At 44.2% G+C, this 72,089-nt stretch overlaps 2 protein-coding genes across 2 annotated transcripts; both read right to left on the reverse strand.

Moving 5' to 3' along the window:
• Positions 1-14,462: 14,462 nt before the first annotated feature.
• LOC140363171 (trace amine-associated receptor 7a-like) lies at positions 14,463-15,353 on the reverse strand. Its single transcript, XM_072449551.1, has one exon. The coding sequence runs from the start codon at positions 15,351-15,353 to the stop codon at positions 14,463-14,465; it is 891 nt and encodes a 296-aa protein (XP_072305652.1).
• Positions 15,354-38,367: 23,014 nt separating this feature from the next.
• On the reverse strand, positions 38,368-40,498 carry LOC140364363 (serum amyloid P-component-like). Its single transcript, XM_072450462.1, has 5 exons — positions 40,483-40,498; positions 40,326-40,380; positions 40,142-40,244; positions 39,434-39,728; positions 38,368-38,591 (listed from the first exon to the last, which is right to left on the reverse strand). The coding sequence occupies exons 2-5, from the start codon at positions 40,378-40,380 to the stop codon at positions 38,370-38,372; spliced, it is 675 nt and encodes a 224-aa protein (XP_072306563.1). The 5' UTR covers positions 40,483-40,498; the 3' UTR covers positions 38,368-38,369.
• Between the last annotated feature and the right edge of the window lie 31,591 nt (positions 40,499-72,089).

The raw sequence follows: 72,089 nt of genomic DNA on the forward strand, positions 1-72,089 counted from the left end.
AATGTTTGCTCTGGTTAGATCAGGGAGGGACAGAACGGCAAATGTCAGGGAGAGCTTTTTTGGCTGTGCACGGCTAAAATAAAGAACCACTTTTGAACAAGACAACTTGGTTATATTTTGCCTCATTTTCTCTGTCATTTGTTATAGAATAGTTTCCGCAACACTCCCCATAAGCAGTTTTTACTATTCCATTCCATATGCTTTGCTTTTTAGGAAAGAAAATATACTTTTAAATGAATGGTTTAAGTGTGCGGGTTATAATATGTATGTATATTTACATTTAGGAATGTATGTGGCACAAAAGACAAAAAGCAAACAGTGATCGGTCCATACGTTATCCTGGAGCGCCCTCTGGTGACTAAACTTTGAGCAATCGAATTTACTAACAGACAGCCAATCAGAGTTTGAGTTTCAGCCACGTGACCATCGCGGAAAGTTCGATTGACATGGCATCTACTACTTTACTGAAGAACAAAAGAAAACTGAAAGGGTCAATATTCTCTTAATGTACTTTGATCCCACAGGAAACAGACAACGAGCATGACAGAGGACAAGAGAGAGAGTTGCTTTAGTGATAGACAGGGAACCGGTGGATATGGTGTATCTTTATTCTGTAGTCAGTCAAGAACTACATTTCTCTTGTGCTGCCACAGTCTATGTTGATGTCCCACGGGTTGTCCTTGATGGTTTATGTCATACTTGTGAAATGCTCGAGTCTTGAAAAAGCATTACACCTTTATTTTAGAATATGGGAGAATGTGGAGGCAACCGAGACTCGGGATCAAGAGAGAAACATTAGAGAGCATTCTAGCCCTGAGATCACCGCTGGCAGCTATGGCTGAGATCCATGGAATTTCTAGGTCAACGCTTTACAAGAGAATGTGGGAGCACGACCTGTCTGCTAGAGGAACATATTCTGACATCTCCAATGCTGCTCTTGATGTGAAAGTACGGTCGATCAAGTCTAGAACGCCAGAAGCGAGCTACAGAATGTTAAAGGGAGCTTTACAGGCCATGGGCTACCGCCTGACATGGGCCAAAGTGAAGTCGTCTGCAGCGAGTGGACAGTGCAGGGGTCATCTCAAGGATGGTGCAGGTGACATATGTGGCCAGACGGACATACAGTGTTCCTGCTCCTCCAAAGTTGTGTTCCCACTTGACCAGTTTAGTTTGGACTAAACTGATCTGGCGCAGTTGGCGGCCATCTTTAGACCGGATCAATTGACTGTGCGTTCACACTCAGCAGCGAGACTGGGGCCGATTCGGCAATTACACTTCGGCGCCTAACGGACACTCAATTGCCGGTCTCGCTCCTGGCTGGTCCCACTCGCTCTGGAGCGAAACTTGGGCCGATCTCGCTTCTCGGCCGGGGCGAGTGGAGTGGCTCTAATCTGGCAATTTCACTATTGGGAACAAGTTGGAGCAAACTGATCCAGGACTAAAACACAAGTGGGAACGCAGTTTTAAGTGTAGTCCACATTGAAACTGATCACAAATGAATAAGGTGCGTGTAATCTTAACACTTTAGTTTAACCTTACGTTGAAGTAGAAAAAGCTTCAGTTGTTTCATCTGGACTCAGTTAGAAAAAATAGACGTTTCGACTCTCATCCAAGAGTCATTGTCAATAAAAGAATTTAGGTCGAGAACTCCGATATTTATACTATTCTGTGGTAAGTCCAGCCCATTGGGAGGAGCCTTACTGAAGAGGAAAGAGTTGTTTGTTTCAACAGAAACTTACCCTCTTGGTATCTACCGAGCCTATTCAACCCTTTAATGGGCTATTAGTCTCCCCTTTGTCTTTGTGAGACCCTGGCTCACCCACCCTGAGTACCTGATTAACATCTAAATGTCCTGGTACTGGTCCTCTACCCCTCCAGGGGTTCAGGATCCCATTGTAGACTACAGGAAGATTGAACCTTAGACCTCCGTTTCTGTTTAAAGAAGGTTTTTCTTTTTTTTAACAAAAATAGCTTCCTTAACTCCTCTTTCAAACCATCTTTTCTCCCTGCTTAAAACCTTCACCTCACCGTCTTCAAACGAGTGATTAGAGGCATCAAGATGGAGATGCACGGCGCTCTGTGGTCCTGAACATGTATTTCTTCTGTGCTGATAGAGCCTCTTGTGTAAAGGCTGTTTAGTCCCACCTATGTAACGTTCTGTAACGCAGGGGACAGGGGCAGGAGCAGGAGCAGGGCAGGAGGAGGGCGGAGGGCAGGGGCAGGGGCAGGGGCAGGGGCAGGGGCAGGGGCAGGGGCAGGAGTTACTAACAGTCTTTTGGACAGACATCAAATGACAAACAGACAGAACAAAGGGGAGACTGAACTTAAACACACAGAGAAGCAGGTGATTGGTGGAGAACAAACAAGTGGCAGGAGAAACAAATTGAGGTAATGAGAAGACTGACAGCAGGTGTGGTGGGCGGAGACTGGGAAATCCAGGAAGTAGCAGACGGCAGGTGAGGGGCGGTGACACAGGAACACATGGCACACAAAAACAAACATGGGAGCACATGACAAACACAAGGGGCACATGGGAAATGGAGTCTCAGCAGAGCGGATGCTAACAAATGAATCAACCAAAGCAAGTTCCTATGTTTGTGAATTTTGTTCATTGGCAATAAACCTTTTTCTGATTCTGAAAAACAAATGTGACCCCAATTTTGAGGTCGTATTTTTATTTATTTTTATTATTTCTGGTTGTTGAATATTCACTTGGGAGAAGTAAAAGTACTGAAACATTATTCCAGAAAATTTACAAGAGTAACAGCACGTTAATAAGTTAAGTTAAATCAAGTGAAGTAAAAGTACTCTCTGTTCTTCGGTGAATGTTGCACCAAATCACCAAAGAAAGTTTTTAGTCTGTAATTTTTGTTCACTATAAACTTTTTTCTGATTCTGAAAAGTACTTTTATCATATGTGTAGTTATATATTATGTTATTTAACATGTATAAAATCAGACCGAACAAGGACTAAGACTAAGACTGAACCAGGAATAAGACTGAGAGCATTCTACCACTGAGCTACTGCCCTACTCCCTTCCAGCACCACAAGCACAACATGTGGGGTCGGACTGACAGGTGGAGGAGAACGGGAGCAGGTCCGAGCATGCACAGGAAACACCAGGCTCAACGACACACGCACCGGAACAACACCCACAACCACCTCTGCAGGAGGGTAACATGCACCTGACACCAACCACACATGCAATCTTATATTGAGGGTTGTGCAGCGGTACCGGAGGGTACGTATTCTAAAATGAGTCAAGCTAAAGCAAAATTTCCCGACTGCCACTTTATTGTTAGCGGTAAAAAGATTAATTTCTTGTTGGACTCAAGTGCCACAAATTCTGTGATAACATTTTCTACACTAGCACAAAATTGGTCACTACCAGGATAAGCGGTATCGCATCGCAAAATGCGACACAATTTCTCTCAAATGCGATGCATTAGTCAGAAAAAAGTAGTTTTGTATCGCAGCTTTTGTGATACAAAAATTTGTGTTCAATTGTATAACCAAAGCGCCTAAAAGTACAGATCACTCGTCAATTGATCGTCAACAACGGCATGACACAATGTAGGATGCGGTGTTGACTTGAGAAGGTCCTGCTGGTGCTGCTGCTGCTGCTGCTGCTGCTGCTGCTTGTGTCTGAAAACGGGGGAGTGGGCGGAGCCACAGGGAGAGCGAAGGCGACGAGGGGCTTTGCCGAGCGCCGTGTCTCGCTAATCTCACGACAAGCAGTGGAACCAGATCCAGAGGCAAAATACTTTACAGTTGTGGATCTGGCTCATGCTTTTTTCTCTGTCCCTGTTCACCAGGACTCGCAGTTTTGGTTCGCTTTCGAATTCCAGAACCGACTCTGGACCCTGACCTGGCTGTGTCAGGGGTTCGTACACTCTCCAACATGGTACAGCGCGGCGCTGCGCGACTCATTGGCTCCTTTAAAAAATGCTGCTTACCTAAAAAAATGTTGAGGCAGATGGCGCTGATCTCACATGGTCATGACCATGCGTCGAAAGGGGGGATGGTAACCGCCGTGGGACAGAATTGGTTCACAAAGTATTTACAAGTTATGCCCAGTTTTGTCAATCTTGTGCTATTTGTTTAACTAATAATCCAAGAAAAGCAAATCAAATCATATAGGTAGCACACCCACTGCCAGAAAGACCTTTTGGGACAATGGCAGCCATTTTGTAGCCAAGGTGGTGGTGGAGGTGGGTCAATTTCTGGGTATTGATCTCCGTAAACATACTTCTTATCATCCCGAATCAGCAGGTTTGATGAAGAGGTGCAAACAAAAAAGACCAAAATATGTGAGCAAACTGGACTCTTCTGGGTTAAGGCACTTCCACTGGCAATGATGTAAATGTGCACGCAAGTCCAGGCACAGTGTAACATGAGTCCATTTGAAATTCTGTTTGCTCGCCCAACTAACAAAGGCCTAAGCCCACCACCGCCACAAGTTCTGCCCAATTTTTCAATGTTAGCTTACTGTAAAGAATTGGATGCACCGTTGACCTTTATTTCTGCGCAGGTAAAAAACGCTCTCCCGAAGGCAGCAGAAGCTGTACTTCACAACTTCGAACCAGGGCACTGGATCCTGGTCCGAGAGCCAAGGCGCAAACACGGGAGGTTGAAACGCTGGTTGTGAAACATTCAAAGTTGGCGCTCAACGACAATGCGGCTGTCTGTCCACCCGTGGGTCAGACACAAGGGCCGACCACTGAGGACGTCGTGGGACCTTTGAATTGCAACGATCTCAAGCGCGTGAGAGCAGGGGTCAGAGCAGGTCATAAAGCTCGACTCGCACCAGAGCCCACTGAACGGGTGCTCTGAGCACGTGGCACTTTACCAAACCCCAGCGCAGTTTAAAGCTCCACTTTCTCTGCATCGTTTAGTAATCACATCTACACAAGCACTGTCTTCACTGTCTTCATGATTCCTGAGGCACACCCGGCTCCTCTTCGGGAGAGGAGCCCCCCGGAGCCTCAGAGCTCTAAGTGGTACCTGATTGACAGAAAGGTCGGGGTCAACATCAGGTTGCTGAATTGTAGAATAATGATTTATACGTTGTTGTTTTCAGTAGTCCTGGCTTTGGGAATACTGTGTCCAAAAAGTGTCCAGTGACATTATGATGTCTGCTGATTCTGGGAAATGCACGGTTTTAGTTATGTTGGATCTGTCTGCAGCCTTTGACACCGTCGACCATCATATCCTGTTAAACAGACTGAGGGACCTGATTGGACGTTCAGGGTCAGTTCTTCATTGGTTTTCCTCATATTTATCCGGTCGGCGCTTTAGTGTTGCTGCAAACCAAATAATGTCTGATTCAGCTGATCTGTTGTGTGGAGTTCCTCAGGGCTCCGTCTTGGGTCCCGTCCTATTTCTGCTTTATATAATTCCCCTGGGAATGATCATTAAAGAGTTTAGTGATGTGTCCTATCTCCTGTTCGCTGACGATATTCAGCTCTATTGCTCTTTTAAACCTTCTGAGATCCAGAAGCTGAACTCCTTGGTCAGTTGTTTAGTGCAAATTAAACAATGGCTGAGTCAAAACTCCTTGCAGCTAAATGCAGACAAAACAGAAGCTCTGATTATTGCCCCTGATGATGTCATTCCAGGGATAAACCAGTACTTGGGTGTCTTAGGCCAGACTGCAAAACCTAATCTTAGAAACTTGGGTGTTGTCTTTGACAAAGACATGTCTTTAGAGCACCACTCTAAGCTGTTGACCAGGAACTGTTTCTTTCAGTTGAGGAAAATCTCTAAGCTCAGGAAAATGGTGTCTCAAAATGACCTGGAAGTTATAATTCATGCATTTGTGTCTTCACGTTTAGACTATTGTAACAGTTTGTTTTCCTGTCTTAACAAGAAGGAACTCTCTCGTCTGCAGCGGGTCAAGAGGATCTTGACCCGCACAAATAGAAGGGCCCACATTTCACCCATTCTAAAAGCCCTTCACTGGCTGCCGGTCTGCTACCGGATAAAGTTTAAAATTCTTGTTTTAACTTTTAGAGCTTTAAATGGTCAGGTCCCTCTGTACATCAGCGATCTGATTAAACCATACACTCCCTCTCGCTCACTAAGGTCCTTGGACCAAAAACTGTTGTTGGTTCCTCGCACCCGTTTTCGGACCAGAGGAGACAGATCCTTCCAGGCTGTTGCCCCCAAACTCTGGAAGGATCTTCTGCTCTCCCTACGGTCACTGGACTCAGTTACTGCTTTTAAGGGTCAGCTTAAAACCTTTTTATTTAGTCAAGCCTAAATGCACTTGTTTTACGGACTGATTTTACTGTATATTGTTGTATGTATTGTTCACTGTAAGTTTTTTGTGTTTTTATTGTTTTATTCTGTGTTTTGTGAAGCACTTTGTGACTTCTGTCTGTGAAAGGTGCTATATAAATAAAATTTACTTACTTACTTACTCACTAGCAGCAGCAGCAGCAGCAGCATTAGCAGCAGCAGCAGCAGCATTAGCAGCAGCAGCAGCAGCATTAGCAGCAGCAGCAGCAGCAGCAGCAGCAGCAGCAGCAGCAGCAGCAGCAGTAGCAGCAGCAGCAGCAGCAGCAGCAGCAGCAGCAGCAGCAGCAGCAGCAGCAGCAGCAGCAGTAGTAGTAGCATTAGCAGCAGCAGCAGCAGCAGCAGCAGCATTAGCAGCAGCAGCAGCAGCATTAGCAGCAGCAGCAGCAGCATTAGCAGCAGCAGCAGCAGCAGCAGCAGCAGCAGCAGCAGTAGCAGCAGCAGCAGCAGCAGCAGCAGCAGCAGCAGCAGCAGCAGCAGCAGCAGCAGCAGCAGTAGTAGTAGCATTAGCAGCAGCAGCAGCAGCAGCAGCAGCATTAGCAGCAGCAGCAGCAGCATTAGCAGCAGCAGCAGCAGCAGCAGCAGCAGCAGCAGCAGCAGCAGTAGCAGCAGCAGCAGCAGCAGCAGCAGCAGCAGCAGCAGCAGCAGCAGCAGCAGCAGCAGCAGTAGCAGCAGTAGTAGCAGTAGCAGGTCAAAAACCTTTAAACAAATGCAAAAATAATTTATACAGAAATAATATAGCATTTAATCATGTTTAGTGTTTTTAATTTCCAATACATAAAATAAGAATTTATCAACAAATATTTAAATGATGACTTTTAATATGTTTTAATCAATAAATTAATTCAGTTTTAAATACATAGTTTCAAGTAGTTATAATTTGGTCTAAATAATCTAAATGGCTTTTAGGTTAAATAACTATTCCCCAACCTTAACATTAAATTAAATATTCCATTACATAAATAACCTTCCTTAAATCTAAATGAACATCTTCAATGCTAAGAATGATTCAGTTTAAAAGTTGCTAAACCTAAGATGAGGCCAAAATGATCCTGACTTTACTTGAATGACTTTGTTGCTCTCCAGCTCCAAACTGTAGAGGGTCACGTCACCTCCGAATGAGATGGAATCTTTGCATCTGTGATGGTTGTTCTGCCTCTTTTGGAGCTGATGTGATTGTGATGATGTGCGTACGTGTCAGTTTATGTCACTGTCTTTAAAAGGATGTGTTTTGTCATTGTTCTGGAGGAAGAGGGACAGAGACCTTTGTCAGGGAAAGTGATTATTTACTGTGCACCAGTAAATAAAGATCCACCTTTTGATTATTATTTCTTGGTCATTGTTTGCAGAAATTCCACAACACAAGGATATATAATTCTGCTGTGAACATGCTAACGTCTCTTATGTACAAACTCATGGTGTTTCATCCAAACAGTTGTTTATTGTTAACTCTGATCCTTTTTTGAGTTACTAGACCAATAACAAATGTATAAGAAAACTCATTACTCGAGCGTCCACGAGTGAAGCATCTGTTTTTGTCAGAAATAATTATTTTAATGACATTGATTGGAACCGTGTTTGGCTTCTGCCGAGGAAATCCTTTTCAACTGTGGAATGACGGGCGGTGGGGGCCTGTGCTGAGGGACCTGCCGCTCTGTTCTCCATTCACAGGCTCCGACGCTTCTATTTTCCAAATTCATAAAATAACTTATTTTAGTGCCGCCGTTGTGCCGCCGCCGCCGCTGCTGTTGTGCCGCCGCCGCTGCTGCTGTTGTGCCGCCGCTGCCGCTGCTGTGCTGCTATTTATTCAATAGGTTATTTTACTATAGCTTCTTTGTTACTTCAAAAGACAAGTGCATTTAGAGGCACATTTACAATAAAATCATTTCCCAGTCCCTCTTGTTCACACATCGCAGCAGAACGGAAACAAGCAAGACAAGACAAGACAAGACAAGACAAGACAAGACAAGACAAGACAAGACAAGACAAGACAAGACAAGACAAGACTGTAGTCCAGGTTCCTGCTCCAGAGGAAGAACTAGTAGAATAAAAGCAGTTAACATCTTAATGACCACACTTCAGTATAAGAAGAATATCCCTCAAACCCGCCCCTGCGTGACATCAGCTCAGGTCAGTAGACCCAAGGTGCAGCGATGACATTCCACACAATCCTCTTCTAAACTCCTGAGCAGGGCTGCTCGCCACCACATGACCATTGCACTGTAGAGCCCAAGGACAAAGCTCTCAGCCACAGAGCTGAAGAATCCTGTTAATACTGAGTAACTGGAACATTTAGGAATAAAACCCATAATGATACTACCTGGCATATGGAGAGCAGGGGCATCACAAGCAAACACAGCAGGTGGAGTGTGTGGGTCAGAGGAAGTACAAGTGACCTCTGGCTTTTATAGGTTTTAGCTCTGGCGCCACCTGCTGGTTAATCTTTAAAAACCCACCCTGCCACATAACCAATAAGACTCATGTTACACAATGTGACACTGTAAACAGGCTTAAATGTAAACCAGGGCCAAACCAGGGCTAAACCAGGTCCAAACCAAGTCTAAACCAGGACTAAACCAAGTCTAAAGCAGGACTAAACCAGGTCTAAACCAAGTTTAAACCAGGACTAAACCAAGTCTAAAGCAGGACTAAACCAAGTCTAAACCAAGTTTAAACCAGGACTAAACCAAGTCTAAACCAAGTCTAAATCAGGACTAAACCAAGTCTAAACCAGGACTAAACCAGGTCTAAACCAAGTTTAAACCAGGACTAAACCAAGTCTAAACCAAGTCTAAATCAGGACTAAACCAAGTCTAAACCAGGACTAAACCAGGTCTAAACTAGGACTAAACCAGGTCTAAACCAAGTCTAAACCAGGACTAAACCAGGTCTAAACCAGGACTAAACCAGGTCTAAACCAGGTCTAAACTAGGACTAAACCAGGTCTAGACCAGGTCTAAACCAGGTCTAAACCAGGTCTAAACCAGGTCTAAACCAGGACTAAACCAGGACTAAACCAGGTCTAAACCAGGTCAAAACCAAGTCTAAACCAGGTCTAAACCAGGTCTAAACCAGGTCCAAACCAGGTCTAAACCAGGACTAAACCAGGACTAACCAGTACTAAACCAGGTCTAAACCAGGACTAAACCAGGTCTAAACCACGTCTAAACCAGGACTAAACCAGGTCTAAACCAGGTCTAAACCAGGTCTAAACCAGGTCTGAACCAGGTCTAAACCAAGACTAAACCAGGTCTAAACCAGGTCTAAACCAGGTCTAAACCAGGACTAAACCAGGTCTAACCAGTACTAAACCAGGTCTAAACCAGGTCTAAACCAGGACTAAACCAGGTCTAAACCAGGTCTAAACCAAGTCTTAACCAAGTCTAAACCAAGACTAAACCAGGTCTAAACCAGGTCTAAACCAGGTCTAAACCAGGACTAAACCAGGACTAAACCAGGTTTAAACCAGGTCTAAACCAGCTCTAAACTAGGTCTAAACCAGGTCTAAACCAGGTCTAAACCAGCTCTAAACTAGGTCTAAACCAGGTCTAAACCAGGACCAAACCAATACTAAACAGGTCTGACTAGAGAGGTCAAAGGGCAGACATAGGGGTCTGCCTTCTGTGAAAGGGGTTGTTCATGAATAAGCTTGTGTCAGTCTAGATTCGAGGAGTTGTCCAGGTCAATGACAATAGTAATAAAAGTATCAGCAAATGTGTTTATATGGTGTTTTCAGGACTTTCAGAGTGAACAAATGAAAGTTTAAAAGCAGTAGTTGCTGCAGCTTCAGTGGTGGTGTGAAGGGTGTGACACATGTTTTCACACTTTTTTGCATTTCTGTAAAACGTCAGAAAGAGAAGACGAGTGAAGAGGAAACATAAAGACTAAGAGACAGTTCAGAGGAACAGAAGAGACAGACGTCTGAAGAAACATGGCTGTGAAGAGTGTTTTTCTCCTGTTCTGTTTGTCTCTGCTTCAGCTCAGAGGTAAGATGCTGTTTCTGAACTCACTCCATGATCAGATCAAGTGTTCACAGAGTTTGTGAGAGCAAACGGCACGAGCCAAACTAAAGCTAAAGACAGTAAAACAGGAAGTATTTAGGGCTGCAAATAACACAAACGGGTCGACAGTTTTAAATGTCTTGATTGGTTTTCTGGTTTGAGTCTTTCTTTCAGAGAACATTTAGCCACGTTGGGTTTTATTTCAGAAACAAATCCTGTTTCACACACACAGCTCGGAAAGGCTTTGTCTCAGCCACATTTGTACTTTGTTTCCTTCTTTCTAAAACATGAGACTCCATCTTTCAAGGCCTGTGCTTTTAAGTCTGTTCACATGACCTTGTACATCTTACTGTGAACTGTTCCATTTACAGTCATTGCACTTTATGTAATCTGCCTGTGACGGTTGCACCTTGTTCTTTTGCACTGGTGAAGCTGGAATGCTCCTGACGTGTGCTGCTGACTTCATCTCAGGGGCTGTTTTCCTGCTTCATCAAAATACAATCATAAAAACATGTATTTAAACTCTCCTGGATCAGTTTGTCTCACGCTTCAACCCAAACATCTCCAAATAACACATTTTCCCGTCATGTACTTTTGAGTTATTTAGAATGATTTGTTCCATTCTTAATGTGGTTTATCAAAGTTTTAAATGTGACAGAATGAAATAAGATGTTTACACCTGTTATAAACCATTATTCCGATATTTAATGGGAATTCATGCATCTTTGGCAAGAATATGATCACTTTAAATGATGATAAACATGTATTTCCTGATAGTTCTACTTAAAACCTCTCAATGGAAGTTCATTTTCTTCAGCTGCAGTGTCTGTGACTCTTTATTTGGTCAAATCTAATGATGAAGTACAATTTAAAACATGCTGTGGTGTTGAAACTCAACATTTCTCATGAAAATATGAAACTTCTGTTCTTCTTCTTTCTGTTGTTGCAGGAGTCTGTTGTGATCGCTTCTATCTTTACCACAGAGCTGGAGAGAAGGTCACTCTGCTCTGTGACGCAGTCAAACATTATGGTCCAAAGTGCTCCTCAGTGGACTGGAGACATGAGAGGGAACATGACGAGACATATGTTGTTTTGGAAGGCCAGATGAAGAACAGTTCCAGTTCGTCCAGACTGACTCTGAACTCAGACTGTTCTCTCTCAGTTCAGAACATCACTGAAGGAGATTATGGGATATACTTCTGTGGCTCGTGGATCACTTGTAATTATACATATGAATCATACACATACATTCACCTGAACGTCCTCTCAGGTAAGTCCTGTTTTTAAACTTCACATTTTTACACCTTTCTGTAACATATCTCTATTCAAAGTACATTCTTATATTCTAGTTAGTTGGTTAGATTAGGTATAAGTATATTTTTCATATTTATTTGTGAACGTTTTATAAATAACAGTGGAATGTCTCCACTCTGCGACAATTAAAGGTTCTGTTATTTTATCTTAGCAGCAGCTGTAAAGGTCGTACATCATGTGTTACAATTCAGGCTTTTAGAGGTCAAATGTATGAAGTGGAAGTACAGGCTCCACCTCATGACATCACAGGGTGAAACAGAGTGATATTCTGAGAATGAGACGGACTAAATGTGCAGGAATACTCAACTGAGATTCATGTGAAATAAAACACAACGGTTGAAACAAAATTAAAATGTCTAATACAATGTTTTCAGTGTCTCCAGTTCATCCCAGCTTCAGTCAAACCTCTGCTGGACACGTCACATTACAGTGCACCCTGTGGAGACGTTATTTACATCCCGATTGTAGACCAAATAGTTTTCTCTGGTTGGACACAAATGGGACGGTCCTGTCTGGAGATGATGTAACTCAGAAGAAGTGTGAGTCCAACCTAACAGTGGAGCTCCAGAGTCCACAGCATAGAACCTTCACCTGTCAGTACCAGAAGGACGGGAGGGTCCAGGTGTCTGCAGAGTACAGCCTGAGCGGGAACACAGGTGAGAGGAAAAACTATGTTTGTTCGGCCTGGATTTTGATCAACACGAGTCGCTTTGACCTTCCCTCAAACCTGCTCGTGTTATAATCGTGTTCTGTAAATATCAATTAAAGTCAAGCCTAATCCACAAAGGAGTTCATTCTCTCCTGCTACACCAACAAAAGCCCCCCCACCTATCCCCCCCACCTTTCAGGTGTTAAAGGGCCAGAGTGATCATAAAGAAAACACTTATATCCAGATGCGTACAGTGCTACTACCACTACGACTACTACTACTAGTGCTACTACTACTGCTACTGATATTACTACTACAGATGTGTACAGTGCTACCACACGCACCAGATTATCAGCTATAGTTCAAACCTTTTATTGTTGTTTTCTTATGTTGTCTACAAACTCAAGTCAACTTCACTCTCACAAAAGACTTTTTTCATTGTTGGTGTAATTTCTTGTTTGAACTATTGCAGGTTAAAGGAGACTCTGTGACTTGGTCTGACCACAGCGCCATCTACAGCCACGTCAACAGCACTGCACAGGACTGATGCCGATTTCATGTGATCTCAAAAACCCAAAGATTTCTACATAAACTCATCCGACTTCCCAAAGTCAGAGCGTGAAACAACTCGTGAAACTATAACCTGCGTTTGTAGTTTAAGTCAAGCAAATATATTATCTTTATTATCTTTGCTGGGAAGATTGTGAAAGACTTATGTGAGATATGTGGCTAATTTGCTAAATTTGCTAAATTGCTTTTACATAAATAGTTTTTTCCCACATAGTTGTACTGCTGATCGCTTCATGAATAATAAAAGCTGAACTTGGCCTTAAGACGTTTTATTTGCAAAGTAGAACCATCAGTGTGTGAATGGAGAATGGTCTGTATGAGGCACAGTCAAGTCGGTCCTTCCCCTCTTTATGTATTAAGGATATAATGGATTCATTCCAACTCGGAGGGACCTGAGCTTTTCTAAGTGCCCAGTTAAATGTTGATCAAAGCAGAGGAGTAAGTGTGTCTTTTAGCGCTTTATACCACTCTGAGGTGAACCTGTCGCTACCTGGAGATTTATTGTTTTTTAGTCTTTTGATTGCACTTTGAATTTCAGGAATTGTTCTTTAGGCTCCAAATGTTTTGTATTGTTCTTCGGTCATGGTCGGTAAGTTTAGAGTGTCCAAAAGTGATTGTATTTCTTCTTCTTTGTCTTCAGATATTTGGGTGAAATGTTTTTTGTAAAAGGATTGAAATGCTGATTGTATTTGGTCTTGTTTGGTTAAAATGATGTTATTCTGCCTATCACATGTTTCAATAATCTGCCTGTTGTTTTCTAAGTTTCCAGGCCAGTCATTTGTTTGGTGAAGAGCATTTTTAATCATTTCCTGTGAGGCCAGATCATCATCTCGCCCCTTGTTTTTTTAATTTCCAGTAGAAGAAAGAATAAGAGGAACATTTAGGTTTTCAAATGTGTCAAACCAACGTGGGCGTGGCAGAATGAGTTAAGAATAAAACAGCACAAAAAGAGGAAGAGAACCGGACACAAATGTCCAGAAGAAGCGGACTGAACTAAATATGATTTAAACGTTCTCTTATTCATTGGTTTTAGTCGTTGTGCTTCAGTCTGAAGACTTTGAGTTTGTTCCAGTTTCTATAGTTTTATTCAAGAGGTGCAAAAGGCAGTGACTTTTTAACCAAGAAACATTTTATTGCACTAAAACTGTATAAAACCTGTGTCTTTAGTGGGAAGAGAAAAACATTTACTCCAGAATTCTGTTACACTGTACAATATATTACTAAAGGAGGAGGAAAAGTATGAAGCCTGAAAACTGATAACTAAATATAACCGTTCCATCTCTGCATCTGATGTGTATTTGTGAAACTAATGTTTGCAACAAAAATATAAAAAGTTCCCCTCTAGTTCTTAAAAATGTGTTCAATAATAATAATATCTGTTTATTATTGAACAAATGACTTGAAGCGACGCTGGTAAACACTGGTAAACTAAAAATGCAATAATAATACAATTAAAGCTGCAAGCGGCATCCGGGGCACCGAGCTTCGTACTCTGCACTTTTGATCTGATAAAGATGGCGTCCTCAGTGTGTGTAATATTGGGGCTTTGTTATGTATTTGTGCATAACCAGTGCAAATTAACACAATTCTCAGTCCATTTTGCAGCTTTGCTGCACAGAGGCCGTAACACTTAGAATACAAAATGAGAGTCAGAGAACGACCCGGGACGCAGTATCTTCAGCGTGATAATGACCCTGAAGGCCTTCCTGAATAGCGGGTAGATCAGGACGTAGATGAGCGGGTTGACCGCACTGTTCAGGGAAAGCAGGAGCAGGCTGACAATTTGGGATATTCTGCCTGTGGTTTCTACACTGTCGCCTACGGAGTACACCAGGCAGAAGAACGGAAGAAAGCAGATGATATGGACTATCACGACACAGCCCAGGTTCCTCGCCCCTTTCAACGCCAACTTCTGCTTCACTTTTGACTGATCGAGTCGAAGGGCTGTGCAGTTGGTACGCGCGGCTTGAACTTTCGTGACCACCACAGAAAAAATCCGAACGTAGAGAATGAAAATGATCAAGAGTGGAGCCACCAAACCCAAAACTATGTCCACTTCAACTAAAATGGTGACGGTGCACTGTCCCAAGCAGTGGACCGGTTTGACGGGGTTAACAATACTGTTCATTGTCATGAAGCAGAAGAGAAGGGCGTAAACCCAGACCACGCCGATGCCGAGGTTGACTTTGCATGTGGTCATGCGCATCTGGTAGCGCATCGGGTCCATCACGGCGATGTAGCGATCCACGGAGATGAGGACCACGGTGCCCACCGACGCCACCTGGAGGCTGGCCATTAGGATGTAGTACGAGGTGCACGCCAAATCGCCCCAAGTCCAGCACCGCCCCCAAGTCTGAGAAGTGACTGGCAACACGACCAGGCCGAGCAGGAAGTCAGAGAACGCCAGGGACAAGAGGATCCGGTGTGTGGAGGTTTGCAGCTGCCTGTGGAGACACGAGCAGGGGAAGGCATCAGGCAGAATCACTTTGACCTTGGGGCATCCCAGGATGTTTGTGTTCATGCTGGATTTATCAGTAATCGACTTCTTTTGGCAGACTTTATTCTGCTAATACTGGACTGACACACTTTCATCATTCATGTCATTTGCATTTGTTTTAATTTATTTTAGCATTAAATACCTGAGTGTGAGTTGAAAAACACAAGACATAAAAATGAATTTCAAAGTCATATTTGGACAGGATTAGCTTTACGTAGGGACCTCGGGTAAAGTGCAATAATTACGGACGCTGCCTGAGTTTCTCGTCTCGTGCGAATCGAGCGTAAAAATGTCTGTAAATATTAATTGAATTTTAACGGCTGTAATTCAACAAACTCCGAGGTCCTCAGGTGATTCTGCGATTTGAACTGTTTTCAGTCCGTGCAATGAATGTGCGTCGAACAAAAGTGTCTCAACAGCCCATTTTGTGTCCAGAATCTAACCAAATTAACACTATTTATTTGCCACGGATCATTTCACATCCAACGCTAAAAACAAACCCAAAACAGGGGAAAAGCTGATCGCATGAAAGAACTAAAAGGTTTTGGCAGATCTAAAATAATAATATATCATAATAAAATAAAGTAAATGTGACAGAAACAGACATGCAAAAACACATTATAGGCTTACATTAAAAACAAAATTACATGTGAACGGCCATAATCCTGACGCTGGATTTATCAGAAATCGACTTCTTTTGGCAGACTTTATTCTGACACTAAATTATAAGAAGAAATTGTATTCATTGAAATCATTCATGTCATTTGCATTGTTTTAATTCCAGCATTAAATATCTGAGTCTGAGTTGTAAAACACAAGACATGAAAGGAGTTTTTAAGTCATATTTGAACAAAAATACACATGAAGAGCCATAATCCTGATGCAAACCATTGTAATTGTCATATTTGTTGCAACATATCGATTGATACAGGGCTATTTTTTCAAGCTCGGCAGATTTATGGACTTTATTTCCATAGTTTATATCTCACTTGAACTCGTACGTGTAGATCTTGTGCTGGAGACAAAAAGACTTGAACAACAACAACAAACTTTACAGCAGTTTTTGTCTGATCACACAAACCAGAACAATGTGGGAGAAATGCATTCAAATGATTATAATAGGAATAAAAATATGTCAGACTAAAGGTACAATGGGCTGTAAAGCGATGCTGCAGTTTGGCCTTTCTATTCTGATCCAAATGAACGCAGGCTCCTGAAGCCACCGAAGGATATGGGCCTCACCAGCAGGGGGCGGTGTTGTCTGTAGCAAACACGGCTTTGTGTTGATGCTGAGACGAGTTCTTTCATATTTTCTTATTAAACAGCAAATATTCACAAAATAATCTGGCCTAAAAACACAAAACAATCATGAATCTGGTCTGAAATGAAATAAAATATGCACTTTTTACCACTTTTGTCCGAAACATTAGATAAAAAGAAAACACGATTTTGTGCCGCGGCTCCTGAAACTGCTGCGCTATTAGACCGCGCCGTTTTAGACCGCGCCGGGTTAAGGTTAGGGTTAGGGTCAGGGTTAAGGTTAGGGTTAGGGTCAGGGTCAGGGTTAAGGTTAGGGTTAGGGTTAGGGTCAGGGTTAAGGTTAGGGTTAGGGTCAGGGTTAAGGTTAGGGTTAGGGTCAGGGTTAAGGTTAAGGTTAGGGTTAGGGTTATGGTTAGGGTTATGGTTAGGGTTAGGGTTAGGGTTAAGGTTATGTTTAGGGTTATGGTTAAGGTTAGGGTTATGGTTAGGGTTAGGGTTAAGGTTAGGGTTAAGGTTATGGTTAGGGTTATGGTTAAGGTTAGGGTTATGGTTAGGGTTAGGGTTAAGGTTAGGGTTAAGGTTATGGTTAGGGTTATGGTTAAGGTTAAGGTTAGGGTTAGGGTTATGGTTAGGGTTAGGGTTAGGGTTAAGGTTAGGGTTAAGGTTATGGTTAGGGTTAAGGTTATGGTTAGGGTTAGGGTTAGGGTTAGGGTCGTGGTTAGGGTTAGGGTTAAGGTTAAGGTTAGGGTTATGGTTAGGGTTAGGGTTAGGGTTAAGGTTAGGGTTAAGGTTATGGTTAGGGTTAAGGTTAAGGTTAGGGTTATGGTTCGGGTTAGGGTTAAGGTTATGTTTAGGGTTATGGTTAAGGTTAGGGTTATGGTTAGGGTTAGGGTTAAGGTTAAGGTTAGGGTTATGGTTAGGGTTAAGGTTAAGGTTAGGGTTATGGTTAGGGTTAGGGTTAGGGTTATGGTTAGGGTTAGCCAAGAGGCGGTTCCTGAAACTGCTGGGCCATTTGACCGCGCCGCGGCTCTGCAGCCACGGCCGTCAAAAAAAATGAAATTTGATGTCAAGAAAAATTTAATTTGATACGTTAGTTTTGTGTTTTTATTACAACCAGACTGAAGCAATCGAGCTGATCGTTCCCGTTACTCCCCATAGGCAGCTTTTCCTATATAGGACACTATAGGCAAAATTCACTTTTTGAATTAATTAGATAATAATAATTATTAAAATTATTATAATAGTAATAGTAAAAAATATAGCCGCAAGCGGCAATGATCGGCCCTCGCCACGCCGCCGCCACGCCGCAAGAGGAGGGGGCGCAAACGCGCCCCAATTGTCCTTTTATTACGCCTACTGCTGAATCTGTGACGCTGTCACATCTTCTCCCCTTTGTTTTACCATCAAAAAGCAATTTTATTTTGAATTCTTGGCAAAATGTGCGGCTTTGCCGCACAGACACCGTGACTCTTTGAATAAAAATGTGGATAACTTTTGATGGTCCACCCCTGAAGATGAGTCTCACCAAATTTCAGGTTAATAGGGCTGACGCCCTGGGAGGAGTTCGTAAAAGTACGACGTTTGGAAAAACGCCGAAGTCATGTTTAGCCATTTTTGAAGCAATATGGCCGACATTTGGTTGGGCGGACGGCGTTGCCGTAATAATATTTTTTACTTCTCTTGTCACCATCTACCTCTGCGCCAAATTTCATGATTCTACGATCAGATTTTTTTGGGGTCATTTTCTATCTTAATGCATTTTTGGTACATTTGAGGGCGCTGACGCGCCAATTTTTTAAATTTTAGAAAAGGGAGATAGCCAGGATGTAAGGAGGCACGATTTTTAGAGGTGTGTAAATTTTTGTGACTTTTCGTCAATGTTCAAATAGGGGGGTTGGTCCCGAGAAGAAGAAGAAGAAGAAGAAGAAGAAGAAGAAGAAGAAGAAGAAGAAGAAGAAGAAGAAGAAGAAGAAGAAGAAGAAGAAGAAGAAGAAGAAGAAGAAGAAGAAGAAGAAGAAGAAGAAGAAGAAGAAGAAGAAGAAGAAGAAGAAGAAGAAGAAGAAGAAGAAGAAGAAGAAGAAAGAAAGAATAATATTCCGATGCGAAAACAATGTTTCCCATTTTTCAAATGTCATAAACTATACATTTTCGGAAAGCGCTCGCGCTTTCCTACCTCATGGTGTGGGTCCCTGGTCACTGACGGGTACTTTCGTTAATTTTGAGTGGGCTTTGTGTTTTTGGCCCTCTATACAGTAATAATGTTCAATTTTTGCATTACATGCTTATATGCACGGAACATGCAAGAGATAGGGAACGTATTTGTGAGCTACTTAGTGCAAATGAGTGCTTTACATTTCGCGGTCGTCATCCCAATGTAAAGTGCTCGTTTAGTGCGCACTTTTGCACGGGCTTTGCCCGTTTACAACGGTAATGTTCCATTTTCCTACTACTAATTAGTATGCACGGGGCGTGCATGAGTGAAGGAGTGCGTTAGTGAGTGTTTGGAAGTGGGCGAGCACTTCGCGCTCGATTTCGTGCGCACTACGTGCGCACTTTCGCAGCCGTGCTTTGCACGGCCTTACGAGACTAATAGGCCTCTCGCCAGCTTGTGGCGCTCGGGCCTAATAATAACAATAATAATAATAATAATAATAATAATAATAATAATAGACCTAAATAACACTTGTGTAAAACTTGATGTAAAACTATGATCAATATTTGTCACAGGTTCAAGAACAACGTGATCCAACAAAATGGATCAAAGTGTTTCTGGAGCTCGTAACTCTTCTGCACCAAGACTGTCAACACATTTATGTCATCATAAAAAACAACTGTTTTTGTTTTTACAGACGAAGTGGAATGGCAAGACCAGGCAGTTGAAGAAGTTAAGGAATTGGAGGAGGAGGAAAGAGGAAGAGGAACAAGAAGAAAGAGGAAGAAGAAGAGGAGAAAGAAGAGGAGCATAAAGGTTCAGGTTTATTTATTTTCACTTAAAAATGATGATATAACAATACACAATGTAAACATATTTATACATTATTATTATTATATAACAGAAGAGCACTGGAGAGACTGAAACGAGCGACACATGAGGCAGAAGAGCGAGCGCCGCAGTCTTCATCATCTTGTATGCAGAGGTCACACAGAGGTCACACAGAGGTCACACCATCCACAGACCCATCTGGTTCTTTTACCTGTGGTGGGCTCTGAAGGCCGCTTTTGACTGCTCCCCTCACCTCTGTCCCCCGCCTCCCCCTCTGTCCCCCGCCTGGATATTTGAATTACAATTAAAGAGTTGATCAATTAACACGTCTTTGACTGATTCCTTCATTATTTGAATCAATGCTTTTTGGCTTTAGTAAAAACATTTCGACACAATTTTGAGGTCTTATTTTTCTTTCTGGTTGATGAATATTCACTTGGGAGAAGTAAAAGTACTGAAACATTATTCAAGAAAATGTACACGAGTAACGGCAGGTTAAGTTAAGTAAAATCAAGTGAAGTAAAAGTAAAAGTAAAAGTACTCCCTGTTCTTCGGTGAATGTTGCACCAAATCACCAAATGTTTCTAGCCTGTAAATTTTGTTCACTATAAACTTTTTCTGAATCTGAAAAGTACTTTTATCATATGTGTAGTTATATATTATGTTATTTAACATGTATAAAATCAGACTGAACCAGGACTAAGACTGAGACTGAACCAGGACTAAGACTGAGACTGAACCAGGACTAAGACTGAGACTGAACCAGGACTAAGACTGAGACTGAACCAAGACTAAGACTGAGACTGAACCAGGACTAAGACTGAGACTGAACCAGGACTAAGACTGAGACTGAACCAAGACTAAGACTGAGACTGAACCAGGACTAAGACTGAGACTGAACCAGGACTAAGACTGAGACTGAACCACGACTGAGACTGAACCAGGACTAAGACTGAGACTGAACCAAGACTAAGACTGAGACTGAACCAGGACTAAGACTGAGACTGAATCAAGACTAAGACTGAGACTGAACCAGGACTAAGACTGAGACTGAACCACGACTGAGACTGAACCAGGACTAAGACTGAGACTGAACCAGGACTAAGACTGAGACTGAACCAGGACTAAGACTGAGACTGAACCAGGACTAAGACTGAGACTGAACCAAGACTAAGACTGAGACTGAACCAGGACTAAGACTGAGACTGAACCAGGACTAAGACTGAGACTGAACCAAGACTAAGACTGAGACTGAACCAGGACTAAGACTGAGACTGAACCAGGACTAAGACTGAGACTGAACCACGACTGAGACTGAACCAGGACTAAGACTGAGACTGAACCAAGACTAAGACTGAGACTGAACCAGGACTAAGACTGAGACTGAATCAAGACTAAGACTGAGACTGAACCAGGACTAAGACTGAGACTGAATCAAGACTAAGACTGAGACTGAACCATGACTAAGACTGAGACTGAACCAGTACTAAGACTGAGACTGAATCAAGACTAAGACTGAGACTGAACCAGGACTAAGACTGAGACTGAACCACGACTGAGACTGAACCAGGACTAAGACTGAGACTGAACCAGGACTAAGACTGAGACTGAACCAGGACTAAGACTGAGACTGAACCAGGACTAAGACTGAGACTGAACCAGGACTAAGACTGAGACTGAACCAGGACTAAAACTGAGACTGAACCAGTACTAAGACTGAGACTGAATCAAGACTAAGACTGAGACTGAACCAGGACTGAGACTGAACCAGGACTAAGACTGAGACTGAACCACGACTGAGACTGAACCAGGACTAAGACTGAGACTGAACCAGGACTAAGACTGAGACTGAACCAGGACTAAGACTGAGACTGAACCAGGACTAAGACTGAGACTGAACCAGGACTAAGACTGAGACTGAACCAGGACTAAAACTGAGACTGAACCAGGACTAAGACTGAGACTGAACCACGACTGAGACTGAACCAGGACTAAGACTGAGACTGAATCAAGACTAAGACTGAGACTGAACCAGGACTAAGACTGAGACTGAACCAGGACTAAGACTGAGACTGAACCAGGACTAAGACTGAGACTGAACCACGACTGAGACTGAACCAGGACTAAGACTGAGACTGAACCAGGACTAAGACTGAGACTGAACCAGGACTAAGACTGAGACTGAACCAGGACTAAGACTGAGACTGAACCAGGACTAAGACTGAGACTGAACCAGGACTAAGACTGAGACTGAACCAGGACTAAGACTGAGACTGAACCACGACTGAGACTGAACCAGGACTAAGACTGAGACTGAACCAGGACTAAGACTGAGACTGAACCAGGACTAAGACTGAGACTGAACCAGGACTAAGATTGAGACTGAACCAGGACTAAAACTGAGACTGAACCAGGACTAAGACTGAGACTGAACCACGACTGAGACTGAACCAGGACTAAGACTGAGACTGAACCAGGACTAAGACTGAGACTGAACCAGGACTAAAACTGAGACTGAACCACGACTAAGACTGAGACTGAACCACGACTGAGACTGAACCAGGACTAAGACTGAGACTGAACCAGGACTAAGACTGAGACTGAACCAGGACTAAGACTGAGACTGAACCAGGACTAAGACTGAGACTGAACCAGGACTAAGACTGAGACTGAGACTGAACCACGACTGAGACTGAACCAGAACTAAGACTGAGACTGAACCAGGACTAAGACTGAGACTGAACCAGGACTAAGACTGAGACTGAACCAGGACTAAGACTGAGACTGAACCAGGACTAAGACTGAGACTGAACCAGGACTAAGACTGTGACTGAACCAGGACTAAGACTGAGACTGAACCAGGACTAAGACTGAGACTGAACCAGGACTAAGACTGAGACTGAACCAGGACTAAGACTGAGACTGAACCAGGACTAAAACTGAGACTGAACCAGGACTAAGACTGAGACTGAACCAGGACTAAGACTGAGACTGAACCAGGACTAAGACTGAGACTGAACCAGGACTAAGACTGAGACTGAACCAGGACTAAGACTGAGACTGAGACTGAACCACGACTGAGACTGAACCAGAACTAAGACTGAGACTGAACCAGGACTAAGACTGAGACTGAACCAGGACTAAGACTGAGACTGAACCAGGACTAAGACTGAGACTGAACCAGGACTAAGACTGAGACTGAACCAGGACTAAGACTGTGACTGAACCAGGACTAAGACTGAGACTGAACCAGGACTAAGACTGAGACTGAACCAGGACTAAGACTGAGACTGAACCAGGACTAAGACTTAACTGGGGTTCACCCTGAACAGGGGCTCGTTGCAGGGTGAACACAGAGAGTCAGATGAACATTCACTCTCACGTTCATCCACTAGGGGCAATGTGCCTCACATGTGTGTGTGTGATTGGTGGGAGGAGCCGGAGAGCCCGGAGAGAACCCACGGTAACACGGGGAGAACATGTGATGTTGGTCTGGCCCGGGAATCAAACCCACGATCAATTGGGGGGCGAGAGCGCTAACCGCCGTGCACCCGTTCATTTAACCCAAATTCTTTCTGGAACTTTATTTTACGCATGTATTTGAAGCATTCAGAGGTTTACACTTTATTCTAAGATGTAATTATAGCATCGAAAGTCTTCTAGTTAAACTCCAACTTTCACAAGCAATTACTGTTGTCTTGTCTTTAGTTCATAAACACAACAAATATTGGATATGAAGTAACAAGTGTAACGGAAAAATGTCATGTCATTCCATCTATGTTTTTATTGTTTGCAGATAATATGATAATATAGTAATATATGTTCCTGATAAAGATGGTGCGGCGCCTTCTGGATCGTGTCAGTCATGAGTCAGGACATGACCCGAGGGTCACGTCACCTCCGAATGAGATGGAATCTTTGCATCTGTGATGGTTGTTCTGCCTCTTTTGGAGCTGATGTGATTGTGATGATGTGCGTACGTGTCAGTTTATGTCACTGTCTTTAAAAGGATGTGTTTTGTCATTGTTCTGGAGGAAGAGGGACAGAGACCTTTGTCAGGGAAAGTGATTATTTACTGTGCACCAGTAAATAAAGATCCACTTTTTGAGAAAGACAAAGTCTGTACACACTCACAGTATTATCAGCAGGCCACTGCGAGGACCAGGAGAAAAAACCCTAAAACCAACACCTAATCAATGATAAAACCCTTAAACCCTGTGCTAACCCCATGGTGCTCCCCTACACTTCCTGTCTTGGTCCAGCCGGGAACCTTTAAAAAAGGAGCTTGTTCCCTTTGACTCCTGGACACAAGAACAGAGGAAGTGAGTAACATACGATTCACTCAAAACACAAACCACATTAACACACACCAAAACATCTTTAACAAATATCGCACTATATATATTGCACATAAGCAATTTAATCGTCTCCCTTTTCCCTCCAGGACAGACGGCTTCAGTTAAAGGGCCCCTGTGCACCAGATCTAAAAATGGGATAAAAGTCATCACTTCAATACATATTTAAAATCAATTTTGTGCAATTGTCTTTTTAAAGTGCTAATAGATGTCGAAAGTGCTGTGTGCAATGAAAGTGAAATGTAATTTAAAGTGCAAATAGTGAAACGTGTAAAGTGATCGTGTAACCACTTGCTCTTGCCATTCAAAGCATCAAAGAGTGCAGAGGCAGATTTAACTATTATCTATTTTATAGATTTAGAATTTACTAATTAAAGCGAAAAAAATATAATGATTCAAATTGGACAAAATATAGACTAAAATCTATAAGATTTTTAATTGAGGATTATTTTCCAGAAATCAGCGTCCGCCATGAGTCAGATCTCTCCTTCACTACGGAACTTTGGAAGGTTTATACTTGTTCCCAAAGAGGATTGGTAGTTTTTCTGGCCGAGAAGGCGGGTCTAAGGACAGGGGAGCTTGGGGAATTGTAATATTTATTTTTATTTTTATTATGTGCTAATTTTGCGGTAATGTGAGGATGAGATACTCAACGGTCAAAAGTCCCAGGACAAAATGGTATTTATACACTGAACTATTGTGATTAATAGGTTTCTCCTGAAAGGTTTTGCTTCAGCAAATGCATATATATATATATATATATATATATATATATATATATATATATATATATATATATATATATATATATATATATATATATATATCTATATCTATATATCTATCTATATATCTATCTATATCTATATATCTATACATCTATATATCTATCTATCTATATATCTATATATCTATCTATCTATATATATCTATATATATATATATATCATAAGGCGCTGGTATATTTATATATCATAAGGCGCTGGTACAGCTGGCAGCCCGGTGTAAACGCTCTCTCTTTCTCACACTTATTGTGCTTTATCTCCTATATTTTGTAAATATAATTAGTATATTTTTTCTATTTTACTGTACGATAGGGACACGCGCTGGAATCGTTTTTAATTCAACTGTTTTTGACTTTTTTCGGCTGGATTTGAGCGTTTTTCGTTGTGTTGTTGTGACGTGAGCTAGCTCCGAGCGAGCCCACCAGCCCCAGCGCTAAAGTACGGCGTGTCGTCGGTACACGTTTATATACACGTTTATATGAAAGAGGAACTTCACGAACGATCGGGACACGCACTGGAATCGCTTTAAATTAACTTGTTTTGACTTTATTCGGCTGGATTGAGTGTTTTCGTCGTGTCGTGGCGATGTGTCTTGGCTCTGAGTCCCCCGGCTCCGGCCCCGCCCCCCGGGGCTCCGGCCCCGCCCCCCGGCCGGCGCCGTACCGCGTTTACACAAAGGAGGAACTGATGAAACTGCGGAGAACAGTTGTCTTACCCGGAGATCGTCACGTTATCCCGGCGGACATCCTAAGGAAAACGCAACGAGGCAGACGGGCTGGACTTAAACTCAGAGAGAAGAGAGGGACAAACAGGAAGTCGGTTCCCGCCGTAGTCATGGGTAACGTGAGGTCCCTTCAAAATAAAATGACGGAAATAGCGAGCCTCATGCGGTCCCAGAGGATTTACAGGGACAGCAGCGTCTTGATTTTCACAGAGACCTGGTTAACAGCAGAAATGCCAGACTCTATTGTAGGTTTGGACAATTTTCATCTGCTGCGGGCGGACAGAACGAGAGAATGCTTGAAGAAAAGAGGTGGAGGTCTGGCGGTGTATGTGAACACGAGCTGGTCCAAACCCGAACACTGCACAGTGAAGGAGCAGCTATGTAACAAGGATATTGAACTATTGGCTATTGGCATGAGGCCATACTATCTGCCCCGGGAGTTCTCACATGTGATTTTGATCGCAGTCTATGTGGCCCCGTCTGCCAATGCTGAAAATGCTTGTGAAGCACTGTTCCCCTGCACTTGTAGCTGCAAACACAGCATCCACAGGCTCTCTTCCTCATCTCTGGTGACTTTAACCACGCTTCTCCCTCTTCTGTTCTACCAACATACACCCAGTATGTTACCTGCCCCACCAGAGAGAATAGAACATTGGACTTGTTTTTTGCCAACACCAAGGAGGCTTATTCTTCTTCCCCCCTCCCTCCCCTGGGCAGCTCGGACCACAACCTTGTACATCTGAGGCCTGTGTATGAACCCATCGTGCGCAGGCAGCCTGTGGTGTCCCGTGAGGTGAGGATGTGGTCTGCTGAGAGCGAGGAGGCTCTGAGTGACTGCTTCAGCACCACTGTTTGGACTGAGCTTTATGACCCACATGGGGAGGACATCAACACCATCACAGAGTGCATCACGGACTACATCAACTTCTGTTTTGAGAACATTGTTCCCTCCCGGACGGTGCGGTGTTTTCCAAACAACAAGTAATGGATTAACCGTGAACTGAAGGCTCTGCTGAAGGAGAAGAAGAGAGCCTTCAGGTCAGGGAACAAGGAGGAGCTGAGGACTGTGCAGAGGGAGCTGAGGAGGAAGATCAGGCAGGCTGAAGCCGGCTACAAGAGGAGGATGGAGGAGCAGCTGCAGCAAAAGAACATTCAGGGAGTGTGGCGGAGCCTGAAAACCATCTCGGGCTTCAAAATCCCCCTGCCCAGACAGAGGGGGATCTACAGTGGGTGAATGATTTAAATGCTCACTTCTTGAGGTTTGATCGGTCACCCGCCCCTCCCCCTGCACAGCTGCATGCTCCCTCTTCCACAGCTGGACAATGCCCTGCATCTGTTCCTCTTCGCTTATCTGCCCCGGACCATCAGCTCCCCACTTCGCCTGGACTCACCCATCCCCCCAGCACACGGTCCCCCTGCCAACCACTGACTGTCACAGCAGCACAGGTGAGGAGGGAGCTGAAGAGGATTAAAGTGAGGAAGGCAGCAGGACCTGATGGCATCAGCCCCAGGCTCCTTAAGTCCTGCGCAGATGAACTGTGTGGAGTTATGGAGCATGTCTTCAACATGAGCCTGAAGCTGAGGGTGGTATCACAGGTCTGGAAGACCTCCTGTCTGGTACCTGTGCCTAAGACACCGCGCCCCAAAGATCTCAACAGCTTCAGGCCAGTGGCTCTCACGTCCCACCTAATGAAGACACTGGAGCGGCTAGTCCTGGACCACCTCCGCTCCACCGTGAGCTCAGCCATGGACCCGCTGCAGTTTGCATATCGGTCTGGCATCGGAGTGGAGGACGCCGTCATCTCCCTGCTGCACCGCTCTCTCTCTCTCCTGGAAAAGCCTGGCAGCTCTGTGAGGATTCTGTTCTTCGATCTTTCCAGCGCCTTCAACACCATCAGCTCCTGAGGGACAAGCTGGAGACGGCTGGTGTGGAGTATGACCTGGCAGAGTGGATCCTGGACTACCTCACAGACCGACCCCAGTTTGTGAGAGCCCGGAACTGTGTGTCTGACACTCGGACCTGCAGTGTGGGGGCGCCCCAGGGCACTGTCCTCGCGCCCTTTCTCTTCACCCTTTACACTGCAGACTTCAGACATGACACGGACAGCTGTGTCCTGCAGAAGTTCTCTGATGACTCTGCCATCATCGGACTCATCACGGACGACGATGACGCGGAGTACAGAGGACTGGAGCAGGACTTTGTGGACTGGTGTCAGCGGAACCACCTCCTCATCAACGCGGGGAAGACCAAGGAGATGGTGGTGGATTTCCGCAGACGCCACCCCACTGCCCCCTCACCAGTGAACATCCAGGGACGGGACATTGAGAGAGTGGACTCATACAAGTACCTGGGTGTTCATCTGAACCACAAACTGGACTGGACTCATAACACAGACGCACTGTACAGGAAGAACCAGAGTCGGCTCTACCTCCTGAGGAGACTCAGGTCTTTTGGAGTAGAAGTCTCCTGAAGACCTTCTACGACTCTGTGGTGGCATCAGCCCTCCTGTACGGTGTGGCCTGCTGGAGCAGCAGCATCACAGAGAGGGAGAGGAGGAAGCTGGACAGAGTCATCAAGAAGTCCAGCTCCGTCCTGGGCTGTGCTCTGGACTCGGTGCAGGAGGTGGGGGACAGGAGGGTCCTGGCTAGATTCACATCTATGCTGGACCATGAGTGTCACCCCCTGCAGGACACTCTCTCCGCTCTGGAGAGCAGCTTCAGTGAGAGACTGATCCACCCCCGATGTGTGAAGGAAAGGTTCCGTAGGTCTTTCCTTCCTGCTGCTGTTAGTACTGAACACTCGCAATACTGACCTAACCTAATACTGATGTGCAATTCTGTCATATGTGCAATTGCTGTTGGAATTCATGTGCAATTCATGTGCAATTACTGTGAAATTCATGTGCAATCTATGTGCTGTCGTGACACATATTCATGTGCAATTACTGTCGTGATCACATGCAATATATTTGTATATATATTTATTTATTTATTTTTTATTTATTTATAAATATATATATATATATATATATATATATATATATTTATAAATATATATATATTTATAAATATATATATATATATATTTATATATATATTTATATACACTTTATTTATTTTTTCAGGATTAAGTGATGATGGTTGACCTTTTGCATATGTGATTTATAATAAAACAGTTTCATAATAATCATAAGAGGGGTATTGTAATGGTAAAATGTCATGTCATTCTATCTGTTTTTATTGTTTGCAGATAATGTAATATAATATGTGTTCCTGATAAAGATGGTGCGGCGCCTTCTGGATCGTGTCAGGACATGACCCGAGGGTCACGTCACCTCTGAATGAGATGGAATCTTTGCATCTGTGATGGTTGTTCTAATTAATCTAATACACACCAACAAGTGCTGTGTTTTGTGTGCAGGTGAGTTTACCGCGGTAAAGTGGTCAGCCTTTTTCGGAGGCGATGGTTAAGTGGCCTGAACAAGAAAAGCTGTTTGTCTGCTAATTACGGTGATCATAAAAAGTGTTCCAGTTAAAGGACAAAACAAAAATGGAGAATGAAATAAAAGTTTGAAAAATAAACATTCATGTAATGTTTTAGTCTTAAACCGTGTAAAATAAATAAAAAGCCAATTACATATGCTGTATGGACGTTAAAAAAAAAAAAGAACAAAGTTGGGGGAAAAAAAAGATTTGTCATTTATGTCATATATTAATTTTTTTACTCAAGAGTATATGATCAATGCTGCAATAATGTACTCCTGCAATCTCAAACACCAGGCTCAAGAGGTGTGTGAGATCTTTAATCAGTGGTCCCCTACACCAGCGTGACAAGTATAATTTTTTTTTTATTGTAGGGATTTTTCACAATATTCCAAATGGGTCAGTGCTTTAGTAAGATTATGCTGCATTCTAAAACTACTATTGAGACACAATTACACTTGAACATGTAAATAATTCTGCTGGACACAATAGCCCATTGTGCCGTGTCCAAGCGCAGGAGCCTGTGGAGAGGGTCAGAACAAACGCTGGTCAGATGGTCAGTGGGCACTAAGGCCACTGTAAAGCCTGGCACACCTACCCACTGGTCAAGAGCCAGTTTAATAAAAAGCTTTGGTCGAGTTTTGTCTGGAACAATTGTTCAGCGAGGGGCAAACGAGACTGGGTCCGTCGTTAAAGATACAAAAGCTCCACTCATAAGGTGCAGGCATCAACGAGGGAGTTGTGGTAAAAGATGCATACGCTCAGCACAGACGTGTGCAGAGGCAGATAGCGCGTTGACATTAAGAGACGGTCAAAAATGGGAAAGAATCAACCTAAAAGCGATGTGCCCATCCTGGAGACAATTGGGTGGACCAGTGTGGGAGAGATTTGGTTTTCCATCTGGATCACTAAGCACGGACAAAATATATAATTCATATCAGCAAAACTGTTAAATTGAATGAATATAAATTAAGGATTTGTGATTTTTGTAATGTCTTTTGTCGTGTGATTTTAATAAAAAAAATGTCCTGGTGTGAACAACTTTGAATTGCCTTGTGTACAAAATGTGCTCAACAAATAAACTTGGCTTTCCTCTTTTGTAAGTGTAGTTGGAGATGTAATCGCTAACTTAGATTCGGGAGCAGGACCACGCCTCAACCTTTTACTTCCCCAGCAACCACACCTCCACTCTTTAACCACGCCTCTTATTACCCAGAAGGCCTATATATGCACAGGCCAATCCCAGCATCTCTCGTTGTCTCTGCTCTCTCGACAGACTCAGTATATCACGTTCATTCAAACCAACCATGAGCCATTTCCTCAGATTCTGATCCGTTCCCAATCCGAACAATTCAGTCTGAAACATTCAGTCGGTCAGTTCTCCAGAGGACTCACCCAGCGCGATTCCACAGCTCCAAACACCATCAGCTCCTCCGCACCTGAGTCTCTCACGGACCCCACCTCCGGGACACTCCATGTCACCTCCGGGCGTCCACACAGAACACCGACCTCCACTCCACAGCAACGGCCTGGACCCACGCGCTCTCCTTCTCGCTCTCTGCCCCTCATTTTAACCGGGCGCTATCCGAGCTTCCGGAGCGGGGCACGGCTCCCGCGCTGGCCGGCGCGCTCTGTGCGTTGCTCCGTGTGCTGCGCCCAGGCGCGCGTCTCCACTCGGGTGGACACCAGAGACCGTACCGCAGTGAGCGCACCGGGCCGAAGCCGGTGGACATTTCTTTCAGACGCTACGTCAATAAATATCCATGTTTTCGTCAGCCTCACTTCCTGGTTCCACATCCGTCCGGAGGCGCGCAGTCGATGACGTCACCATTGCTCCACGGGCCGCAGCTCGACCTCTCAGCTCCCCTGGTGGCGGGAGCCAGGTTATACAACTCACTTTAAAGCAAGATTAAACAATGTTCATAGGGACTCGGCAATGTCCCAGCTTGTCCTTAACAATGTTGAGTTCAAACGCTCTCTCTTTTTCTCAATCTTTCTCATCAATTCTCATCACCTTTGCTGCAGCTGCACTCAACTCCCTCAACATGCTTTCCTCTATCCCTCCTCTGTACCTACATTCTACTGCATGTACCATCAACGTACCATCTTCTACGCGCTGGCTCTTTACCATCCACTATCATTCTGGCTTAAGCTAATCTTTCTTTCGCCCTCTGTTCATGCTGTTCATCGTTCCTACTCTTCCCACGTGAACTCTCAAGCTTCCTTTTCTTTTCTCATGCAACCTTCACACCTCGTAGGCTCACAATTCATGCTTCCACTAAATTACTTTCATGTCACATTCAGCTGTCTGGCTTCGCCGCCAAATGCTAGCCACAGGTATCTTCAAAGATTCTGTTTCTAGCATTCCGGCAGGTTCTCATCTTCTCATTCGCATATTACCATAAGTGATAGAACTAAATCTTTGAGAAAGAAGACAACGTTAGAAGAAATAAGAAGTTTTAGAGAGACCATATCTTTAACCCCGGTGGAATACGGGGGAGAAACGACAAAGAGGAACAGGCTTCCAGTTCACACACTGGACAGCCCACCACTCTGAGCGCTCTGCCCGTCTCCCGCGTCCACCTTCCTTTTATTAAGGACCATACGATAGTTACACATTAACCAGCTTCCCCTAAGTGGAAAAGGTCACTGGTACAGGTCACATACAGGACAGCTGGCCCACACTTTTAATACATCTCAGCACTTTACACTGTTGACATAGACGGTTGGTAGTGAAGCTAACAAGTTAGTTAGTCCTGTCGTTGCGAAGCAAGTAAGGTATTTCCATCTGTTTTCGTCTTTCATGAGAAACTGCTCCGTCTGCAAACAGCTCACAAACTTAGAATCACTTCTAACTAAATGTTAAGCATAATAATACATGATACATTACATGTTAAGCAAAATACATGATACATTAGTAAGATAAAACACATAAATCCAGCAATAAGTAAAAAAATTTCCCAGCTCTTGCTTTTCATGCTACCTCATCTTACCATGTTTGCCGCGCAGCTCAACACGCAGCTCAACGCGCAGCTCAACGCAACTCGCATCTCTCAGCTCAAAGCACAGCTCAATAGCTCAGCTCACAGCTAGAGCTCACAGCTCAACTTACAGCTTACAGCTCACAGCTCAACAGCTCAACTCACAGCTACAGCTCAACAGCTCAACGCACAGCTACAGCTCACAGCTCAACAGCTCAACTCACAGCTACAGCTCACAGCTCAACTTACAGCTCACAGTTACAACTACAGCTCACTCAGAACCCGCCGGCAGCCACGCTTGCCCCAGAGCATCCACGCTCGCCCCAGAGCATCCACGCTCGCCCCAGTGCAGCCACGCTCGCCCCAGTGCAGCCACGCTCGCCCCAGTGCAGCGCAGAGCATCCACGCTCGCCCCAGAGCATCGCCCCAGAGCATCGCCCCAGAGCATCGCCCCAGAGCATCGCCCCAGAGCATCGCCCCAGAGCATCGCCCCAGAGCATGCTCCAGAGCATCGCCCCAGAGCAGCCACGTTCACCCCAGAGCAGCCACGCTCGCCCCAGAGCAGCCTTTCATGCCTCTCTTCATCACTCATCCCGCTCTATTCCCCCCCTCCCCTTCCCCATTCATCCAAACCATTCGACCCCTTCCCCATTCATCCCACATCCCACTCAAGCTTTTCCGCGTCTTCAGAGCCCCGCCCGCAGCCACATGCCCGCTCAGAGCCCCGCCTGCAGCCACACGCTCGCTCAGAGCCCCGCCCGCAGCCACACGCTCGCTCAGAGCCCCGCCCGCAGCCACACGCTCGCTCAGAGCCCCGCCCGCAGCCACACGCTCGCCAGAAGCCACGCTTGCTAAAAGCCCCGCCGGCAACATGTTCACTCTAAGCACGAATCTCACCAGCAGCTGCGCCCACCCCGACCCACGGCAGCGTCCTCATGCTCGACCCAATCCACGTATTCATTTCCCAGAGCCTCTCTCTGAGCCACCGGGCACAGGGACGTCTACCACAGAGCCATCGGGATACGCCCCTCTGGTTCTCAACAGTCTCGCCTTCGACCCTCTTCTCGCACAGAGTCCGTTCTCCACTCAATCTCTTTCGACTCTTCATTCATCTCTTCCTTCATCACTCATCCCACTCTATTCCCCCCCCCCCCGTCCCAAATCCGACTCTCTACGATCGCTTCAATTCCTACTCCTCAATACTACTACCCTCATATCTTTAATTCCTCTCATTCTCAATCTCATTCAGCTCAATTAAGTTCCCTCATTCATCGCTCATATTGACTTATTTGCTACCCGCAGCTCGTCAACTCCGAAATCCATGCAAGCATTTCGCTCTCCACTCCGGAGCAAGGAGACTTCAGCATAAATCCAGTTCTATCGACTGCTCGTCCAATCCTATCACTCTTGCATCTTATTCTCTATCTACTTCCGTTGACGACCCACAAACGCTAAAACACTATTCAAATGTACCAGAATTAACCCTCGTCTCAGTAACGGACGGACTGCTTTCGATTCCATCCAGCTACTCTTCAAGAGTGCTTGGCTATCCAGCTCCTCTTCCCCCGTGCCACTCGTAACATTATTTTCAGCCAGGCTTACGTCAAGATCCAGATCAACTTCCTTCATTTTAAATCATTTTGGGGGTTCTGAATCGGCTGGGCTGATTACCTGAGACAGAGCCCCCATCCTGAGTCTCTACCCAGCCATCTCTCATCGATCTCTCTCATCGATCCCTCTCATCTCATCGATCCCTCGTCTCATCGATCCCTCATCTCATCGATCCCTCTCATCTCATCGATCTCTCTCATCTCGTCAAGCTCTCTCATCTCATCGAGCTCTCTCATCTCATCGAGCTCTCTGTTATGGCCTCAAAGGGAGGTTTAAACATATGTGACTGACCGTGGCTAATCCAGTTACATGTCTACCCGGAGACATTTTGAGTTATTCACAGATTCTGAAAGTGTGAATTCAAAGCTTTCCAATGATGTCTCACTCATGTAGATCTGATAATATTTGAGTAAGTTGTGGTCATTTGAATGTATACAACTCTCAAACCCATTCACTGAGAAAACGGCTTCCAAAGTTTCTCACCGGAGTGAGCCCAGAGTCACAGGGGGGCTCATTTGCATCTCATTGAGATAGGCCCTCCCCCCTGTCACACTGACACCACCTTCCCCCTACAGCTGTCACTGAAGACTCAAGAGGAGTGTTGTTATTGATGGTAACTGGACTTGAATCAGAATTAGAAGTTACTATATTAAAATGGAAATACTTGGATTACAAAAGGCCCTGAATAGAATCAAAGAATCAGAATCAGAAAATAGGGTTCATTGCATTTGTCGATAAACATAATTCACAGGTGATTCAGTGCAACACAAACAACAAAAGATAAGATAAGATAGCCTTTAATGTTACAACGCAGTCGATACAGGGGGAAAGGACAGATAACTTATAGGAAGTTTAAAAAACACTCTTAATAGAAGAACTCTTATAAACAGATGCCAGGGCCAGGTATACGAACTGCAACGGGTCCATGGCTTTGAATATATGAGATATGAGATAATAGATATGATATGTACACCACCAGAGTCCAATTACATCAGAGATCACATCCTCATCCTCTTCTTCGTCTGTGCACTCTTCTGTGCTGTGACTCTCGGCTCTTGGCATCAAAGCTGTAAACAAATAACAGAACATTTAAGAAATGGCTAACTATTTCACATAAAACACTCATTAACTATTTTTTTTTTTTTAACACAATGTGAGAGTTTCAATATAAATACCTGAAGTGCTGATAACTCTTGATCTTTGGAAGCCGTCTGAAGAAGGGACTCAGATGCTTCTGCCAGTCCAAGTTCTTGACAAACACTCCGCCGTTCCAACAAGCTGTGGGATATTGAGGTGAGACTCAGGAGAGCTGTTTTCCACTACCTGATGACAAGGGCGACAATGTAAAAAAAACAGAAGAAACATATCTTAAGCAGAGAGCAGCACTGAAGTTTTGCCAGGCTAATGTTTACACATTACAGTAGTCAAATAATATAAACTAACCTCAGCGACGTCTTCCAAAGTGTCAACCCTGGTCTTCATGTATGCTCGCTTGATAAGTCCAAAGCCGCAATCAGGGAAGAATTTGGTGTGGCCAGCAATGAGGAAGTGGATGTCCATTGTGTGGTGAAGCTTGGCCCCGTCTGCAGAGGGTTGGACGGAGAGTGTATCTGTAGTAGACAGAGAGAGAAAAGGAGATTAGATTAATACATATGACATTTGATTAAGACGTATATGTCTCTATAATTGCTATTCTGCATTTGCACTATTTGTAGTACCTGCTGTGCAAAGTCAAAGCTGTAATGCATCCTGATGTCTTTGCTTGCTGGCGGTGAGGGTCCGAAAGACAGCACATTAGATTCTGTTGTAGAGATCTGTGCGTGGCCTGCAGCTTCTGATGTGTGGGAGAAGCTGTTTCCACAGTGATCTGAAGCTTGATGTACAAACTGCAGGCTCACCTGAAAAACAGATGTTGCTTATGGTTAATTATACTCTAATCATTAAAACATGAAAATCACCAAATTAATGTTTTACACTTACCACGCTCCTTAGCAGACTTCACGTAGAGACAGGTCATGTCAGTCAGGGTGTCTTTGCCAATTCTGAAAAGGGGAAAAAAAGGATTAGGGTTAACAGTAATATGGGAATAACACGCTTCACAAATAACAGTTCACATTGTGACGTTAACGGTGTATTTAAGATGCAAAACGCGGAGATATTGGGACATCTGCCCTCGGCTAGCGGGGCTAGCTAGCTCACTTGAGATAACACGGCTCGTAAAAGCAGAACACTTGCAGAACAGCACACCAAAACATGAACATACACTCGAGTTTAAAACCGGCGCACATTAAAGTGATTAAAAGCGGGTGTTTTAGTCGCAAAGCTTACCTGGTTCAGCCGTCCTGTTGTCTCTCCCAACACCGTGCACAGAGAGACACACAGGAAGCTGATAATGGCCAGGCAAGCGTGTGATTGGTTCGAGTGACGCAGTGCGTGCGTGACGTGCAACGTACGTAAGCCACGTGACCAGAAGTGGTATCGGGAGTTGTAGTTTTTTTCTCTTCCCACGCCGAAAAATAACCCGATAACATAGCAAAGTTTAGCTTACAACTTAGCTCCGAATAGCTGCGTTTAGCTCCGGGCTGTGGGGCTAACAGCCGGTTTAGTCCACCACAAAACACACACAAAGCACGACCCACACAACCCACGGGCCAACCCACGCCGAAAAATAACCCGATAACATAGCAAAGTTTAGCTTACAACTTAGCTCCGAATAGCTGCGTTTAGCTCCGGGCTGTGGGGCTAACAGCCGGTTTAGCACCATAAAACACACACAAAGCACGACCCACACAACCCACGGGCCAACCCACGCAAGTAAAATTCTAAAGTGATCACGAGACCCCTTTAAAACACAGCGTTAAAGCAATAATTTAGTAGTAAAGTAAAAGTGTACCTGAGTAAACAGTTCCGTTGCAATGTAGTCCAGGAAATGTAAGCTCTGAAGACTGTGCTCTGAAGACTGTGCTCTGCAGACGGTCTGGAGTAATGAGAGGAAAACACGGAAAGCACGCAGAGCACGCAGCTGGCCATGCGGATCACAGTTGATTGGTGGAAAATGTAAACAACACGTTGGCTAGAAAAAGGTGACGCCCCCCAGGAGAGCAGGAAAAAGACCCGAAAACACCACATTTTTAACAGCTTAATGTATACGTTTAAGACCACCAATAGTGTTATCTGAAGCACACAGGGGCTTATTCATAACTTCAACTAGCACATTCTGCAAAAAAATGAAAATCACAAATTTGGGGAAAAAAAAGTAAAATGCTGTTTTTCTCAGTTTCACCGAGGCCGACATGGTCCGACAATTACCGTGGCGAGTCACATATTTAGAAAAGGACACCGGAGACGAGACAAGGTTAACCCAGTTTATTAAGGTTACACCAAAATAAGTACCAACCCGAAACCCCCGTGCCCTAAAAATCACCCCAAAGTTATCAAAAGAAAGATGGACCTTGTGGGCCTGCCAAACAGAAATAAAATAGGAGCGACACCGGGCCAGCCCCGTATAGGGCCATCGAAGCCGGTGCCGACACCTCTAACTATAGCAAAAAATAAGATACAAACAACCCCCTATCTATGCCCCAAACAAAAGCGAAAATGGGACTACCGGTCCCACCAGGCCAAACAAACAGGCTAGTGCTACTGCTAGTGAGAGCCAGCTGGGAGCAGGCGCGCAGAGTGTGTCAGCGAAGCGGGACGCATAGCGGGATGGGCGGAGCCGAGCTGAGAGAGCGCTGAGCCCATCTGGTCTCCATTTTAAAGGCTGCCGGGCGCGCACCCGCGGCCGGGAGCCAATCTAAAACAACTAAACAGATTAGACAAAAACTGACACACACACAAATATTATCATTAACAATAGGGAGGAAGAGTGCCCAAACCTAACACTCTCTCATCTCATCGAGCTCTCTCATCGCTCTATCATCGAGCTCTCATCGATCTCTCTCATCGATCTCTCATCGACCCCTCATGACTATTATCAATTAACATTCTTTCGTATTTCATTCTTGTGGTGTGGTCCTTGCTAGTGAAGTGTAGTTGGAGATGTAATCGCTAACTTAGATTCGGGAGCAGGACCACGCCTCAACCTCTTACTTCCCCAGCAACCACACCTCCACTCTTTAACCACGCCTCTTATTACCCAGAAGGCCTATATATGCACAGGCTAATCCCAGCATCTCTCGTTGTCTCTGCTCTCTCGACCCCACCCTCCCACCCCATGTCTCTATCATCGTCACCTTAACACATAACCATCCATGGAGGGGGGGTTCTGAATCGGCTGGGCTGATTACCCGAGACAGAACCCCCATCCTGAGTCTCTACCCAGCCATTTCATCGATCTCTCTCATCAATCCCTCTCATCTCATCGATCCCTCATCTCATCGATCCCTCATCTCATCGATCCCTCATCTCATCGAGCGCTCTCATCTCATCGAGCTCTCTCATCTCATCGAGCTCTCTCATCTCATCGAGATCTCTCATCTCATCGAGCTCTCTCATCGATATCTCATCGAGCTCTCTCATCAAGCTCTCATCGATCTCTCTCATCGATCTCTCATCGACCCATCATGACTATTATCAATAAACATTCTTTCGTATTTTATTGTTGTGGCGTGGTCCTTGCTAGTGAAGTGGGAAGACATGAATAACACTACAGTACTTGTACTAGTAAGAATCCCCTACATTAGTGCATTTTTACAACGTCTGTGAACTACAAAGAGTCATTTGATGTGCACAATTTGAACTAAAATGGAAGGACACTGAATACACAGTTAAATTTTGAGCATGATTTATTTTTTAAAACAACATTTTACAGAGCCCTGAACAGGTTAAATCTGCTAAAATGTGAATTATTTTTCTTTTATTTGCAGCTCATTTCTTTATGTTCGATCAGCACTCTCCCATTGAGCTGGAAGTCCAGAGCGGCCCAGTTCACCACGTTTCCTGGAGTGTAGTTCTTGTTGCCTGTCATGTACTTGAGGATCTCACAGGGCGACAGCACATAGTCCCACATGTGAACGTCACTCATCATCCCCAAGAAAGACTGTTCAGGGTCGAAATTCCCGCCATGACTGTCCTGCTCCTGCACACACACCAAACACAAACTCGTCATCTGTCAGTCGTGTTCTGAGCCCTGTTTAAAAGCCACATATATATTATATACATAAATATATATATATATATATGTATATATATATATATATGTATATATATATATATATATATATATATATATATATATATATATATATATATTTAACCATAACCAGGAGGCTGGCATAATGTACAGAAACATCTGTGCAGAGTACGGGCTGGAGACCCCAAGGACAAAGTGGGAAACGCCTCCAAAGGTGGTGGAGAACGACCGAGCCAAGGTCCTCTGGGACTTCCAGATACAGACAGAATGGTAATGGCGAACCAACCAGTTCAAGGTACAAGGAATTGAGGAAAGCCGTGGTGGTGGACATTGCAGTGCCATGGGATGGTAACATCCAAAAAAAGGAGCATGAGAAACTAGAGAAATACCAAGGCCTCAGAGAGGAGCTGGAGAAGGCCTGGAGCGTGAAGGTATCTGTGGTGCCAGTAGTGACCGGAGCACTTGGGGCAGTGAGCCCCAAACTGGAGGAATGACTTGAGCAGATCCAGAAAAGTGCAGAGCAGGAACAGCAAAGATACTGAAGAACCCTCAAGCTCCCAGGCCTCTGGTAGAGGACCCGAGCTTGAAGGGGGAGGAATGGAGACCACCCGTGGAGAGTGAGAAAGAGTTAACAAAATTTGTTTTATATATATTTTATATATATATATATATATATATATATATTTATATATATATTTATATATATATATATATATATATATATATATATATATATATATATATATATCTCAAAAAAATTAGCCGTGTTTTTTGTTTTTCTTAATTACCTGTCCCAAAGTAATGATGGGCTTGCCACTGAGGGCGGAGTTAACAATGTATTTTTTGGTCAGAGGTTCCCCGTTCAACCACAGTTGCACCAGACCAGAGCTCGAGTCCCAGGTTGTACAAATGGAGTTCCATTTGTTCACTCCATAGTCGAGTCCTCCATAATGAGCTTTAGCATTACGGATATGAGGCTCCATCGTCTGCTTCTTAGCGTTCCAAAAAGTGAGAAACTCGTTTTGCTTCGTTGGTGTGGCCAATGAGAACAGGGCGTGGTCTCGTGTGAGGTCAGTGAAAGATCTTGAAGTGGAAAACAATATTTACTACAATACAATATATTCAACATCATCAAGTGCTAACGTGTGTTAACTGTGCAACAACAGCTGATGAGAGACATGACACATTTATCAGGTTACACCACAGAAACTCATCAGGATAAGATAAGTCGCATTAGAAAAATGCGTATTGTGTATTGTACGTGCTGTCCCCCCCTGTCTGTAAATACCCCCCCCTTTTTGTAAATGTCAAAGCGTCTTTGGGTCCCTGAAAAGCGCTATATAAATAAAAGATTTATTATTATTATTGATAAAAACAAAGCTCACAGTTTCCAGATTTTGGTAAAGCCTTTGTTGATTCTCTTCTTATATATGAGTGACTTTGGTAAATGTGTGGCATGTGTCATAGGGACGTAAGCCTCTGGCAGAAACACTCACCTGTGGCAGACTGTCACCGCGCTGAGGCTGTCCTGGGAGGGCATCAGCTTTACATGAGCCGTGTTGGTCTCTTCTGGGAAAATGAACATTTTTCCAGACAGATCTGAATAAAGCCAGAAATGGGGGGAGGCATTAGTATTGTTTCATAATTCAAGTCATTATAATAATGATAATAATGATTTACCTTGAACGGCAGCTGCATTTGAGAGCAGCGTCACGAGGCAAATGAAGAACTTCATCTGTTTAAATGAAAATACAGTTTTTGTTTATTATTATCATTCAGTGATCAGACAATCACATCTTCTTAAGTCAGGATAATCTTTTATCATTTGTGTTCTTACCCTGCATCCAGGCTCGTCTCTGAAGACTGTGACTCCCTGTAGCCTCAGTCGGCTTTTATAGCTGTTCTCTAATATTTGTGATGTCACAGGTGTTTTATTTCAGGGCAAGGCATGTTTTTTTTTAGAGCACAGTTTGTTTGATGATGTGCAGTCAATTATAAACTCTCCTTCAACAAACACGTACAAGAGCCGACGAATAATCTTAATGTCAGATTGTCAGTCTTCTTTAGAAATGAAATGTGTTTTCCTCTTCATTGTTGAAAACAGTTCATCCAGGCGACATTTCTCTCAGTTCTAGATTATGGTAATAATATGTATATGTGCATTAAACTCTAAGGTTCAGCTCTAAGGTTCATTACAGGAGAAGGACACTTCTATTCTAAAGTAGAATGGCACTCATTAGATGAGAGAAGAGAACAGCACTGCCTTTAGTTTGTGTCTAAGGCTGTAGTTGGCATTTTGTTTATTGCACATCAGTTCAAGTATTCACCGTTTGAGGTCTCAGGACATTTTTATTTTACAATCCCATCGTGTCAACACAGAGACAGGAAAAAAGGCTTTCAACAACTTCGCTTCTGTGGAAAAAAGGACTTTTAAAATTAAATAATTTCATGCCTTTTAATGATTTTAAAGTACAAAGAAGATGGATTAAGGCGAAACATGTCAAAGTACAGACCATTGCAGACCATTTTAAGTTTTTCTTTTTGGTATTATACATGTTGGTAGTTGAGCAGGTTGTGTGAGCAGTGTCCATAGCTTTGCAAAAAGGACAGTTCTGGTAATGCTGCTGCAGGTAACGGAACTTTACAGGATTTACTACAGTTTGATAACAGTTATCGATTTATGACTCCTGTAAGAGGAACAACGCCCTTCTGGCAAACGGCACATCTTATTTATTTATTTGCGTGCATTCATCAGCTCGGGATTCCGGCATGGTTTTGTTCGTTTAGTTCTGCAGATCTCCAGTAGTCAAGCCTCCTGAAAACACTTTTAAAGCAGGAAAGTAGTACCCGGAGGGTTGCCGATTTGGACTGGGCTGAGAGATATGTTTGACTCCCGTTGGCGCAGATTTTTGTGTAAAGTTATTATGTCACCAGTTTAGCCCATCGGTAAGGTCATAGATTATTTCTATCGTGTAGAATTCCGGCAGAGGGGCAGCCCACATTGTCAGGTCCTGTTTTGATGCAAAAATGCTCCAAAACTAACCCTAACCCTAACCCGAGTAAACATTGACGAGGAGATCATTAACTTTGTGGATCAATACGTCACATGTAAACACTAAAACACAGGTCTGACTTTAAGAAATCCTAAACTTATTATAAAATATGAAGACCTTTTGAACCTAATCCGACTACAGTTACAACAGTTATGCAGTGTATGAGAGAACTGGGAACTGTGGGCCACAAGGGTCGGTCCTCGGACCACTTGTCTTCAATATGTATAAACTCATTTGCAGACTTCTATCTCTGTGTCTCCACCAAACGCTCGTACCATCTACATACATGATTGGTCAGTTCCCAAAAGCCCAGTGGAAACATGGAAAAACGAAGTAATCCTCTGAATGGAATAATACACGCAATTTTGTTTTAGTTTTTTATGCGGGACTGGAACGATTTTTGAGAACCCCTTATATTCTGCATTTGTACAGGCAATTTAAAAATACAATAAATAGACTTCCTCCAAGATTGACACGAGAAAGGTGTGTCATGCTCTGTAATATTGTTTGTATAGAATATTTGAGAACATCTGACGAAACAGGTCTTTACTAATTAATTTACTTATTAACTGGCACAGAGAGTACGTGTGTCAATACAAATGAAAGGCTTGATAATTATGCCACAAGCAATAAACTGCTGCACCTCCAGCCACGACTCCATAAACCTAATTAAGTTTGCGGACGACACCAGCTCCTCATCCGGCTCATCTTGGACGGGGATGAGTCCGTCTACAGGAGGTGGAGCGGCTGGTGTCCCCCCCCCCCCCCCCCCCCCCCCCCATCACAGACCCCCCCCATCACCACTGTGGACTCCCTCCGCTTTCTCGGCATCATCATCACACAGGACCTGAAGTGGGAGCCCACCATCACCCAGGACCTGAAGTGGGAGCCCACCATCACGCAGGACCTGAAGTGGGAGCCCACCATCACCCAGGACCTCAAGTGGGAGCCCACAATCACCCAGGACCTGAAGTGGGAGCCCACCATCACGCAGGACCTGAAGTGGGAGCCCACCATCACCCAGGACCTCAAGTGGGAGCCCACAATCACCCAGGACCTGAAGTGGGAGCCCACCATCACGCAGGACCTGAAGTGGGAGCCCACCATCACCCAGGACCTGAAGTGGCAGCCCACCATCACCCAGGACCTGAAGTGGGAGCCCACCATCAACCAGGACCTGAAGTGGGAGCCCATCATCACCCAGGACCTCAAATGGGAGCCCACCATCAGCTCCCTCATCAGTTCTTCACAGTTTCTTTCCCTCTGCCGTTGGACTCATGAACACTTCCTAAACACTTTCACTTTAACCATAATTTAATCACTCACTGCTCACGTTCTGCACTACATATGTAAATCTGTACAACTGTAAATTTATGTACATATCAATCCCATTTGTTATATCTGGTCGCTTATTGTTGCGACTTATTCATTGTTCATCGTTTTGTTGTTTTGTGCTGCATCGATCACCGAGACAAGTTCCTATGTTTGTGATTTTTGTTCATTGATAATGACAATAAACCTTTTTCTGATTCTGATCCAATTACTGGAGTGGAAAGTGGATTGGAGGTGCTGCAGAAACCAGCTTTGAACTGGAAGTCAATAAAACCGTTTTTATTATTAAGTCATTTTTGATCAATATTGCTGTTTAAAATTATATGTACTATTATTGTTTATGTGTATCATATATTACAACTAAATACTACTACTGTTTGCACGCTCAGAGGCTGGTAAAAGTTTATTTGACTGACTCTGGCACCAGCCAGAGGCCAGTCCATGTTTAGTCCTGACTCTGGGCATCAGAGTGGTATAAAGCTCTAAAAGACACACTTACTCCTTTCCTTTTGGCAACTTTCATCCGACTACTTACGAAAACTCAGACCCTCCTTGTTGGAAGGAGTTCATCATTCCCCTTATACCAAAAGAAGAGAAGGACCAATTGGATTGTGCCTCATATAGATCCATTTCTATTCTGAATGTGGACTATTGTATATGCACCTCAATGATGTCCAAAAGAATGGAACAAATACTCCAAAACTTAATCCACAATGATAAAACAGGATTTATTATCAAACAACAAACAAAAGACAACATTAAAGCCGCAAGCGGCATCCAACGGCCCTCTCCGGCCGCCGGGCTTCGTACTCTGCACTTTTGACTCAATAAAGATGGCGCTGACGCGCCCTCATTGTGATTGGACATGGCCATTCCAGTGCAAAACACAAGTGTCAGTCAAATTTGCGGCTCTGCCGCACAAAGACCGTGACACTTGGAATAAAAAAAATTATAAATTTTAATGCGCCACTCCTGAAGATATTATTCCCCAAATTTGAACTTGATTGGGTTGTCGCCCACGGAGGAGTTCCTTAAAGTGTGAAGCGTAAACATTTCAGAGATTTTGCAATTTTCTTATACTGGCTCCGCCGCAAAGAGATCATACCACTTAGAATAAAAAAAAGGATAACTTTTGATTCCCAGCCCCTGAAGATGATTGTCACCAAATTTTAAGTTGGTTGGGCCCAAGGAGGAGTTCATTAAAGTGTGAAGCGAAAAAATGTGGAAATTTGAGCAATTTTGCGATTTTCCCATAGGAATAATATGGGACGATTCTGTCATAGCTACGACCAGGCCATAAAAATTAGGGAATTGGTCTGATTGGCTTTTTTGATCGGGACATCAAAATAGAACATAACATTTTTGTAAAACTTATTTTTTCTGTCCATGTTAATTTACAGTTTTTCTCAATTGCTTTTTACCTGCTTAGGTAAACTAGAACCCACTTGGTCTTCATGACTACTTTCTTTTTACAGAAGAAGTCATCTCTTGTAAATGTGTTCATACATTTTCATTGGGTTCACACATTTCTCACACCCTTTTGCAAAACAGTTAACACAGATGACATTCAAAAACCCCATGCTAAACAAAAGGAAAACATTTTTTCACAGGTATTATAGATTCCTTGCATAAGTCTGAATCACTGATTCACCTGTGTGAAACTCCTTTGCACAATTCTTCAATTAGCAATCAGTCACTCTCCACCTATACAGACACCCTTTCTAAATGCAATTGAGGATTTTTTAAGCGCTTGGAAGTGGAAAGTGTACGATCACCGCCCCTATGACCAGATGCCCTTGCTCGATGCCATGATTGCTGCAGCCCAGGAAATAGGTGCTGAAGAATGTCAGGGCTGGATATGCCATGCAAAGAGACTTTTCCCTCGATGCATTGCCAAATAGAGAAAATATGGAATGCAATGCGGATGAGAACCTGTGGCCCTTTCATCGTGAACGAATTGACAATGACTCATTTGAACAGTTGTTACTGTATATTCCCATATTTTTCCTATTTTTCTCTGTATTTCAGTTTTGAGAATAATGGCATGGAATTGTTTCTGATTTTGAGTATTTCTGTGTAAAGTACAATTATGTAAAGCAAGGAAATGCCACTGGCATGTCACAGGACATGTGGCTGCACTGGCTCATATTGATGGCCATATTTTTTATTTTGTTGTAGTTGTAGTGTTTGAAGGCAAGATTTGCTTTTGCTGCATGTTTTAAGTGTTTTGAGAGAGTAACAGCCACTAAGTACTTTTGTTCAGACACGGCTGTTAACTGTTTTGAGAATGTGATGTCAGAGTTGACACAGGTATCAAAACAATCAAGAAAATCTATAAGACGATCCTTACACATAATGAATCATGTACAAAAACAGCAAGACAAAGCAATAATAATTAGTTTGGACACTGAGAAAGTTTTTTATTCTGTAAGCTGGCCATATATATCTAAAGTGCTTATCAAATTTCAAATCTATGATTGAAATATAAAAAAAATATTGGGGCTCTTTACGATGGTCCAACATCAAGAATTAAAATCAATGGTCATCTGACAAATCCACTGACTCTTGAAAGGGGTGTGAGGCAGGGCTGTGCCTGGTCTCCCCTCCTTTTGTATTTGGAACCATTGGCCCAATTTATTAGACAATCAAAAACAATTCATGGTGTTACAATTGATGGGACAGAACACAAAATTGCCTGTTATGCAGATGATGTTCTATTGTATTTGACCAAACCAGAAATTTCCATGCCCAAAGTGATGAATTTTCTTCAAGAAGTTGGGCCAATGTCTGGATACAAAATAAATTTACAATAAACGGAAATTCTCTCTTTCTGGCGCCCCCCTCTGACCTTTAAAAATATTTACCCATTTAAATGGCAAACAAAATCTCTTAGATATTTAGGTGTGGTACTTCATAGCGGTCTATCAGCTATTGGAGAAAAAATTTACCCCTCTTTTTAACCTTATCCCCTACCTAAGTCTACGTCAAAGGATTTAAACTATAAAAATGAATGTTTTACCCAGATTTCCATCCCCAACCGGATGTTTGATGAGTGTAATAAAACGATCTCTAGATATATATGGCAAGGAAAAACCCTGTGGGGGTTCCTGTACAGGCCTTACTGGCATATGACAGACGCTTGAGTCATTTGGAGGAAGTTAAGAATTCCTGGGTAAAATCTGTGCTTACAACATGGAAGGAGCTGAAAACATACAAACTAAACAGAGATGTTCAAATCTTGAATTGGTTGGTTTATGATCACATTTTCAAACCTAACAGGACAAACTCAAGATTTAAAGCACGAACAACAAAGGGTTTAAAGGTCTTTTACCAGATTGTAAAGGAGAATCATCAGAAGAACTTTGATGAGTTAAAAGAATCCTTTGGCTTAGAGAAACCGGACTTTTATGGGTATTTACAAATAAGCTGTTATTATAACCAAGAAATTAAAATATAAAAATTAAAATATAAAAATCAAGAAATTAAAAATAAAAATTTGTATCTAACTGCGTTGCAACAATGAAATTTCCCCATGTGTGGACAATAAAGGATTATCTTATCTTATCTTAAGAATAATGACCACCATAAACCTTTGACTGAAATATTTATCAAAGCATATGGATCTGAACTCGCAAGGGGTTTAATATCTAAATTATGCAAATGCATTAACACGCTGGGCCATCAACAAAAAAAAAAAAGTCAAAAAGAAAAATCAAAAAAGAAATTAAAGCCGCGGTAGCAGCAATGATGGCTCTCACCTCCCGCGCGACCGCCTTCCCGCGCGACCGCCTTCCCGCTCGAAACTTTCCCGCCCGTCCATGTTTTCTGCTGCGTTTTGCGGCATACCAAACGAAGCTTAGTAATTTACCGTTGATGATTGCGTAGTTTTCGATTCAAATAGTAGTTTGTCCTGAAAAATTGCAAGATTGTGCTGAACGCAGACCTGAGCAGGGAGAAAGAGAGAGGGCCTTGAAGACCCGCGACTTTTCATTGATGTTCAGCATTAGTGAAAGAAATATGAGCTCCGTAGATCAATTCCATTAGGGGTGACTTGTCCATGAAAAAACACGAAATTAAGCCTTTTTGAGGGCAAGTTAAGACCGTAGGACCGTAAGGAATGTCAACATTTTTTTGAATATTTATTAAATTTCAATGTCTGTTCTCGCAAGCTCCATTTTATTGGAGTTCGGGCCGAGCCGATCGCGTCTATGTCCCCATGTGTGACATTAATCAATGTTCAGGGGGTCACAAATGCCCGAGTTGAGGGAAAATGACCATGAAAGAATAATAATAATAAAATATAGCCGCAAGCGGCAATGATCGGCCCTCGCCACGCCGCCGCCACACCGCCGCCACGCCGCAAGAGGAGGGGGCGCTAACGCGCCCCAATTGTCCTTTTATTACGCCTACTGCTGAATCTGTGACGCTGTCACATCTTCTCCCCTTTGTTTTACCATCAAAAAGCTATTTTATTTTGAATTCTTGGCAAAATGTGCAGCTTTGCCGCACAGACACCGTGACTCTTTGAATGAAAATGTGGATAACTTTTGATGGTCCTGAAGATGAGTCTCACCAAATTTCAGGTTAATAGGGCTGACGCCCTGGGAGGAGTTTGTGAAAGTCTAAAGTGTAAACATGTTCTGGCGATTTCCCCATTGGAATAACATGAAAGGTTTCGGTCATCGTTACGGCAACGCCATAACAATTATGACATGGGTCTCATTGACTTTTTTGATGGGGATGCTAAAATTGAGTTGTGTGTCAAATTTCGTATAATTTCGCAAAACTAAACATTTAACCTCCATATAAAATCTGTAGGGGGCGCTGTGGCGCCAAATGAATTTATTTCACTTCAAGTAGGTTTAGGGCAAAGAGTTTAACAACTGATTCTAATTTGACGCAATTCGGACTTTATCTGCGCAAACGGCAGAAATTTTAAATATGGGAGATTTCTGAAATTCTAGCTACAGTTTGCGGCTTCGCCGCACCGAGACCGTGAGAGGTATCAATGTAATTTGGATAACTTTTGATGTCTCACTCCTCAGTAGCATTTTCACCAAATTTCAGCTTTTTAGGGCCAACGCCCTGGGAGGAGTTCGTAAAAGTACGACGTTTGGAAAAACTCCGAAGTCATGTTTAGCCATTTTTGAAGCAATATGGCCGACATTTGGTTGGGCAGACGGCGTTGCCGTAATAATATTTTTTACTTCTCTTGTCACCATCTACCTCTGCGCCAAATTTCATGATTCTACGATCAGATTTTTTTTGGGTCATTTCCCATCTCTCAATGCATTTTTGGTACATTTGGGGGCGCTGACGCGCCAATTTTTTTTATTTTAGAAAAGGGAAATAGCCAGAATGTAGAGAGGCACGATTTTTAGAGGTGTGAACATTTTTGTGACTTTTCGTCAATGTTCACTGGGTGCAAAATAGGGGGGTTGGTCCCGAGAAGAAGAAGAAGAAGAAGAAGAAAGAATAATATTCCGATGCGAAAACAATGTTTCCCATTTTTCAAATATCATAAACTATACATTTTCAGAAAGCTTTCCTACCTCATGGTGTGGGTCCCTGGTCACTGACGGGTACTTTCGTTAATTTTGAGTGGGCTCCGCCCACTTTGTGTTTTTGGCCCTCTATACAGTAATAATGTTCAAATTTGCATTACATGCTTATATGCACGGAACATGCAAGAGATGGGGAACGTATTCGTGAGCTACTTAGCGCAAATGAGTGCTTTATATGGGGATGACGACCGCTTCGCGGTCGTCATCTCAATGTAAAGTGCTCGTTTAGTGCGCACTTTTGAACGGGCTTCGCCCGTTTACAACGGTAATGTTCCATTTTCCTACTACTAATTAGTATGCACGGGGCGTGCATGAGTGAAGGAGTGCGTTAGTGAGTGTTTGGAAGTGGGCGAGCGCTTCGCGCTCGATTTCGTGCGCACTACGTGCGCACTTTCGCAGCCGTGCTTCGCACGGCCTTACGAGATTAATAGGCCTCTCGCCAGCTTGTGGCGCTCGGGCCTAATAAAGCCGCACACGTCGATAAAGGCCCTCACCCCCCTTGCAACCGCGACGTACGAGCCACCGCGAAGAGCATGCCTCTAATCTCCCCGCCTATATATGTATGTATATATATATATGTATGTATATATATATATATAAATATATATATATATATTATATATATATATATATATATATATATATATATATATATATATATATTATATATATATATATATACATACCTAATATTTGGCCAAAGTCACATATCAAAGTGCAAATCCCATACAATTATGTTATTGCCAGAGCAGTAAATACACAAGTTAAAACAATACATAAGCTCCTCCCACCGGAGGCTACCACTAGCAACTAGCAAAAAAATAACTTAACTCACAGCACCAAATTAAAATAACGTGGGCTTTGGTTCCACAAAATACAACATTTGTGCTTTATCCATCCATCCATTTTCTGCCGCTTATCCGGGGCCGGGTCGCAGGGGCAGCAGTCTGAGCAGGGACTCCCAGACTCCCCAGACATTTCCTCCAACTCCTCCGGGGGGATCCCGAGGCGTTCCCAGGCCAGCCGAGAGACATAGTCTCTCCAGCGTGTCCTGGGTCTTCCCCGGGGCCTCTTCCCGGTGGGACATGCCTGAAACACCTCCTGAGGGAGGCGCCCAGGAGGCATCCGGAACAGATGCCCGAGCCACCTCAGCTGGCTCCTCTCGACGTGGAGGAGCAGCGGCTCTACTCCGAGCTCCCCCCGTGTGGCTGAGCTCCTCGCCTTATCTCTAAGGGAGCGCCCAGCCACACGGCGGAGGAAACTCATTTCGACCGCTTGTATCCGCGATCTTGTTCTTTCGGTCACTACCCAAAGCTCATGACCATAGGTGAGGTCAGAACGTAGACCGACCGGTAAATAGAGAGCTTTGCCTTTCGGCTCAGCTCCCTCTTTACCACAACGGTCCGATGCAGCGACTGCATCACTGCAGCCGCTGCACCGATCCGCCTGTCGATCTCACGCTCCATCCTTCCCTCACTCGTGAACAAGTCCCCGAGATACTTGAACTCCTCCACTTGGGGCAAGGACACCCCACCCACCTGAAGAGGGCAAGCCACCTTTTTCCGGTCGAGAACCATGGCCTCGGATTTGGAGGTGCTGATTCTCATCCCAGCCGCTTCACACTCGGCTGCAAACCGTCCCAGTGCATGTTGCAGGTCCGGGTTTGATGGAGCCAGAGATGGAATCCTGTGGTCCCCAAACCGGACACCCTCCGACCCCTGACTGCACCTAGAAATTCTGTCCATAAAAATTATGAACAGAACTGGTGACAAAGGTCAGCCCTGGTGAAGTCCAACATGCACTGGGAACAGGTCTGACTTACTGCCGGCAATGCGAACACAGCTCCTGCTCCGGTCATACAGGGACTGGACAGCCCTGAGCAAAGGGCCCCGGACCCCTCCCGGAGCACCCCCCAAAGGACGGACGAAAGCCTTCTCCAGATCCACAAAGCACATGTGGACTGGTTGGGCAAACTCCCATGAACCCTCGAGCACCCGATGGAGGGTATAGAGCTGGTCCAGTGTTCCACGACCGGGACGAAAACCACTCTGCTCCTCCTGAATCCCAGGTTCGACTATCGGTCGAATTCTCCTCTCCAGTACCTTGGAATAGACCTTACCTGGGAGGCTGAGGAGTGTGATCCCTCTGTAGTAGGAACACACCCTCTGGTCCCCCTTCTTGAACAGAGGGACCACCATCCCGGTCTGCCAGTCCAGAGGCACGGTCCCCGACCGCCACGCGATGTTGCAGAGACGTGTCAACCAAGACAGTCCTACAACATCCAGATACTTTAGGTTCTCAGGGCAGATCTCATCCACCCCCGGAGCCCTGCCACCGAGGAGTTTGCGAACAACCTCAGTGACTTCAGCTTGGGTGATGGATGAGCCAGCCTCTGAGTCCCCGGTCTTTACTTCCTCTTCGGAAGACGTGACTGAGGGATTAAGGAGATCCTCAAAGTATTCCTTCCACCGTCCGACGACATCCCCAGTCGAGGTCAGCAGGTCTCCACCCGCACCGTAAATGGTGTTGGTGAGGCACTGCTTCCCCCTCCTGAGGCGCCGAATGGTTTGCCAGAATTTCTTTGGTGCCGACCGATAGTCCTCCTCCCAGGCCCGGGTTTTTGCCTCTGCGACAGCACGAGCCGTGGCTCGCTTAGCCTGCCGATACCTGTCGATGACCTCCGGAGACCCACAAGCCAGAGTGGTCTGATAGGCCTCCTTCTTCAGTCTGACGGCATCCCTTATTTCCGGTGTCCACCACTGGGTTCGGGGGTTGCCGCCACGACAGGCACCGGAGACCTTGCGACCACAGCTCCGAGCAGCCGCATCAACAATGGAGGCGGAGAACATGGTCCACTCGGACTCAATGTCCCCAACCACCCCCGGGACATGGGAGCAGGGCCGGCCCAGCCTATAAGCGAACTAAGCAGCCGCGTAGGGCCCCGAGGCGTTAATAGGGCCCCCAATCTGGCAACCCGTCTTATGAGAAGTGCAAGCGCAGCGTGCGCCACTAGTGTAGTAGCGCTGCTGGCGCGGCAGCGCACACAGCGGTAACATATAACGCACAAACCGCGTTTATTTGTAATGACAATCTGGCAAACAAGACACCAAACCTGCGCTGATTGGTCAACTTCAATGTGCGCGAGGAGCTCGAGAGCAAAACATAAACACAACACAACGTGGTCCCTGCGTGGTCCTCATGTCCAGAGGAATGTATCCCCCCGATGCCGAAAAACGAAAGAAGAAACTTCTTGACGATGTAAAGAAACTGCAATCTCAACAACACTCTCCAGGTATTGAACTTCTCTTACAAAGAGACGGTTAATGCTGCTGTTTGAAACAACACGATTCTGTCACGTTAGTTCGCTCAGACTGGAGGCGACGAGAGCTCTGCCCCGCGCACAATATGTGTCTGAATGAAAGATAATAAGATTAACATTGACATCAGCCCGGGAGTGTCAGCTGCAGGTGAGGCCGGTGAGGGGCGTCTATGGCCCGGGTCACTAAGAGGCGGAGATCCGGTCCGGACGAGCGCCGTCTCGTCCAGAACCTCTGATGTGAGACTTTGGAGTGAACAGTGTGAGGCCCTGTCTCGGGCCCCTGTCCCGGGCCCCTGTGCAGCCTCAGTTAGAGATGAGCGGGTTTGAGTTTGGTCCCCTCGCTCTCACATCACCATGTGTGAGATCAATCGTGACTCGTGATGTCTGTTTGACTTCTTAAAGTGCAATGAGAGGAACGTAAAGGTTTATGCGTGTAAGGTCCATCAGCCAATCACATCGCAGCATTGTTTCATGCAGGAGTCCAGTGTGTGATGTTCTGATCAGAACAAACATTTATATTGTAATTAACTTTTAATAGAGCATATAAATCATTTAAATTTATTTAAAAAGCATCATTAAACTATTTGTTATAAATTATAATAAATTGATAGTGAAAAATAACCAGACATATTATGATTACGTCTGTTATAGAATAATACTATATATTTTTATACAAAAGTGGCAAAGTTGCAGAAACGCAGTCTCTTCACAATAGCTAGGTTTGGACCTTCACTTCTCGTTCTGTTCATTCTCTGGGAATAACATGTTTGCACTGTTTTATCAGTGTTAATTGTTAATCAAGCAATGCTTATGCCATTTGTTTAATTTAATATAATTTGTTTTGTCACTTTGGCAAGAAGGAACAGTTGGGAGCAGTAAAAGATAAATTAGTAAGGATAACTGTTAATTTTACATTTTCAGTTAAAATGAATCAATTTGATCATAATTATTTTTCATAGCCATTATTGTATTGAGTAATTAAGTACCATAATGTATTAATAATAGTCATTTTCTCCTGGCACAGTTTCATCACATCATCATTTTATAGCATTACAACCTCAACATTTTACTCTTATTTTAGCCGGCTGGACCACATTAAAATGCAGCAGAAGACCCAAAAAGGTCTGAAAATCTCCCCCAGACCCCCCTGTTCATTCATTTAAACTGCTAATGTGGCTGTCGACCCTTAACGCCCACGAATACGCCCAAAAACGTATCTGGGACGTGTGTTATTTGTACAGGGAGTAGAGGTGATGTCAGCGGAATACCAAGTTGCATTGTGGGATTTAAGTTATAAATATTTGAGCTTGTGAGGTGTTGAGAATAAACTAACTGGCAAACATATGCCCTGGAGTTTTGGTGCGCTTTGTTTGCGTTGAAGAACGTTCCCATATGTGAATTGTTTACTGACAATGGCAATAAAACTGATTCTGATGACGTGGTGAGGGGCCCCCAAAAATGTTTTCGCTTAGGGCCCCCTGAAGGCTTGGGCCGGCCCTGCATGGGAGAAGCTCTCCCGGAGGTGCAAGTTGAATACCCTACTGACAGAGGGCTCCACAAGACGTTCCCAACAGACCCTCACAATGCGCTTGGGTCTGCCAAGTCTGTCCGGCTTCCTCCTCCGCCAGCAGATCCAACTCACCACCAGGTGGTGATCGGTTGACAACTCTGCCCCTCTCTTCACCCGAGTGTCCAAGACACGCGGCCGGAGGTCAGATGACACGACAACAAAGTCGATCATTGACCTCAGGCCTTGGGTGTCCTGGTGCCATGTGCACTGATGGACACCCTTGTGCTTGAACATGGTGTTCGTTATGGACAATCCGTGGCTACCACAGAAGTCCAATAACTGAACACCGCTCGGGTTCAGATCGGGGAAGCCGTTCTTCCCGATCACCCCTCTCCAGGTGTCACTTTCATTGCCCACGTGGGCGTTGAAGTCCCCCAGTAGAACAACGGAGTCCCCGGTCGGTGCACTGTCCAGTACTCCTCCCAAGGACTCCAAGAAGGCCGGGTACTCTGCACTGCTGTTCGGCCCGTAGGCCGCCACAACAGTGAGAGACCTGTCCCCCACCCGAAGGCGGAGGGACGCGACCTTCTCGTTCACTGGGGTAAACTCCAACACGTGTCGGCTGAGCTGAGGGGCTATAAGCAAGCCCACACCAGCCCGCCGCCTCTCCCCGCGGGCAACACCAGAGAAGTGGAGCGTCCAGCCCCTCTCGAGGAGATGGGTTCCAGAGCCCAAACTGTGCGTAGTGGTGAGGCCGACTATATCTAGTCGGTATCGCTCAACCTCCCGCACAAGCTCAGGCTCTTTCCCCCCCAGCGAGGTGACCCCAGAGTTAGTCTCTGTGTCTGGAGATCTGGTCGCCGAGGCCCCTGCCCTCGACTGCCGCCCAGATCTCTCTGCACCGGCCCCTTATGGATCCTCCTGCAGGTGGTGGGCCCACGGGAGGTGGGCCCCACGTTGCTCCTTCGGGCTGTGCCCGGTCGGGCCCCGTGGGGTAAGACCCGGCAACCAGGCGCTCGCCATCGAGCACCCATCCCAGGCCTGGCTCCAGGATGGGGCCCCGGTGACGCCGATCCGGGTGACGTAAACGGCCTTGTTTTTGTTGTCATCATAAGAGGCTTCTGAACCGATCTTTGTCTGACCCGTCACCTAGGACCTGTTTGCCTTGGGAGACCCTACCAGGGGCTTGAAGCCCCCGACAACATAGCTCCCAGGATCATTCGGGCGCTCAAACCCCTCCACCACGTTAAGGTGTCGGTTTAAGGAGAGGAAGAGATTTGTGCTTTAATACAACGTAAAACGTGTCTTGTGCCTCTGCAGAGGGGTAGCTAATACAAAAAAGCGTGTCGATTTAGCTCTGTGATAACTTTAACTGTTTCTGTGTTTTTAGCGTCTTTTTCTGTCAAGCTAATTCTGCCAAAAAAGCTAAACAGGAAGTAGTTCTTCAAAATAAAAGTGCACTTTCTAAAACCGGAAGTCAAATTTACTTTTACATGTTTTGTCAAAAGAAAATACACAATTGGTTCTTTACATAATATAACATAGGTATTATATTATAACATATATAATATATAATATATATGTATATAATATATTATATATAATATATTATATTATTATTATTATGTATATATATTATATTATATATTGCGATACTTCGCACCAAGGAAGCAACAGAAAGACAAAATAAAGAGGAGGAACTAGAAAAATGGAGTGGGACTACAAAATGACCCGGACAACAATAGCATAGCGTGAAGCTAACTGCAGCACCCATAGGAATGCATGGTTAGTAGCTAATGTCGAGCTAATATTAAGCTATTAAATGAATGGAGAGCTGCTAGCCCCGGATTAGCATTTAGTAAATAAACACTCAATGCTATAAAAACTCAAGCTAGAGTCACGTCATTTTTTCAAATTGTGCCTGGTTTCAGATTACCTCTTTATAAATATGTTCAGTTGTCTACGATAAATAAAAGTCTATTATGATTTTTTTTTAATCAAATTTGGAGAGGGCGCTAGAGAGCCATTTTATTAGCTAGCCTCTACATTTGCATATCATTGCGTTCAACTTGGAAATATACACAAACGCTCTATTAAAATTTTCCTGTAAAAATTATATATTTTTTTAATTTTCCAAATATTGCAATTTTGTTTAAAAATTCACAATGACTATACCCAATGGCTTATCAGCTTCAAATGAATAACATTCCATTACAATTGGGTTTTGTGTTGTGTGGCCAAGCTTGAAGTGTTTTCAATGAAAACTGTAGGAGGAGATGCAAAATGTACGGCGAGGTGCACTTTTGTCATTGCCGTGTTTGATTCAATATGGCCGACGCCCTGTATGATTTAGGGTGGGGTCATAATATAATTTTTTACATGTCTTCACATGGTCTATTTTTTGGAGTGACCGTCATATTTAAAAAAAATATTAAATTGTTGGTCATTCATTTTTTTAGACACAAATTTAATACATTTTTCACCGATCCTGAATTTTGGGTCAAAAATAATTGACTTTTCTTTAACGTTTAGGGGGTCAAAATTGGGGTGGTTTGTGGGAGAAAAAAAATAAATTATAATAATAATAACGGAAACTCTTTTCTTCCGCAATTTGTTTCTCCTATAAAACCTGAAGCTAGAGTCACGTAATTTTGTCACATTATGCCCGGTCACACATTCAATCCGTATAAATATTTTCAGCTGTCTATGACAAATAAATGGTCTTTTATGAATTTTTTTTAATTAAATTGGAGAGAGCGCTAGAGAGCCATCTTATTAGCTAGCTACTACATTTGCATATCATTGTGTTCAGCTTTAAAATGTCCCCAAACGTTATGTCAAAACTTTCCCCCAAAAAAATGTTGAAGAAATGTAGAATTTTTTTAATGTTTCCAGAAATTGCGATTTTGTTTAAAATTCATGATGACCATGCCATAAAACTTATCAGCTTCAGAATTCAAACACTACTTTGCTCATGGGTTTTGTGTCTTGTGGCCAAGTTTGAAGTGATTTCGATCAAAACTGGAAGAGAAAATGCCAAATGTACGACAAGGTGCACATTTGTCAGCACTGAGTTTATCCAATATGGCCGACTTCCTGTATGACTTAGGGCGGGGTCATAATAGAATTTTTTACATGTCCTCCCATGAACTATTTTTCGGAGTGAGCGTCATATGTGTCTGACCATGGATAAAGCAGGTACATGTCTACCCAGAGACATTTCGAGTTATTCACAGATTTTGAAAGTGTTTATTCAAAGCTTTCCAATGATGTCTCACTCATGTAGATCTGATAATATTTGAGTAAGTTGTGGTCATTTGAATGTATACAACTCTCAAACCCATTCACTGAGAAAACGGCCTCTAAAGTTTCTCACCTGAGTGAGCCCAGAGTCACAGGGGGGCTCATTTGCATCTCATTGAGATAAGCCCTCCCCCTGTCACACTGACACCACCACCACTATTTTTACAGCCACTTTTTTGGGTGTCGGGTTCCCATTGGCCCCATGTTATTTGATTTTTGAGGTGGCGCTACTGAGCCGTCTTTCAATATTTGTTCACGAAACCTTCTCTCAAAATTAGAGCTCACGGAGTTCTAATTTTCGATACCACCCATGAGCATATCCGTCTTTGTTTAGTACTCGATTGTTGCGTTTTTCCAGCCCCCGGTACCAATTATACTAAGTACCTCGCTGGGACGATACTCGTCCTTCGGCTCGGGCCTAAATACAGCCGCAAGCGGCAATGATCGGCCCTCGCCACGCCGCCGCCACGCAAGAGGAGGGGGAGCTAACGCGCCCCAATTGTCCTTTTATTACATCTACTGCTGAATCTGTGACGCTGTCACATCTTCCACCCTTTGTTTTACCATCAAAAAGCAATTTTATTTTGAATTCTGTGAGAGACTGTGACTCTTTGAATAAAAATGTGTATAACTTTTACCCCTGAAGTTGAGTCTCACAAAATTTCAGGTTAATATGTCTAACGCCCTAGGAGGAGTTCGTGAAAGTATAAAGTATAAGCATGTTCTGGCGATTTCCCCATTGGAATAACGTGGGAGGTTTCGGTCATTGTTGACAAAGCCATAACAATTATGACATGGGTCTGGCTGACTTTTTTGATGGGGATGCCAAAATTGAGTTGTGTGTCAAATTTCATATAATTTCGCAAAACTAAACATTTAACCTCCATATAAAATCTGTAGGGGGCGCTGTGGCGCCAAATTGATTAATTTCCCTTCAAGTAGGTTTAGGGCAAAGAGTTTAACAAATGAAGCCTGCGTAAGTTCACCTGGAAGACCTAACCTAAATCTGCGTCGGCCTCCATGGAAGGACCCCTCTCCCCAGCGCCATCATCGCACTCAAGCGGGCGTGGCCTGTCCGTCTGTGAGAGTCAGATCCCTCACTTCACCATGGACTCTTCCAGGTTTCTGCGCTTATCCCAAAGAGGTTATGCAGTTTTTCCCGGCCAAGAAGGATTGGTAAAAGGACAGGGGACGTCCGCTTCATGGCCCCTACACCTGCTCCTCATCCCCAATCAACGCTCTCAGTGACTCCTCCCCGCTCCAATCAACGCACAGGCGGCAGCATTTAAGCGCTCGGGTTGATGGCTCAGTCGCTTCAAACCGTATCTGCGACCCACCACCTCCCCTGCTCCTCCTCTGCATCTATTATTCTCTCCACATCTACCACCACCAGTCTCCAGGCTCCGGGGGGAAGGTATCTAATTCAATCAAATCATGGAGTGCCCATGATCGCTACGCCTTCCACCGGGGTCTGAGCGCCAAATAAACTTTGCAATAAAGTTCGCTAAAACATCTTTTCTGCTTTGTGTCTGAGTCTCTCCAGGGTGAACTGATTCTAATTTGACGCAATTCGGACTTTATCTGCGCAAACGGCAGAAATGTTAAATTTGGGAGATTTCTGAAATTCTAGATACAGTTTGCGGCTTCGCCGCACAGAGACCGTGACAGGTATCAATGTAATTTGAATAACTTTTAATGTCCCACTCCTCAGTACCATTTTCACAAAATTTCAGTTTTTTAGGGCCAACGGCCTGGGAGGAGTTTGTAAAAGTACAACGTTTGGAAAAACTCCCGGGTCATGCTTAGCCATTTTTGAAGAAGAAGAAGAAACAATGTTTCCCATTTTTCAAATATCATAAACTATACATTTTCGGAACCTCATGGTGTGGGTCCCTGGTCAATGAAGGGTACTTTCGTTAATTTTAAGTGGGCTCCGCCCACTTTGTGTTTTTGGCCCTCTATACAGTAATAATGTTCATTTTTTGCATTACATGCTTATATACACGGAACATGCAAGAGATGAGGAACATTCGTGAGCTACTTAGCGCAAACGAGTGCTTTATATGGGGATGACGATGTAAAGCGCTCGTTTAGTGCGCACCAGCGTTTGCACCGCCTGAGGAAACTGTCCTCCTTCCACATAGACAGAACAATGCTCACAATGTTCTACCGCTGCTTCATCGAATCAGTCGTCTCCTTCAGCCTGGTGTCTTGGTTCAGCAACCTACCCTTAAAAAATAAGAACTCCCTTATGTGAGGTGGGCTAGTAGGCTGATTGGAGAGCCACAGCTGAACCCAGAATCCCTCCTCACTAGACAGCTACAGAGGCTCGTTGGGTCCATCTTAGAAGACGGATCCCATCCACTAAATGCTGAATTTCAGCTTCTTCCATCAGGCGCAGATACATAATGCCTCTGTGCAAAACGAAGAGATACAGGGGCAGTTTTGTTCCCTCAGTTATTAAAATACTAAATAGCCAGACTGCACAGTCCTCTTAACCTATTTATCTATTTATTATTTTTTGCATCTATGATGGCTTTTACTCTGTATTTTATCCGCTGTATTCTGACACTATTCACTTTTTGTATACTTTTTATCCATGTCTCTATGTCTGGAGTACTAGTCGTCTCTGTTGTGCCCGTTTTCTGTCACTGTCATTAATGTTGTCTATGTGTGTGTGAGCAGCCCACACTCTTTTTACCTGCAACCAAATCTACCCTTGGGTATAAATAAAGTTACCTTACCTTACCTTACTTTTGCACGGGCTTCGCCTGTTTACAACGGTAATGTTCCATTTTCCTACTACTAATTAGTATGCACGGGGCGTGCATGAGGGAGGAGTGCGTTAGTGAGTGTTTGGAAGTGGGCGAGCGCTTTGCGATCGATTTTGTGCGCACTACGTATGCACTTTCGCAGCCGTGCTTCGCACGGCCTTACGGGACTAATAGGCCTCTCGCCAGCTTGTGGCGCTCCGGCCTAATAATAATAAACCAGACAAGAACAAAGACTCGTCGAATTCCATGGAATGGAATGGCTCGAGCAAATGAATATTAAAAATCTGTAGAAAATGACAGGAAGTGACATCACACCAGGGACACTAATTGCAGTTAAGTTAAAAAAAAAAATAGGTTTATGCAGAATTTACACAAAGAAACAACTCTTTTTTAACTCTCTAAACATGAATTCAACAAAATAAAGTCGCTCTCATATATTTTTTTTATATGTCACGACATGTTTTTTTAGAGCACAGTTTGTACAAAAAATAATTCATACTGTTTTATAGTAGTAAGATGGATTAAGGCGAAACATGTCAAAGTACGACACTAAAACACAGGTCTGACAGGTTCTTAAGAAATCCTAAACTTATTATAAAATATGAAGACCTTTTGAACCTAATCCGACTACAGTTACAACAGTTATGCAGTGTATGAGAGAACTGGGAACTGTGTTCCGCAAGGGTCGGTCCTCGGACCACTTGTCTTCATCATGTATAAACTCATTTGCAGACTTCTATCTCTGTGTCTCCACCAAACGCTCGTACCATGAACGTACATGATTTGTCAGAACCCAAAAGCCCAGTGGAAACATGGAAAAACTAAGTAATCCTCTGAATGGAATAATACACGCAATTTTGTTTATATTCTGCATTTGTACAGGCAATTTAAAAATACAATAAATAGACTTCCTCCAAGATTGACACGAGAAAGGTGTGTCATGCTCTGTAATATTGTTTGTATAGAATATTTGAGAACATCTGACGAAACAGGTCTTTACTAATTAATTTACTTATTAACTGGCACAGAGAGTACGTGTGTCAATACAAATGAAAGGCTTGATAATTATGCCACAAGCAATAAACTGCTGCACCTCAAGCCAGGACTCCATAAACCTAATTAAGTTTGCGGACGACACCAGCTCCTCATCCGGCTCATCTTGGACAGGGATGAGTCCGTCTAAGATAAGATAAGATAAGATAATCCTTTATTGTCCACACATGGGGAAATTTCATTGTTGCAACGCAGGCAGATACAGAGGTAGATACAGAAGAAAAGAACAGATCACTTATAGGAAGTTTGAAAAACACTCTCAGTAGAAGATCTCCTATAAACAAAAACTCTCCAGAGCGGACAGAGTGTCCTGCAGGGGACAGAGTGTCCTGCAGGGGGCGACACTCATGGTCCAGCATAGATGTGAATCTAGCCAGGACCCTTCTGTCCCCCACCTCCTGCACCGAGTCCAGAGGACAGCCCAGGACGGAGCTGGACTTCTTGATGACTTTGTCCAGCCTCTTCCTCTCCCTCTCTGTGATGCTGCTGCTCCAGCAGGCCACACCGTACAGGAGGGCTGATGCCACCACAGAGTCGTAGAAGGTCTTCAGGAGTGGCCCTGTCACTCCAAAAGACCTGAGTAGAGAAGACTCTGGCGCTTCCTGTACAGTGCGTCTGTGTTATGAGTCCAGTCCAGTTTTTGGTTCAGATGAACACCCAGTCTACAGGAGGTGGAGCGGCTGGTGTCCTGGTGCAGCGGTAACAACCTGGAGTTCAACGCCCAGAAGACAGTGGAGATCGTGGACTTCACCATCACAGACCCCCCCCATCACGACTGTGGACTCCCTCCGCTTTCTCGGCATCATCATCACACAGGACCTGAAGTGGGAGCCCACCATCACACAAGACCTCAAGTGGGAGCCCACCATCACCCAGGACCTGACGTGGGAGCCCACCATCACCCAGGACCTGAAGTGGGAGCCCACCATCACCCAAGACCTGAAGTGGGAGCCCACCATCAACCGGACCTCAAGTGGAGCCCACCATCAACCAGGACCTCAAGTGGGAGCCCACCATCACACAAGACCTCAAGTGGGAGCCCACTATCACCCAGGACCTCAAATGGGAGCCCACCATCACCCAGGACCTCAAGTGGGAGCCCACCATCACCCAGGACCTCAAATGGGAGCCCACAATCACCCAGGACCTCAAATGGGAGCCCACCATCACCCAGGACCTGAAGTGGGAGCCCACCATCACCCAGGACCTCAAGTGGGAGCCCACCATCACCCAGGACCTCAAATGGGAGCCCACCATCAGCTCCCTCATCAGTTCTTCACAGTTTCTTTCCCTCTGCCGTTGGACTCATGAACACTTCCTAAACACTTTCACTTTAACCATAATTTAATCACTCACTGCTCACGTTCTGCACTACATATGTAAATCTGTACAACTGTAAATTTATGTACATATCAATCCCATTTGTTATATCTGGTCGCTTATTGTTGTGACTTATTCATTGTTCATCGTTTTGTTGTTTTGTGCTGCATCGATCACCGAGACAAGTTCCTATGTTTGTGATTTTTGTTCGTTGATGACAATAAACCTTTTTCTGATTCTGATCCAATTACTGGAGTGGAAAGTGGATTAGAGGTGCTGCAGAAACCAGCTTTGAACTGGAAGTCAATAAAACAGTTTTTTTTATTAAGTCATTTTGGATCAATATTGCTGTTTAAAATCATATGTAAGTAAGTACATTTTATTTATACAGCACCTTTCACAGACAGAAGTCACAAAGTGCTTCACAAAACACAGAATAAAACAATAAAAACACAAACAACTTACAGTGAACAATACATATACAACAATATACAGTCAAATCAGTCCGTAAAACAAGTGCATTTAAAAGGCTTGACTAAATAAAAAGGTTTTAAGCTGACCCTTAAAAGCAGTAACTGAGTCCAGTGACCGTAGGGAGAGCAGAAGATCCTTCCAGAGTTTGGGGGCAACAGCCTGGAAGGATCTGTCTCCTCTGGTCCGAAAACGGGTGCGAGGAACCAGCAACAGTTTCTGGTCCAAGGACCTTAGTGAGCGAGAGGGAGCATATGGTTTGATCAGATCGCTGATGTACGATGGGACCTGACCATTTAAAGCTCTAAAAGTTAAAACAAGAATTTTAAACTGTATCCGGTAGGAGACCGGCTCCAGTGAAGGGCTTTGAGGGTGAAATGTGGGCTCTACTATTTGTGCGGGTCAAGATCCTCGCTGCAGAGTTCTGGACCAGCTGCAGACGAGAGAGTTCCTTCTTGTTAAGACAGGAAAACAAACTGTTACAATAGTCTAAACATGAAGACACAAAGGCATGAATTATAACTTCCAGGTCATTTTGAGACACCATTTTCCTGAGCTTAGAGATTTTCCTCAACTGAAAGAAACAGTTCCTGGTCAACAGCTTAGAGTGGTGCTCTAAAGACATGTCTTTGTCAAAGACAACACCCAAGTTTCTAAGATTAGGTTTTGCAGTCTGGCCTAAGACACCCAAGTACTGCTTTATCCCTGGAATGGCATCATCAGGGGCAATAATCAGAGCTTCTGTTTTGTCAGCATTTAGCTGCAAGGAGTTTTGACTCAGCCATTGTTTAATTTGCACTAAACAACTGACCAAGGAGTTCAGCTTCTGGATCTCAGAAGGTTTAAAAGAGCAATAGAGCTGAATATCGTCAGCGAACAGGTGATAGGACACATCACTAAACTCTTTAATGATCATTCCCAGGGGAATTATATCAAGCAGAAATAGGACGGGACCCAAAACGGAGCCCTGAGGAACTCCACACAACAGATCAGCTGAGTCGGACATTATTTGGTTTGCAGCAACACTAAAGCTCCGACCGGATAAATATGAGGAAAACCAATGAAGAACTGACCCCAATAGTCCAATCAGGTCCCTCAGTCTGTTTAACAGGATATGATGGTCGACAGTGTCAAAGGCTGTACTAATATTGTTTATGTGTATCATATATTACAACTGAATACAATTAATGTTTGCACGCTCAGAGGCTGGTAAAATGGCATTTCAGTATTCTGTTCCATCAAGGCAAGTTTATTTGTAAAGCACATTTCAAACACAAAGCAAGTCAAAGTGCTTCACAACAGAAACAAACTGCATTCAAATCGTGAATAAATTATAGAAATCACTAAACAGTTTGAGACATAAAAGAGAAGAGTGCAAAGAAAATGTTTAGTCCTGACTCTGGCACCAGCAGGAGGCCGCTCCATGTTTAGTCCTGACTCTGGCACCAGCAGGAGGTCGCTCCATGTTTAGTCCTGACTCTGGCACCAACAGGAGGCCGGTCCATGTTTAGTCCTGACTCTGGCACCAGCAGGAGGCCGCTCCATGTTTAGTCCTGACTCTGGCACCAGCAGGAGGCCGCTCCATGTTTAGTCCTGACTGACTGGTCCGAAGACACACTTACTACTTTCCTTTTGGCAACTTTTATCCGAGCACTTAAGAAAAGTCAGAGCCTCTTGTTGGAAGGAGTTCATCATGTCCTTGACACCAGGAGAAGGAAAAGGCCGGTTGGATTGTGCCTCATATTGACCCATTTCTATTCTGAATGTGGACTATTGAATACACACCTCAATAATGTCCAAAAGAATGGAACAAATTCTCCCAAACTTAATCCACAATCATCAAACAGGATTTATTATCAAACGACAAACATAAGACGATCCTTACACATAATCAATCATGTACAAAAACAACAAAACAAAGCCGTAATAATTAGTTTGGACGCTGAGAAAGTTTGTGATTCTGTAAGAGGCTATATTTATTTAAAGTGCTAAACAAATTTCAAATCAATGATTGACATACAGTGATCCCTCGCTATAACGCGGTTCACTTTTCACGCTCTCGCTGCTTCACGGATTTGCATCATGCATTGTGTCCTGCATTCTGATTGGCTAAACAGTCTCTCCGTGTCTTCTCTACCTGTGTCAATAACGTTATGGATTAATATGTACACGTACGTAAAACCGCTTGCCAAATTGATGTTTGCGAGGCCGGTGAGAGCGGTTACCCCTCACGAGTCCGACGGTTCACTAGTCCGAAGGTTCACTGGTCCGAAGGTTCACTAGTCCGAAGGTTCACGAGTCCGAAGGTTCATGGGTCCGAAGGTTCACGAGTCCGAAGGTTCATGGGTCCGAAGGTTCACTAGTCCGAAGGTTCACGAGTCCGAAGGTTCACGAGTCCGAAGGTTCACTGGTCCGAAGGTTCACGAGTCCGAAGGTTCATGGGTCCGAAGGTTCACTAGTCCGAAGGTTCACGAGTCCGAAGGTTCACGAGTCCGAAGGTTCATGGGTCCGAAGGTTCACTAGTCCGAAGGTTCACGAGTCCGAAGGTTCACGAGTCCGAAGGTTCACTGGTCCGAAGGTTCACGAGTCCGAAGGTTCATGGGTCCGAAGGTTCACTAGTCCGAAGGTTCACGAGTCCGAAGGTTCACTAGTTCGAAGGTTCACGAGTCCGAAGGTTCATGGGTCCGAAGGTTCACTAGTCCGAAGGTTCACGAGTCCGAAGGTTCACGAGTCCGAAGGTTCACTAGTCCGGAGGTTCACTGGTCCGACGGTTCACGAGTCAGAAGGTTCACGGGTCCGAAGGTTCACTGGTCCGAAGGTTCACTGGTCCGAAGGTTCACTAGTCCGAAGGTTCACGAGTCAGAAGGTTCGTTAGTCCGAAGGTTCACTGGTCCGAAGGTTCGTTAGTCCGAAGGTTCCTCATAGGCTAAAGTCAAGGTGCAGACGGCATCGGGATGTAGTCAGTCTGTAAAATGCGCACGACGCACTGGGGCTCGTCACGTTTAATGTACCAGCTGCTCACAGGAGGCACCCCAAGTTGTACTGTGTATATGAAGATAACAAGGGAACATCTCGAATCCTCCGCTTTATGCCTTCCTTTGATCATAAGTATAGAAATGATATATGTATATATAGAAACGCGTGATCCGACCACCGTAGGATTGGTGTCAAAAAGGAAATTCAGCTGGCCAAGACGGGAGTGTCTACAGAGCCGCGGCGCGCGGCCGAAACTGCTGCTATTTGAGTTAATTCATTCATTAATAATAGGATAAGGAGCTCAGGCTATGCACAGAAACAAGTCGATTATGGAAAATACGTGAGTTTAATCATAAAAAGTGCATCAACACCGGAATCACACCTTCGGACTAGCAAACCTTCGGACAAATAAACCTTTGGACTAGTGAACCTTAAAATTTCTGAATTTTCGGACCAGTGAACCTTCGGACTCGTGGGCAGCCACCATGAGAGCGGCGCGCGTGAGCTGTGGGAGACGCCGGTGAGAGCGGCGCGTGGGAGCTTCAATGTTTTATGGAGTATTTCATTGTATAATAACTGTAAAAAAAAATAGAGGTTTCTACTTCACGGATTTCACCTATCGCGGGTTCATTTTGGAACGTAACCCCCGCGATAAACGAGGGTTCACTGTACACAAATTATTGGGGCTCTTTACGATGGTCCAACATCAAGAATTAAAATCAATGGTCATCTGACAAATCCACTGACTCTTGAAAGGGGTGTGAGGCAGGGCTGTGCCTGGTCTCCCCTCCTATTTATATTTGTAACCCTTGGCCAAATTGATCAGACAATCAAAAACAATTCATGGTGTTACAATTGATGGGACAGAACACAAATTTGCCTGTTATGCAGATGATGTTCTATTGTATTTGACCAAACCAGACCTTTCCATGCCCAACGTGATGAATTTTCTTCAAGAAGTTGGTCCAACGTCTAGATACAAATGAAATATACTATGCAGTGCATGAGAGAACTGGGAAATGTGGGACACAAGGTTCAGTCCTCGGACCACTTGTCTTCATCATGTATAAACTAATTTGCAGACGCCTATCTCTGCGTCGCCACCAAACGCTTGTTCCATTGTAAGGGTAAAATGTCATGTCATTCCATCTATGTTGTTATTGTTTGGAGATAATATGCTAATATGATAATATACTGCATTTGTACAGGCAATTTAAACATAAAATAAATAGACTTCCTCCAAGCTTGACACTTGTCGTGACTGTCAGAGAAAGATGTGTCATGCTCTGTAATATTGTTTCTATAGAATATTTGAGAACATCTGATGAAAGGTGTTTTTACATAAATGACTTCCTCCTTCTTACAGTAACTGGCACAGAGAGTACATGTGTCAATACAAAGGAAAGGCTTGTTAATTATGCCACGAGTAAATAACTACTAGAGTGGAAAGTGGAGGTGCTGCACAAACCAGCTTTGAACTGGAAGTCAATAAACTGTTTTTATTATTAAGTCATTTTAGATCAATATTGCTGTTTAAAATGATATGTACTATTATTGTTTACGTCTATCATATATTACAACTAAATACAATTAATGTTTGCACGCTCAGAGGCTGGTAAAATGGCATTTCAGTATTCTGTTCCTTCAAGGCAAGTTTATTTGTAAAGCACATTTCAAACACAAAGCAATTCAAAGTGCTTCACAACAGGAACAAACTGCATTCAAATCGTGAATAAATTATAGAAATCACTAAACAGTTTGAGACAGAAAAGAGAAGAGTGCAAAGAAAATGTTTAGTCCTGACTCTGGCACCAGCAGGAGGCCGCTCCATGTTTAGTCCTGACTCTGGCACCAGCAGGAGGCCGCTCCATGTTTAGTCCTGACTCTGGCACCAGTAGGAGGCCGGTCCATGTTTAGTCCTGACTCTGGCACCAGCAGGAGGCCGCTCCATGTTTAGTCCTGACTCTGGCACCAGCAGGAGGCCGCTCCATGTTTAGTCCTGACTCTGGCACCAGCAGGAGGCCGCTCCATGTTTAGTCCTGACTCTGGCACCAGCAGGAGGCCGCTCCATGTTTAGTCCTGACTCTGGCACCAGCAGGAGGCCGCTCCATGTTTAGTCCTGACTCTGGCACCAGCAGGAGGTCGCTCCATGTTTAGTCCTGACTCTGGCACCAGCAGGAGGCCGCTCCATGTTTAGTCCTGACTCTGGCACCAGCAGGAGGTCGCTCCATGTTTAGTCCTGACTCTGGCACCAGCAGGAGGCCGGTTCATGTTTAGTCCTGACTCTGGCACCAGCAGGAGGCCGCTCCATGTTTAGTCCTGACTCTGGCACCAGCAGGAGGCCGGCCCATGTTTAGTCCTGACTCTGGCACCAGCAGGAGGCCGGTCCATGTTTAGTCCTGACTCTGGCACCAGCAGGAGGCCGCTCCATGTTTAGTCCTGACTCTGGCACCAGCAGGAGGCCGCTCCATGTTTAGTCCTGACTCTGGCACCAGCAGGAGGCCGCTCCATGTTTAGTCCTGACTCTGGCACCAGCAGGAGGCCGCTCCATGTTTAGTCCTGACTCTGGCACCAGCAGGAGGCCGGTCCTTGTTTAGTCCTGACTCTGGCACCAGCAGGAGGCCGCTCCATGTTTAGTCCTGACTCTGGCACCAGCAGGAGGCCGTCGACTCAAAAGACGACAACTTCTCAGGAATTCATGCAGAAAACAACTATTTATCCAGAAAACCGTGTATTTATGTGTTAGATGTAGATAAATTAGATTAAACTAGCGATTGACTCCGAACTCTTCAGCGAACTCTCACCGTATCGTCTCATTTTGGCTGTTGCCCCTTAGAAGTCCTTTTAGAGTTGTCCAAAGTACCAATAATCAGACACTATTAAATCATAGGGTTTAATAAAGAAAGTGGCTGATTAATCGACTAAAGGTTCACGGCCCTAAGAGTTTTTCACCATTTTATTGAACGTTTCTTTCTCCAGTGACAGATTTAGTTTTGTAGGAAAAAGATTGAAACCAGCTCAATTACAGCAGAAGGTCTCACTGTGGAGGAACATTCTGACTCAGGTCTTTTGGAGTGACAGGGCCGCTCCTGTCACTCCTGAAGACCTTCTCTGACTCTGTGGTGCATCAGCTCCTGTAGGTGTGGTCTACTGGAGCAGCAGCATCACAGAGAGGGAGAGGAAGAAGCTGGACACAGCTCCGTCCTGGGCTGTGCTCTGGACTCGGTGCAGGAGGTGGAGGACAGAAGGGTCCTGGCTAAACTCACATCTATGCTGGACCATGAGTGTCGCCCCCTGCAGGACACTCTGTCCCCTGCAGGACACTCTGTCCACTCTGGAGAGCAGCTTCAGTGAGAGACTGATCCACCCTCGCTGTGTGAAGGAGACGTTTCACAGGTCTGTCCTTTTGCTGCTGTCAGACTGTATAACAAATACTGTCATACCCATGTGCAATACTGTCATACCCATGTGCAATACTGACATACCCATGTGCAATACTGTCGTACTCACAAGCAATTAAGGCCTTTTCATGTGCATACAACTGATGTAAATAAGAGTGTTTTATTTTATTTACTTACTTACTATTAGTATATTTAGTCTTATGCTAGCTATTTTTACTTTGTTTTATTTTATTATTATTATTGTATTATTATCTTATTTTTTATCTTTATCTTAATTTTTTTTTAATTGATTTATTTCCCCCCCTCCATTCCCTATTAAGATCAAATCAAATCAATTTATATTTGTAAGGCCCAAAATCACAACAACAGTTGCCTCTGAGGGCCACAGGGAGAAATGAATCAACAATGTCTGTGGTGGCGAGGGAGTCAGACAATGTCTGTGGTGGCGAGGGACGATGTCCCAGGGTCCTCTGTCCTTAGACTCTCCTTCTCGGCCAGGAAAAACTACAAAAAAAAACTCTTGGGGGAAAAAAGCGTAGAAACCTGGAGGAGTTCCAGTGAAGGAGAGATCCAACTCTCACAGACGGACACGAGGAGACTGGAGCTGGACCCACTCTTCAGGCAGAAGAGGGACCGTCTGAGTCGAGCTGGACCCACTCTTCAGGCAGATGAGGGACCGTCTGAGGCGAGCTGGACCCACTCTTCAGGCAGAAGAGGGACCGTCCACACAGGGCAGGGACCACTTCACCAGGAGAGGGACATCTGGGTCCACAGGTCCTCAGGAGTGAGAAAAAGAAAAAGAAGGCGGTGAACAGTTTGCAAGTGGAATTAAAAATAAATATTGTTTGATAGCATAAGTAGTCAGAAGAAGAGGATAGTGCTCAAGCTGTCATACTTCCCCCAGCATAGTTACTCCTAGGGCAGCGTAGCTAAAGCTGTGGGTTTATGTTTCTGTTCCTAACTACTCTGACCATAAGCGATTTCGAAGAGGAACGTTTTAAGCCTGGACTTAAATGAAGAGACTGTGTCAGCATATTTAACATGGGTCGGGAGCTGATTCCATAACACAGGAGCTTGGTAGCTAAACGCTCTACCTCCTACAGTACTTTTCGAGACTCTTAGCACCACCAGAAGGCCGGCATTCTGAGAGCGAAGAGCTCTGTTTGGATGATATGGTTCTATAGCATCTTTGAGGTAGGATGGGGCCATGTCATTTATGGCTTTGTAGGTCAAGAGTAGAATTTTGAATTTGATTCTAGACTCGACGGGGAGCCAGTGAAGAGACTTCAGCACTGGCGTAATGTGCTCTCTTCTTTTTGTTCCTGTTAGTAATCTTGCTGCTGCATTTTGAACCAGTTGAAAGCTTTTTATGGAGCTTTTAGGACACGCTGCAAGCAGGGAGTTACAGTAGTCTAATCTAGTCGTTACAAATGCATGGATAAGTTTTTCGGCATCACTTTTAGGCCGAATTCTTCTGATTTTGGCTCTTGTTGTGCAAATGGAAATAGGCTGTTTTACAAGCTTGATTTATATGAGCTTTAAATGAGAGCTCCTGGTCAAATAAGACTCCAAGGTTTCTTACAGTAGAACTGGAGGCTACACTGACATTGTCCAGTGTGACTATCTGCTCAGATAGAGAGTCTCGTAGATGCTTAGGGCCAAGCACAATGACCTCGGTTTTTTCAGGGTTAAGAAGCAGGTAGTTTAGTGTCATCCAGGTTTTTATCTCCTTCACACAAGTACTAAGTCTGTCTACTTGATCGCTCTGATCAGGTTTCATTGATAAATACAGCTGAGTGTCATCTGCAGAGCAGTGGAAGTCAATGTCATGCTTTCTGATAATGTTGCCTAATGGCAGCATATAAAGAGTAAACAGAATTGGACCGAGTACTGAACCCTGTGGCACACCGTAAATTACTTTAGAGCACGGTGAGGAGCTCTGGTTTACATTAACAAATTGGAACCTATCAGATAGATAGGATTTAAACCAGCTGAGGGCTGTTCCTCCAACACCTACATCACATTCTAACCTCTGCAGTAGAATGTTGTGGTCGATGGTGTCAAACGCTGCGCTGAGGTCCAACAGAACCAGGACTGAGACCAGTCCATCGTCAGCGGCTAATAACAAATCATTTGTGACTTTAACTAGTGCAGTTTCAGTGCTGTGGTGGGCTCTGAACCCTGACTGGAAAACTTCAAATAAGTTATTGTCCTGCAGGTGGCGACATAGCTGTTTTACTACAACTTTTTCAAGGATTTTAGAGACGAAGGGAAGATTTGAAATAGGTCTGTAGTTTACCAATAGGTCGGGATCTAGATGAGGCTTTTTCAGAAGAGGTTTAATGACTGCATGTTTGAAGGACTGTGGAACATAGCCACTTTGGAGTGAAGTATTTATTATATTAAGAATAGGGTCTATAATTAGGGGAAGAATGTCTTTGAGGAGTCTGCTTGGAATGGGGTCTAGGACACAAGTTGAGCTTTTAGAGGACATAATGGCTGAAGTTATCTCTGCTTGATCAACAGCTGTGAACCTTTTTAAGTTTACAGGTGGATTTATATGGGACGTTAGATTCACAGCTTGGGCTAGTTCAGGGCTAATAGCGGGGGTAATTTCATCTAATTTATCTCTGATTGTTTTTATTTTATTGTTAAAAAATAGGAGGAAATCATCAGAGCTGAGTGTAGCTGGGATTGAGGACTCTACTGCACTGTGACAGTTTGTTAGCCTAGCTACAGTGCTGAAAAGGAATTTAGTGTTACTTTTGTTGACTTCTATTAGATTTGAATAACATCTGGTTTGGGCCTTACGCAGAGCCTGCTTATAGGACAGCAGGCAACTTTTCCTGCTTTTAGGGATTCTTCTGTGTGAGAGCGACGAAAGAATCCCTCTAACTTTGTAACTCTTTGTTTATGTGAACGCAGTTCTTGGTTGTACCATGGGGAGGCGCGCTTTGGCCTAATGACCTTCTGTTTTAACGGTGCTGCAACATCAAGAGCAGACTTCAGAGAATTCATGGTCAAGTCGATACATTGATCACTTAAACTGGGACTAAAACTGTTCTCAGCAGGATCACATGACATGATCACATGACATGATCACATGACATGATCACATGACATGTCAGTGAATATTGGCTCTATTATTTCTTTGAATTTTGAGATAGATTTTTCAGATATTGTCCTTTTCATTATAACTTTATTTTGTGGGGCTGGATGATCTTTAAGAATAAACTGAAAGGTAATTAGGAAATGATCTGACAATATAGGGTTTTGAGGGAGGACAATGAGGTCACTAATCTCTGTTCCATACGTTAGGACAAGATCCAGAGTGTGATTATGGGTGTGAGTCGGTTTATTTACATTCT

The sequence above is a fragment of the Eucyclogobius newberryi genome, unplaced genomic scaffold, assembly GCF_026437365.1.
Source record: "Eucyclogobius newberryi isolate DKJ021-1_F unplaced genomic scaffold, fEucNew1.0.hap1 SCAF_1, whole genome shotgun sequence".
Lineage (NCBI taxonomy): Eukaryota > Metazoa > Chordata > Actinopteri > Gobiiformes > Gobiidae > Eucyclogobius > Eucyclogobius newberryi.

Excerpts from the sequence above, each read along its gene's own strand:
- LOC140364363 (XM_072450462.1), bottom strand. The coding sequence starts at position 40,380 with ATGAAGTTCTTCATTTGCCTCGTGACGCTGCTCTCAAATGCAGCTGCC. Across the intron at positions 40,245-40,325 it reads AAATGCAGCTGCCGTTCAAG|ATCTGTCTGGAAAAATGTTC; the intron begins GTAAATCATTAT and ends GGCTTTATTCAG. Across the intron at positions 38,592-39,433 it reads CCATCATTACTTTGGGACAG|GAGCAGGACAGTCATGGCGG; the intron begins GTAATTAAGAAA and ends GTGTGTGTGCAG.
- LOC140363171 (XM_072449551.1), bottom strand. The coding sequence starts at position 15,353 with ATGAACACAAACATCCTGGGATGCCCCAAGGTCAAAGTGATTCTGCCT.